Source organism: Anolis sagrei, chromosome Y, assembly GCF_037176765.1.
Source record: "Anolis sagrei isolate rAnoSag1 chromosome Y, rAnoSag1.mat, whole genome shotgun sequence".
NCBI classification, from domain to species: domain Eukaryota; kingdom Metazoa; phylum Chordata; class Lepidosauria; order Squamata; family Dactyloidae; genus Anolis; species Anolis sagrei.
In genome coordinates, this window is record NC_090035.1 from 82,733,344 (window position 1) to 82,803,706 (window position 70,363).

The 70,363-nt window shown below is 48.0% G+C and overlaps 3 protein-coding genes across 3 annotated transcripts; 1 reads left to right on the forward strand and 2 right to left on the reverse strand.

Annotated features, from left to right (window-relative positions):
• The first annotated feature begins 12,738 nt into the window (after positions 1–12,738).
• LOC137095409 (carcinoembryonic antigen-related cell adhesion molecule 6-like) lies at positions 12,739–17,889 on the forward strand. Its single transcript, XM_067462041.1, has 2 exons — positions 12,739–12,837; positions 17,340–17,889. Exons 1-2 carry the CDS (start codon positions 12,786–12,788, stop codon positions 17,717–17,719), a joined length of 432 nt encoding a protein of 143 aa, XP_067318142.1. The 5' UTR covers positions 12,739–12,785; the 3' UTR covers positions 17,720–17,889.
• Positions 17,890–28,192: 10,303 nt separating this feature from the next.
• LOC137095698 (carcinoembryonic antigen-related cell adhesion molecule 6-like) lies at positions 28,193–31,854 on the reverse strand. The gene is made up of 2 exons (XM_067462498.1): positions 31,803–31,854; positions 28,193–28,707 (listed from the first exon to the last, which is right to left on the reverse strand). The coding sequence occupies exons 1-2, from the start codon at positions 31,852–31,854 to the stop codon at positions 28,328–28,330; spliced, it is 432 nt and encodes a 143-aa protein (XP_067318599.1). The 3' UTR covers positions 28,193–28,327.
• A 26,147-nt stretch (positions 31,855–58,001) lies between these two features.
• On the reverse strand, positions 58,002–62,562 carry LOC137095682 (carcinoembryonic antigen-related cell adhesion molecule 6-like). The gene is made up of 2 exons (XM_067462458.1): positions 62,502–62,562; positions 58,002–58,381 (listed from the first exon to the last, which is right to left on the reverse strand). The coding sequence occupies exons 1-2, from the start codon at positions 62,551–62,553 to the stop codon at positions 58,002–58,004; spliced, it is 432 nt and encodes a 143-aa protein (XP_067318559.1). The 5' UTR covers positions 62,554–62,562.
• Positions 62,563–70,363: the final 7,801 nt, after the last annotated feature.

The following is a 70,363-nucleotide window of genomic DNA, read 5'->3' on the forward strand; positions in this document are numbered from 1 at the left end:
GAAGAATAACACTTCTGCTTCCGCCTTCAAACTTGGCCCTGTTTTCCTCGCTTTCGGTGTAGCATGGTGTGCTGGGCAATGAATCTACACTGCCCCCTTGTGGCAGAGAGCAGATGTTGGTGTCACTTGAGAAGAAAATGGGCCGGTTTGACCACCTTGTCTTCTCCTTCCTCTAGGCTCTTCTCGCCCAGAAATTCGGACAATTGCTCCAGCTGTTACCACCACAGAAGACACAGAAGAGGTAAGTCTCGGGGTCCAAGTGGCAAGCCTTTCCCTGAATGGAAAAGGTGATGGAGATTAGAGAGATGATTGGCCAAAACTAACAAAATGAAGTTCAACAGTGACAAATGCAAGATACTCCACTTTGGCAGGAAAAACGAAATGCAAAGATACAGAATGGGGGACGATGAGGCCTGGCTGGAGAGCAGTACGTGTGAAAAAGAGTCCTTGTGGACAACAAGTTAAACATGAGCCCACAATGTGATGTGGCGGCAAAAAAGCCAACCCCATTCTGCCAAGAAGCAGGAATATTGCATTCAAATCACCCCTGAGAGATGGCCACCCAGCCTCTGCTTAAAAGCTTCCAAAGAAGGAGCCTCCACCACACTCCGGGGCAGAGAGTTCCACTGCTGAATGGCTCTCACAGTCAGGAAGTTCTTCCTCGTGTTCAGATGGAATCTCCTCTCTTGTAGTTTGAAGCCATTGTTCCATTGCGTCCTAGTCTTCAAGGAAGCAGAAAGGAAGCTTGCTCCCTCCTCCTCCCTATGGCTTCCTCTCACATATTTATGCTTGAACCTGTGAATCTCCTCTCTTGTAGTTTGAAGCCATTGTTCCATTGCGTCCTAGTCTCCAGGGAAGCAGAAAGGAAGCTTAGAATCATAGAATCAAAGAGTTGGAAGAGACCTCGTGGGCCATCCAGTCCGACCCCTTTCTGCCAAGAAGCAGGAATATTGCATTCAAATCACCCCTGACAGATGGCCATCCAGCCTCTGCTTAAAAGCTTCCAAAGAAGGAGCCTCCACCACACTCCGGGGCAGAGAGTTCCACTGCTGAACAGCTCTCACAGTCAGGAAGTTCTTCCTCATGTTCAGATGGAATCTCCTTTCTTGTAGTTTGAAGCCATTGTTCCATTGCGTCCTAGTCTCCAAGGAAGCAGAAAACAAGCTTGCTCCCTCCTCCTCCCTGTGGCTTCCTCTCACATATTTATGCTTGAACCTGTGAATCTTCTCTCTTGTAGTTTGAAGCCATTGTTCCCTTGCGTCCTAGTCTCCAAGGAAGCAGAAAGGAAGCTTGCTCCCTCCTCCTCCCTGTGCCTTCCTCTCACATATTGATACATGGCTCTCATCATGTCTCCTCTCATCCTTCTCTTCTTCAGGCTAAGCATGCCCAGCTCCTTAAGCCGCTCCTCATAGGGCTTGTTCTCCAGACCCTTGATCATTTTAGTCGCCCTCCTCTGGACACATTCCAGTCAATATCTCTCTTGAATTGTGGTGCCCAGAATTGGACACAATATTCCAGGTGTGGTCTAACCAAAGCGGAATTGAGCATGGGGAGCAGGACTTCCCTGGATTCTAGACACTATAGAGGCCAAAATCCCATTGGCTTTTTTTGCTGCCACATCACATTGTTGGCTCATGTTTAACTTCCTGTCCACAAGGACTCCAAGATCTTTTCCACACGCACTGCTCTCGAGCCAGGCCTCATTGCTCCCTTGGGTGCTTGAACATATTGATGAATCAGGCCTGAAGAACGGAACACAGAAAAACAAAAACGACCACCGTCAAGTCATGAAAATGGATGGAAAGGACAGATTATTGAAATCATATCGTTCTCATCCAGGTTTCAGATGTCACCATTTGAGAAAAAAACATCTCCAAAGTGTCATCCGTTGCACTGACGGACCATGCAATGACAAGGTCTTACTCACAAATAAAATGGAAGAGACACCTCAAGGTTGCCATGTGGATTCTGTTTCCTTTCGCTCAGGGGTCCTCAAGCTGCCCCCCCCCCCCCCCACGGGGCATTTATCCACCCGCTGGATGCACTGGGCCACCGTGCCAATGATGTCGAGCACCCCCCCCCCCCCAAATAAGGGATAGTGACTTATAGTTCTCTAAGGACAAGGGCAGCATCGGGTCAGCAGGAGCGCAGGGCTCCTGGGATCCTTCCTGAAAGTCTCTTATGAACCGAGGGACAATACTTTTGTGGATTTATCATTTGATTCTTACGGATTTGCCATTTACTATGAACTCCTTTCTGTCCCCTGCATGGATTACCTTTATAAAAATTCTATCCTTTTGGGTTTTTTATATGTATAAAAATTATATTTCTGGTCCTTTCATGGCCAGAACCCCTTTCCCTCCTCCTGGCCTTTGTTTCCCCTCAAACCCATGAAGAAATCCCACCAGAAAAGAGCGATTGAGCTGCCAATCATTCAGAATGTTTATCAATCATTTCCCTTTGCAGGGATAATAGCTTCGGCCAGCTGTTTTGCCCCTCGGAGGAGGACAGCCCAGGCATTTCAGCTTGCCCTTTAGCAGGAATATCATTTCCCTACCAGGAGGACAAAGAGTCCCCTTTTGCCCTCCCCTTGATTTACTCAATTGCACCTTCACGACAACACAATTGTATCAGTCTCATCTCCACAAACACCCTGTTTGCCAGCCTGGAAAACAACCGGACTTCCTCATACATGGTGATTTGCACCACTCAAAGGACAATAAGCTGCATCGGCTGGAGACATTTTTCCTTTGTTTCGCTGAGCACATGGCCAGTTTCCATTGACCCGTTCATGAACTCTCTTTGTGTTCTGTCGTCCCGCCTCCCCTCTTCTGATTCGCTGGCCGGCGGGCGACGGGAGCCCTCCCCCTTGGATCCAGCACGCCCCTGAAGCTCCCTGATTGGTCCAGGAGCCCAGGGGATCGGAGGCTCCTCCCCAGCTGCTCGCCCTGTTGCCCAATCACAGCGGGGAACGTCAGAGGAGCCGGGGTGGGAAGTTTGAACTCTGGGTTTTCAAAAATTGTATAAATATGCCTGCATCACTGTGCTCCTGCATGCTTGTGGTGGAATGATTCCTACAATGCATCCGATTGCAGCTGAATCGCTAATAAAACACCTTGGTCGGTGAAACTTCTTCCACTTTGGTGAGGATTTATTATTTTTAATATTTTTATCGCTGAAATTGGCTTTGCTGGCCTCGCCAAGGTTCCAGGACTCTCTTTGGTGCGGTCCTCAGGGATCTCCTCGGCTGGGGAGACCCTCCTAAAAGCAGCTCGATATCACCCTGAAGGTGTTGTAGTTCAGCGTGATGCTAACGTTGCTACTACTGGTAGGAGGGAGAAGAGGGCAGCAGAGGTGCTGGAAGAGGAGCAGCAGCGCAAACGGATTAGGGAGATAATCATGGCCCCGAGTGATTCTGAAACCTTTGAGGGCTTCTCTGTCTGTGAAATGGGGGATGGGGAGGAAAGCAGGGGAGTTAAGCGGGCTACTCGCGATCAAGAGTCCGACGAAGAGATTCAAAGGAAGCGTATCCGGGAGATACTTAACGCTCCTACAGAAAATGAGGACTTCATGGGGTTTGAAAGGAGTGATGGGTCTGGGAATGACACAGGGGAGGAGGATGAACTGGATTGGACCCGTGTCCAAGAAATTAGGGATATCTGTAACCAACCCACCTCTAGTGATGATTTTGAGGGATTCACAGAAGAGTGGCAACCGGGGAGCACTTGGCAAGATCTAAGTCTTGACAGACGCTGGCAGAGGTGGAGGGATGGGCGCTCGGGTTCAGCTGCTGGGAATGGGGCAGCTTGTGACGGCGCGAGTTGCGCCTCCTATGTATAGAACTGTTAGTTGCAAGGTTTTAACTGTTGTATCATGCTTAATCCTGCCCCTTTTTACATTGCTTGTGTACAGTTGTATGGATTGGTTACTTATAGGTGTCAATCAGTACTGTTTGGCTCCACCTCTTCCTGCAAGAGGGGAGAACTTCCTTTTCTTTTCATTCTGCCTTCAGAGATCACACCACATGGATGTGAGTAAAAGACTTCATTCTCTAAAGGACCCTGTTTTAAGTTACCTCTTAGCAGCAGTTCTGAGGTTTTTTTACCCCTGGGACTCATGCTTTATGTCCAGATCGTCCTGGGCAATTATTGAGGAGACCCAGGCGCCTTCAAGCCGGTTCCTTTGGCACCAGAGGAAGATTCTGAATCTTCAAGACATAGGCCATCTGAACTGGGGTTGTGGTTTGCTCCGGCATTCACAGCCATTGAGGAAAGAGGAAACTTGGTGAGGCTTCTCAGCTTCAAACCCCTTGGACCCAGGACTAATAGAGACTGTAGAGTATGTTTTCCTTCACCCCTCTAAAGTTTTCCAGCTTATTGCTTTGAAGAAATGACTTTGTGATCAATAAAATATATTTTGAGCTATTTACAGCGTTTTGGGTTTTTGAGAGTTCCAGTTTCCTATAGGAGGGCAAGAAGCAATCCCCTGGGGGAAAGATGCCATGTCCATCCCTCCTTTATTGAGGATAATAGCCCCCAGGTGCGATGGCACACAGCGGAGAGCGATGAGGAAAGGGTGGGGAGCTCCTCAGCTTCTGATGAGGAACTTTAGGATAAAAATGGGTTTTGGTTGTATGGATCTTTGCAGAAGGCAAAGTGTCTCTTTTGGGGTGTGAATCTTTGCTCCTGCCAATTCTTGAGCTTGGGTCCTTGGACTACAGATTCCTGTGTTCCTGTGTTTACTTCTCGCTCAATGACTTCAACCCTGCTGCTTGACTCCGGACTGGTTTGGACATCGCTTTTGTGCTTTTGGACTTTAACAGCTTGCCTACTTGTGTTCTTGAACTTTGGGACGTTTTGGAGTTTGTTATTTGCCTCTGGTGACTGTGTTTGTGAACTGTGTGCATTTTCAAGGAGATTGCTAAACTTTGAGTTTAACCCGGATTTAACGCCAGGATAATCCAGGTTATATTTTGGTTGCTGGTATCGCTTTATTTCTGATGCCAAATTACTGTTGGAGCTTATTGCACTGAAGTTAAGTGCCTTAAAAGACTCTTTTTGTACAACAAACTTGTGTTTGGACCTTCTACCTTGTGTTTGGCTATACTTAAGGCTTCTGGGTCTTGACAGAAGGGCTGCCCCTCGGGCAGGGGTGGCTGAACCAATAGACCAGGGGTCCCCAAACTAAGGCCCGCGGGCCACTTCTGGCCCGCCAAGGGCACTTATCCGGCCTGTGGAGGAGGAGCGCCCCCCCATACAGTGCTCCTCCCCTGGCTGGCTCACGCTACCCGTCAGGCCCGATGAGCAGCGTGAGCCAGCCAAGAGCAGCTGCTCCGTGCGGTCTACTCTTGCATAAAGCACCTCGCGAAGTGCTTTATGCGAGAGTAGACTGCACGGAGCACCTGCCCTTGGCTGGCTCACGCTGCCCATTGGGCCCAATGAGGAGGATGAGCCAGCCAAGGGCAGCTGCCCCGCTCGGCCTACTCTCGTGTAAAGCACCTCGCAAGGTGCTTTACACGAGAGTAGGCCACGCAGTACTGCTCCTCCCTTGGCTGGCTCACGCTATCTGTCAGGCCCGATGGGCAGCGGTGATATCGAGCTGCTTTTAGGAGGGTCTCCCCAGCCGAGGAGATCCCTGAGGACCGCACCAAAGAGAGTCCTGGAACCTTGGTGAGGCCAGCGAGGCCAATTTCAGCGATAAAAATATTAAAAATAATAAATCCTCACCAAAGTGGAAGAAGTTTCCGCGACCGAGGTGTTTTATTAGTGATTCAGCTGCAATTGGATGCATTGTAGGGATAGTTCCCCTACAAGCATACTGCTAGGCATTTTACAAGCATTTTTATACAGAAAGTACAGCAAAACCTTTTGAAATTCCCGCCCGCCCCTCTCCGCCTGGCTTCGCGCTGATTGGTTGTCAGCCCGAACAGCTGGGAGGAGGCTTGGCAGCCCGCCTCGCCCTGGGCCAATCAGCAAGCTTCTCCGCCTCTGGAGGGCCAATCAGCAGACTTTTCTCGCTTCTGAGGATGGACGAATCAGAAGCAGGCAGGGCGGGACGACCGCGGACAATGGGGGAAATGATGGGATTAGGGATAGCCGGCCAACTGGAATGTGAGGCTTTGTCTTGGCTGGCAAGGTGCGATCTCCTTTTGAAAGGTTTTCCTGTCCTTGATGAGTTTTGGAGAGGAGAACAAACAGGATCAGGCGGCGGACCACAGAGGGGTCAACGCTGCCCTTTGTAATTTCAATCTTTCTTCCCAAAGTCTCATAGATTTCCCCCTCCCGCCAGACATGCTCAGAAAACGAGATAAAGAAATCATAATGGCTATTGTTTCATGCAGATGAGTCAATCAAAAGGAAGTTTCGAGGGAGGCAGGGATTCTCCCTCGAGCATTGCAACAGTCCTTGGCCACTTCTTTGTGGGGCAAAAGTCAAGGGGAAAGGCAATATTTCATAGCAAGATACATACATTCATAATCATAAGCATTTCATAGCAACAAAACCCTATCTTTGTCCCACATTCCAAGTATATTTAATAAGAGGATTAATTTTCATGAAGAAGCCTGAAGTCCAATGTTTTAAAAGGTCTTTGAGGAAGGTTCATGAGGGAGATAGTATGTACTGAAGTCCAAGGCATGCAGGCAGAGAGTCCATGATCATTGGGAAGGCTGGCAGATGAAACCCCAGCTGTGCTGCAACTGATTCATGCTTTTGTTCCTTGGGAAACTACAACTCTCACGAAGGGCAGAAGTCCCAAGGTCCAGCCATTTCCCAAAAGCCTCATGGGGTCCTTGTTGTCAGTGCCTTGGCAATGTGACCAAGACTTAACCTTTGTTGTGTAGTCTGGTGCCCTTGCCCTTTGCAGAACTATAAGTCACTATCCCTTATTTTGGGGGAGGGGGGGTGCTCGACATCAGCGGGAGCCAGCCAAGTGAAGCTGCCCCGGCGCTCCATGCAGTCATGCCGGCCACATGACCTTGGAGGTGTCTACGGTCAACACCGGCTCTTCGACTTAGAAATGCAGGTGAGCACCACACCCCAGAGTCAGACACGACTGGACTTCATGTCAGAGGAAAACCTTTAACTAGGAAAATTGTGGAAGATCCAGGGTGGGAGAAAGAACTCTTGTCTGTTGGAGGTAGGTATGAATGTTTCAATTGGCCACCTTGATTGCCATTTCATAGCCTGACAGTTTTTAGGGAGAGTCCTTTGTTGAGAGGTGATTAGCTGGCCCTGATTGTTTCTTGTCTGGAGTTCCCCTGTGTTTGAGTGTTGTTCTTTATTTACACTTATAATTTTAGAGTTTTTTTTTTAATACTGGTAGCCAAATTTTGTTCAGACTAGAAATAGGAAGATTTCCCATTCTCTGCTCCTGGAATTACTGCCTAAAGAGGGCTTGAAAGAACCCCCTCCCTCTCAGGGCCCTTCCACACCGCAACATAAGATATGTGCAATGCGCATAGGAATATTTTTTATTGATTTTTTTAAAAAAATGATAGTCTGGCCCTTCAACTGTCTGAGGGACAGTGAACTGACCCCCAGTTTAAAAAGTTTGAGTAATTTCGAGCACCCCCCCCCTCCCCCAAAATAAGGGATAGTGACTTCTAGTTCTGCAAAGGGCAAGGGCACCAGACTACACAACAAAGGTTAAGTCTTGGTCACATTGCCAAGGCACCGACAACAACAAGGACCCCACGAGGCTTTTTGGGAAATGGCTGGATCTTGGGACTTCTGCCCTTTGGTGAGAATTGTAGTTTCCCCAGGACCAAAGCCAGGGACACCCAGCAGCCCTACCAATGATCCATCTACGGGCTTCCTCGCCACCAAAGGCTCTCCTTTTACCCATTTCTCAGACTTGGAAAACAGTTTCTCTCATGAACTTCCTCAGAACATGGAATGCTCAGACTCTTTTGAATAAAGATCAAATCTTTGATTAAATCTTCTCGGAGGGAGGGATCGCGGTGGGACTTTTATTAATGCATGCTGCTTATGATTTTAATGTATATGTACCCCTTATGAAATATCCTCTGTACCCCTTCAACTTTGCCCCATAAAACTTTGAAGCAAAGGACTGGAGCGTGCACAGCTGCCCCGAGGGGTCATTTGCCCCATAATGGACCCCACATTAGCTCACCCCTTGCATGGACAATAGCTCAGGAAGTTTCCTCATTTGTCTTCGGAGCATGGCCAACATTCTTCCTCCGGCCAGGAACTAATTTACTAAAGACAATAAGGGCAAGACTTCACATCAGGGGGTCTTGTGCCCAACCCTGATCATATCACCCGAAACTCTTTAACAAACTCAGCTGATCCGGCGCTGACAGGAAAGGTCAGATTGATTCAATCACCCACGCATTGACTTGAACAATAGCTGTCTTCACAGCTGGCCCGACTTTGCCCCGGATGCAGGAAGACTCTTTGTCAAGATTGTCATAATCCTTCCCCTCCATTGTCACTTTTTCGTCCCGCCTCCTTGCTCCTGATTCGCTAGCCCCTCAAAGCAGCCGGGCGCTCCTGATTGGTCCGCCCGAAGCGAGGGAGCTCGGTGATTGGCTGAGCGCGGGGGAGGTTCGGCAAGCCTCCTCCCAGCTGTTCGGCCCTCCACCAATCACCGACAAGCCGGGCGGGGAAGGTGGGCGGGAATTTCAAAATTGCGAAACTGTATTTTTTCTATAAAAATGCTTCCCGGTCTCTGTATGTTCATGCTTGTGGTGGAATGATTCCTGAAATGCATCCGATATCAGCTGAATCGCTCATAAAACACCTCGGTCGCTTGAAAAAAACTTCTTCCACTTTGGTGAGGATTTATTATTTTAAATATTTTTATGGCTGAAATTGGCTTTCTCTGGCCTCACCAAGGTTTATTAAGGACTCTCTTTGGTGCAGTCCTCAGGGATCGCTCTCTCAGGGAGATCCTGCTAAAAGCAGCTCGATATCATGAGGACCCCTGCAATAGACATTTGCTGAACCAATAAGCATTGGTGTAGGGCACTGACCCCCAAGGGGCGCTCTTGAGGCAATAGGAACAACTATATATTCCCTTCCAACATCAGCAGAAAGTTCCTTCTGCAGCCCTCGGCCTTGCTGGGCCCCGTGCGGGGTGGGTGGGAGGCACCTTTCAAGGTGGACCTCGCTCGTCCTGCGTGGCAAGCAGTAGTTCTCCTCCAGAAACTTTGTGTGGCTGCCACAAACTATGATGACAAGAGGTCATGGGAATTCAGCTGATAGGCTGATCAGTAAACATATTCATGGGTTCCCTGGTGTTATAGAAATTCTGTTACCCATGTTACGACCAGAGGCGGCCCTCGGTAATTTTCCATGGTAAGCCAACAGTATTTTGGCGCCCCCCCCCCCCCCATCCAATCACTGATATATATATTTTCTGTTCGTCGTGGGAGTTCTGTGTGCCATATTTATTATTTATTTATTTTATTTATTTATTTGGGGTTCTTTTACCCTGCCCTTCTCACCCCGAAGGGGACTCAGGGCGGCTTACAAAGGCAAAGGCACAATTTGATGCCTGCATCATAAAACAATCATACACAAAATTACATCAATTCACAGTTGACAACAATTCATGCATTATAACCATCAAATCAATAAAATCAATAAAACCAAATACAAACCCAATTTCTCCTCTTACATGGTCAGCATTCGCTAACTCATAGATCTAGTTTTACGTTCCACTTCATCAATCCTGTTGGTCTTACTCGCCTGATTGTCTGATTTAATTGCCAGAGTGCCCAAAGGCCTGGTCCCACAACCACGTCTTCACCCTCCTCCTGAAGGCGAGGAGGGATGACGATGCCCTGATTTCCCCCCGGGAGTGAGTTCCACAGGTGAGGGGCCACCACTGAGAAAGCCCTGCTCCTCGTGCCGACCAGCCTCACTTGTGAGAGTGGTGGGGTCGAGAGCAGGGCCTCCCCAGATGATCTCAGACTCCGGGGTGGGACGTAGAGGGAGATACGTTCGGACAGATACACTGGACCGGAACCGTACAGGGTTTTGTAGCTCAAAACCAGCACCTTGAATTGTGCTCGGAACTGAATCAGCAGCCAGTGGAGCTGGCACAGCAGGGGGGTGGTGTGCTCCCTGTATGTCGCTCCGGTGAGCAGTCTGGCTGCCGCTCGCTGGACTAGTTGAAGTTTCTGAACAGTCTTCAAGGGCAACCCCACGTAGAGAGCGTTGCAGTAGTCTATTCAGGATGTAACAAGAGCGTGGACCACTGTGGCCAGATCAGACTGGTACACAAGTTGTAATTGCGCAAAAGCTCTCCCGGCCACCGCTGAGACCTGAGCTTCCAGGCTCAGCGATGAGTCCAGGATCACTCCCAAGCTGCGAACCTGCGTCTTCAGGGGGAGTTCAATTCCATTATTGGTGGAGTTCAGAATGCTCTTTGATTGTAGGTGAACTATATGTTCCATCTCCCAAGAAACCTGTTTTGTTTCAGAGCTGTGGCAGTTTTGCAAAGCCTACAGAGTTAGCAGCCAGAGGCAGGAAGTCCAGTTTGCAGGCTCTCTGCAATGATTGGCCCAGAGAGTAACTTTTGTGCCCGCCTCTTTTCCCAGGCCAGACTTCCATTTTGGAGCCCTCCCTGCCCTATTCAGTTCTGAAGAAGATAGATATCTGATGTGCTGGAGGCTGAATAGGTCGCTCCGACAAACCACTGCAAAAACAATTGAGTTATAGTTGGGTACGCTTAATTGAGAATTGAGAACAATTAAGAATAGAATTAAGAATTGAGATATTATAGTTAGGTAAGCAGATGCAGACTGTGGCCAGGAAATCAGAAGATGCTTCCTTCTTGGGAGGAGAGCAAGGTCCAGTCTCGATCAAATAGTCAAGAGTAGAGACATCAGACTGGCAACCAAGATCCATTGCCTAGTCAAAGCCATGGTATTCCCTGGAGTCACATCTACGGATGGGAGAGCTGGACCTTCGGGAAGGCTGTCTTGGCCTCCACATTTTCTCCCTCTATTTTCCAGTTGAAAAAGATCTTGGAGTCCTCGTGGACAACAAGTTAACCATGAGCCAGGAATGTGATGTGGCGGCAAAAAAGGCCAATGGGATTTTGGCCTGCATCAAGAGGAGCCTAGTGTCTAGATCCAGGGAAGTCATGCTCCCCATGCTCTATTCCGCTTTGGTTAGACGACACCTGGAATATTGTGTCCAATTCTGGGCACCACAATTCAAGAGAGATATTGACAAGCTGGAATGTGTCCAGAGGAGGGCGACTAAAATGATCAAGGGTCTGGAGAACAAGCCTTATGAGGAGCGGCTTAGGGAACTGGGCATGTTTAGCCTGAAGAAGAGAAGGCTGAGAGGAGATATGAGAGCCATGTATAAATATGTGAGAGGAAGCCACAGGGAGGAGGAGGGAGCAAGCTTCCTTTCTGCTTCCCTGGAGACTAGGACGCAATGGAACAATGGCTTCAAACTACAAGAGAGGAGATTCCACCTGAACATTAGGAAGAACTTCCTGACTGTGAGAGCCGTTCAGCAGTGGAACTCTCTGCCCCAGAGTGTGGTGGAGGCTCCTTCTTTGGAAGCTTTGAAGCAGAGGCTGGATGGCCATCTGTCAGGGGTGATTTGAATGCAATATTCCTGCTTCTTGGCACAATGGGGTTGGACTGGATGATGGCCCAGGAGGTCTCTTCCAACTCTTTGATTCTAGGATTCTATGAGTTGTCAATCATTCTTGTTGCCATAATCTTGCTTTTTTTGATGTTTAGCTGCAACCCGGCTTTTGCGCTTTCTTGTTTCACCTTGATTAGAAGGCTCCTCAGCTCCTCCTCGCTTTCGGCCATCAGAGTGGTGTCATCTGCATATCTGAGGTTGTGAACGTTTCTTCCAGCCATTTCCACCCCAGCTTTGCATTCCTCAAGCCCCGCACATCCTCGCATGATGTGTTCTGCATACACGTTAACAAGGTTGGGTGAGAGGATGCAGCCTTGCTGGACGCCTTTCCCAATCTGGAACCCGTCTCCTGTTCCGTGGTCAGTTCTGACTGTGGCTCCTTGGTCCTTGGACAGATTCCTCAGGAGAGAGAGAGGGAAGGGGGCTTGGGATGCCCATCCCACCAAGAACGTGCCACCATTTATGATGATCCACACAGTCAAAGGCTTTAGAAGAGTCAATGAAACAGAAATAGATGTTTTTCTGAAACTCCCTCTTGCCTTTCTCCATTCTCCAGCCTCCGGATGTTGGCAACCTGGTCTCTGGTTCCTCTGCCTTTCCTAAACCCAGCTTGAACACCTGGCCACTCTCCCTCCATGTCTGGCTGGAGTCTTCTTCCTTGCAGGATCTGAGCCTAGGCTACCATATAATCCGATTCAAATCAGATTTTACATGAGAGTGTCCTGGGGGGGGGGGGGGGGGGGGGCTCAAAGCCTCTGAATTTGGAAAGAAAACAAAGATTGAACACACCAACATGGAAACAGAGGGAAGGAGAGACGTTGTCGCAAAGATGGAACCAATAGAAAACACCAAAGGAAGTCATTAATTCAAGGGGGGGGTGTCCGTCCGGAGAGGTCAAGAGTGGTGGTGGTGGGGGGGGGGGGCTGGGGTCTCCATCCCTCCACCCCTCCCTCCCTCCATCCCTTGGCTCCCGCTGAGCTCACAATGCCCGCCCGGCGACGGCCGCAACGGGACCCGCGCCTCTTTCCCGAGGAAGCAAAGGGAGGGGAGGGGAGGGGAGGGAGGGAGGGAGGGAGGGAGGGAGGGAGGGGCAGGGAGAGACCCCCAAAGCCCATCCAGGAGACCCCCGGGCAGCCCAGTTGGAGCGGGATGGCGGCCCTCCTCGGGAACAAGGGGCCCTCGCCATCCACGCTCCTGGCAGGTGAAGAAGGGAGGGAGGGAAGGAGGGAAGGAAAGAGAGAAGGGAGGGAGGGAGGGAGGAAGAAAGGGGGAGGGAGGAAGGAAGAAAGGAAGGAAGAAAGAAAGAAAGAAAGAAAGAAAGGGGGAGGGAGGGAGGGAGGGAGGGAGGGAGGGAGGGAGGGAGGGAGGGAGGGAGGAAGGAAGGAAGGAAGGAGGAAGGAACGAAGGAAGGAAAGAAGGAAGAAAGGGAGGGAGGGAGGAAGAATGGAAATAAGGAAGGAAGGAAGGGGGAAGGAAGGAAGGAAGGAAAGAAAGAGGAAAGGAGAGAAGAAAGAAAAATAGGAAAGAAAGAAAAAAGAAGAAAGGGGGAGAGAGAAATGGAAGAAAGAAGGAAGAAAGGGAGGTAGAGAGGAAAAAAGGAAGGAAGGAGAGGAGGAAGGAATGGGAAGGAAGGAAGGAAGGAAGGAAGGAAGGAAAGAGGAACGGAGGGAAAGAAAGGAAGAAAGGGGGAGGGGAGGAAGGAAGGAAGGAATGAAGGGAGGGAGGGAGGAAAAAGGAAGGATAGAAGGAGGGAAGGAAAGAGGAAAGGAGGGAAGGAAAGAAAGAAAGAAACAAGAAAGGGAGGGAGGAAGAAAGGAAGGGGAGGAAGAAAGGAAAGCAAGAAGGAAGGAAAGAAAGAGGAAAGGAGGAAAAAAAGAAATTAAGAAAGGGAAGAAAGAAAGAAAGAAAGGGAGAGAGAAAGGGAAGAAGGAAGGAAGGGAGGGAGGAAAAAAGGAAGGAAGGAGAGAAGGAAGGAATGGGGAGGAAGGAAGGAAAGAAGGAAGGAGGGAAGGAAAGAGGAAATGAGGGAAAGAAAGAAAGAAAGAAAGAAAGAAAGAAAGAAAGAAAGAAAGAAGGGAAGGAAGGAAAGAAGGAAGGAAGGAATGAGGAAGGGAGGGAGGAAAAAAGGAAGGAAAGAGGAAAGGAGGGAAGGAAGGAAGGAAGGAAAGAAAGAAAGAAAGAAAGAAAGAAAGAAAGAAGAAAGGGAGGGAGGAAGAAAGGAAGGGGGAGGAAGGAAGGAAAGAAAGAGGAAAGGAGGAAAGAAAGAAAGAAAGAAAGAAAGAAAGGGAGAGAGAAAGGGAGGAAGGAAGGAAGGGAGGGAGGGAGGGAGGGAGGAAAAAAAGGAAGGAAGGAGAGAAGGAAGGAATGGAGAGGAAGGAAGGAAAGAAGGAAGGAAACGAGGGAAAGAAAGAAAGAAAGAAGAAGGGAAGAGAGGAAGGAAGGAATGAGGGAAGGGAGGGAGGAAAAAAGGAAGGAAAGAAGGAGGGAAGGAAAGAGGAAAGAAGGGAAGGAAGGAAGGAAAGAAAGAAAGAAAAAAAGAAGGAAGGAAGGAGCTCTCACAGGGAAGGGAGAGAAGGTCCAGGCAGAGAGCCAGGACTCAAAGGCAGGGAAAGGGGTCCCACCTCAACATTAGGTCTTTACAGAGCCAAATCTACTATTCTATCTATCTGTCTATCTATCTCTCTCTCTCTCTCTCTCTCTCTCTATCTATCTCTATCTATCTATCTCTATCTATCTATCTATCTATCTATCTATCTATCTATCTATCTGCTTGTCTCTCAGTCATATTTATGGTTAGATGACCATGCGTTGGGAGGGATGGGATGATGTATATCTTCCTTTATGGCCGCAGGCTTTGGACTGGATGTTCTTTAGACATCCCTTTAGAGATGTATCTATGACTGGATGGCTATCTGTCGGGAAGGCTTGGATGGTGTCTTCCTCTATGGCTGGAGGGTTGGACTACATCTATCTGTTCCTCAGTCATGGATGGCCATTTTTTGGGAGGACTTGGGTAGTGTCTTTATGGCAGAAGAGGTTGGACTGGATGGTCTTTAGAGATCCCTTCCCGATCTTGGATTCTGTCTATCTATCTCTCGATCAATCATCTCTATGGCTGGATGGCTGTCTTTTAGGAGGGCTTGGATGGTGTCTTCCTCTATGGAAGAAGGGGTTGGACTGGATGGTCTTTAGAGATCCCTTCCCAAGCTACAATTCTATCATCTATCTATCTATCTATCTATCTATCTATCATTTCTCAGTCATATCTATGGCTGGATGGCCACCATTGGGAGTAGTAGTAGTAGTAGTAGTAGTAGCAGAAGCAAGGCATCCATGGAGCACACTTTGAGAACCGCCATCCAGCCTTTGTAATAGTAGTAGTAGTAGGAGGAGGAGGAGGAGCAAGGGCTCCATGGAGCACATTTTGAGAACCGCCACCCAGCCTTTGTGATAGTAGTAGTAGTAGTAGGAGGAGGAGGAGCAAGGGCTCCATGGAGCACACTTTGAGAACCACCACCCAGCCTTTGTAATAACAGTGGTAGTGATAATAGTAAGAGCAAGGGCTCCATGGAGCACACTTTGAGAACCGCCACCCAGCTTTTGTAGTAATAGTAGTAGCGATAATAGTAAGAGCAACGGCTCCATGGAGCACACTTTGAGAACCGCCACCCAGCCTTTGTAATAGTAGTAATAGTAGTAGGAGGAGGAGCAAGGGCTCCATGGAGCACACTTTGAGAACCACCACCCAGTTTTGTAAGAATAGTAGTAGTGATAATAGTAGAAACAAGGGCTCCATGGAGCACACTTTGAGAACCGCCACCCACCTTTGTAATAAAAGTAGTAGTAATAGTAGTAGTAGGAGGAGCAAGGGCTCAATGGAGCACACTTTGAAAATAATAATAGTAGTAGGAGGGCTCAATGGAGTACACTTTGAGAACCACCAGCCTTTGCAATAATAGTAGTAGTAGTAGTAGGAGCAAGGGTTCCATGGAGCACACTTTGAGAACCGCCACCCAGCCTTTGCAATAATAGTAGTAGTAGAACTAGGAGCAAGGACTCCATGGAGTACACTTTGAGAACTGATACCCAGCCTTTGTAATAATGTAGTAGTAGGAGGAGGAGCTAGGGCTCAATAGAGCACACTTTGAGAACTGCCACCCCGCTTTTGTAATAATAATAGTAGTAGTAATAATAGTAGGAGAAAGGGCTCCATGGAGCACACTTTGAGAACAGCCACCCAGCCTTTGTAATAGTAGTAGCAGTAGGAGGAGGAGGAGGAGCAAGGGCTCCATGGAGCACACTTTGAGAACCACCACCCAGCCTTTGTGATAGTAGTAGTAATAGTAGTAGGAACAAGGGCTCCATGGAGCATACTTTGAGAACCACCACCCACCTTTGTAATAAAAGTAGTAGTAATAGTAGTAGTAGGAGGAGCAAGGGCTCAATGGAGCATACTTTGAAAATAATAATAGTAGGAGGAGGGCTCTATGGAGTACACTTTGAGAACCACCAGCCTTTGCAATAATAGTAGCAGTAGTACTAGGAGCAAGGGCTCCATGGAACACACTTTGAGAACCGCCACCCAGCCTTTGCAGTAATAGTAGTAGTAGTAGTAGTAGGAGCAAGGGATCCATGGAGCACACTTTGAGAACCGCCACCCAGTCTTTGCAATAATAATAGTAGTAGTACTAGGAGCAAGGACTCCATGGAGTACACTTTGAGAACCGATACCCAGCCTTTGTAATAATGTAGTAGTATTAGTAGGAGCTAGGGCTCAATAGAGCACAGTTTGAGAACCGCCACCCCGCTTTTGTAATAATAATAGTAGTAGTAATAATAGTAGGAGAAAGGGCTCCATGGAGCACACTTTGAGAACCACCACCCAGCCTTTGTAATAGTAGTAGCAGTAGGAGGAGGAGCAAGGGCTCCATGGAGCACACTTTGAGAACCACCACCCAGCCTTTGTGATAGTAGTAGTAGTAGTAGTAGGAACAAGGGCTCCATGGAGCATACTTTGAGAACCACCACCCACCTTTGTAATAAAAGTAGTAGTAATAGTAGTAGTAGTAGGAGCAAGGGCTCAATGGAGCATACTTTGAAAATAATAATAGTAGGAGGAGGGCTCTATGGAGTACACTTTGAGAACCACCAGCCTTTGCAATAATAGTAGTAGTAGTACTAGGAGCAAGGGCTCCATGGAACACACTTTGAGAACCGCCACCCAGCCTTTGCAGTAGTAGTAGGAGCAAGGCCTCCATGGAGCATACTTTGAGAATCGCCACCCAACCTTTGTAATAATAATAGTAGTAGTAGTGTAGTAGGAGCAAGGGCTCCATGGAACACACTTTGAGAACCGCCACCCAGCCTTTGCAATAATAGTAGTAGTAGTAGTAGTAGGAGCAAGGGTTCCATGGAGCACACTTTGAGAACCGACACCCAGCCTTTGTAATAGTAGTAGTAGGAGGAGGAGCAAGGGCTCCATGGAGCACACTTTGAGAACCGCCACCCAGCCTTTGCAGTAATAGTAGTAGTAGTAGTAGTAGTACTAGGAGCAAGGGCTCCATGGAGCACATTTTGAGAACCGCTGCATTGGAGGTCCAGGGGCTGCTTTGAGATATGAGCCAGGTGTGGATGTAACAGGTGTCTTTGCCTCCAAGGGATGCTTTGCGGGGAGTGACGCCCCTTCCCTTCTTCTCTCGACAGCCTTCATCCTGAGTGTTTGCTTCTTCTCGACCGAAGCCACCTGGAAGCCGACAGATATCACGGTGGAGCCACTGAAGCCGATGGAAGGAGGAAGCGTCCGCCTCATCCCACTCACTAGTCCTCGAGACATCGTGACTTGTCGCTGGTTCCGAGGGGGAACGGACGGGGATAGCACCATCGTTGTCTTTTACTTCTATCCGCGCCCGGTGTCTAGGAATAGGACAAGCTACACCGGGCGAGAGACCCTGGATGCCAACTGCACCCTTGAGATCACAGACTTAACCGTCAGCGACACTGCCAACTACACCGCCCTGCTAGAGAGCCCCTTTGAAAGTAGGCTTGGGACCGTAGAGCTTGTGATCAGCGGTAGGCTTCCATAACCCTTGGTGCCATAGGCCTAGAATGTCGAGTCAGTGAAACATGGCACCCTGTAACATTTTGGGCTATTTATGTATTTATTTATTTATCGTGTCATCAGCAACCATACCATTGTATTACATTTCTAACAGAGCAAAACAAACACACAGATTAAGAAAAACCCACAGATAGTTTTCTAAGATCTACAGAGACACACGCTGGAACACCCCAGCAAGCGAGAGTCCAAAAGTGGCAGGCCCAAACCCAGCACCTCAATCCGTGGCTGATACCAGATGAGAGACTCCCCCCTGGGCACACAGACTTGGAAGGCGCTGAACGGACTGCGCTCTGGCACCACGAGATGCAGAGCCAACCTCAAGAAATGGGGCCGCAAAGTGGAGTCTATGACATGCGAGTGTGGAGAAGAGCAAACCACTGACCACCTGCTGCAATGCACCCTGAGCCCTGCCACATGCACAATGGGGGACCTTCTTGCAGCAACTTGGTAGTTGGTTAAATGTCCTTTGACCAGTCTCTGGCCCCTTGGAGTGCCTCTGGGAAATCTCTTGCTGAGAGGTGTTAAGATGTGCCTGGTTGTTTCCTCTACAACAGCAAAACAGCAGAGAGAAAATCTCAACAAAAGATTTTCCCAGGCTCAGCCAGGCCTTCAGTTGAAACATTCACACCTAGCTCACGCAGAGAAGAGCTCTTTGCCCCACCCCAGCCATTCCACAGATATATAAACCCATTGTCCTAACAGACCTCACTCCCTCTGAGGATGCTTGCCACAGATGCAGGCGAAACGTCAGGAGAAATGCCTCTAGAACATGGCCCTATAGCCCGAAAAAACCCACAAGAACCTACTGCCTCTAGAAATGTTTGGTGAAACATGACTCTCTATAACGTTTTTGGGCAATCTATGACTGTGCCAGGGCGTCTCGAAAGAGAGGCCCTCAAGGATTTTCCTGTACAATAGTCTCAGAGCAGTGTTTCTCAACCTTCTTAATGCTGTGACCCCTTGATAGAGTTCCTCATGTTGTGGTGACCCCCAACCATAACATTATTTTTGTTGCTACTTCACAACTGTGATTTTGCTACTGTTACGAATCGTCATGTAAATATCTGATATGCAGGATGTATTTTCATTCACTGGACAAAATTTGGCACAAATACCCAATGCGACCAAATTTGAATACTGGTGGGGTTCAGACGAATTGATTTTGGGAGTTGTAGTTGCTGGGATTGATAGTCCACCCACAATCAAAGAGCATTCTGAACTCCATCAATGATGAAATGGAACCAAACTTGGCATACACAACTCTCATGACCAATAGAAAATATTGGAGGGGCAGAGGCGGCCCTAGGTAATTTTCAACGGTAAGCAAAGAGTATTTTGGCGCCCCCCCCCCCCAACCAATCATTGATATATATTTTCTGTTCGTCGTGGGTGTTCTGTGTGCCATATTTGGTTCAATTCCATCATTGGTGGAGTTCAGAATGCTCTTTGATTGTAGGTGAACTATACATCCCAGTAACTACACTTGCCGCACTTGCTCCCTTGCCTGGCCCGCTTTGGGTCTGGAGGCATGCCTGAAGACCCTGGTGTGTGCACCAAAAGTCACCTCTTCTCCTGACTTTCTCCTCAGCCATTGGGACCGAGTTTGGTCGAGATCTATCATGCTGGACCACTCTCACAACCACCATGTCAGACGACACAGAGAAGCCATTGAAATCCACAAGGAGCATGTGGACAATTTCAGCAGAAAGGAGGGAACCATGAAAATGAACACAATCTGGCTACCAGTATTTTAAAAAAACTATAAAATCACAACAGCACAACAACAGAGAGGAAACAAACAAGGACATCTAATCACCTCTCAACAAAAGATTGCTCCAGGCACTGTCAGGCCATTATATGCTAATCAAGGTGGTCAGTTGAAACATTCCCACCTAGCTCCACAGATATATAAACCCTTTTTCCTAGTTCCAACAGACCTCACTACCTCTGAGAATGCTTGCCATAGATGCAGGTAAAACGTCAGGAGAGAATGCCTCCAGGAAAAAGGGTTTATATATCTGTGGAAGGACTAGGGTGGGACAAAGGACTCTTGCCTGCTGGAGCTAAGTGTGAATGTTTCAACTGACCATCTCGATTAGCATATAATGGCCTGACAGTGCCTAGAGCAAACTTTTTGTTGAGAGGCGATTAGATGTCCTTGTTTTTTTAATACTGGGAGCCAGATTTTGTTCATTTTCATGGTTTCCTCCTTTCTTCCATGGTGGAGGGAAGAAATCCATCCACTCTGGTTAAAAGTGCTTCTCTCACTTAAGTCTGAAGTGGGAGGGAAAGGAAAGGAAGGGAATCCATCCAGACTGGTTTAAACTGCTTCTCTCGCTTAAGACTGACGTTGGAGGGAAAGGAAGGGAATCCATCCACACTGGTTTAAACTGACTCGGGAGGGAAAGAAAAGGAAGGGAATCCATACTCACTGGTTAAAACTGATGCAGGAGGGAAAGGAAAGGAAGGGAATTCATCCACACTGCTTAAACTGACGCGGGAGAGAAAGGAAGGGAATCCATCCACACTGGTTTAAACTGATGCAGGAGGGAAAGGAAAGGAAGGGAATTCATCCACACTGGTTAAACTGACGCGGGAGAGAAAGGAAGGGAATCCATCCACACTGGTTTAAACTGATACAGGAGGGAAAGGAAAGGAAGGGGATTCATCCACACTGGTTAAAACTGATGCAGGAGGGAAAGGAAAGGAAGGGAATCCATACTCACTGGTTAAACTGACGCGGGAGAGAAAGGAAGGGAATCCATCCACACTGGTTTAAACTGATGCGGGAGGGAAAGGAAAGGAAGGGAATCAATCCACACTGGTTTAAACTGATGCAGGGGGGAAAGGAAGGGAAGGGAATTCATCCACACTGGTTTAAACTGACACGGGAGGGAAAGGAAAAGAAGGGAATCAATCCACACTGGTTTAAACTGACACGGGAGGGAAAGGAAAAGAAGGGAATCCATCCACACTGCTTCTCTCTCTTAAGACTGACATTGGAGGGAAAGGAAGGGAATCCATCCACACTGGTTTAAACTGACACGGGAGGGAAAGGAAAGGAAGGAAATCCATCCACACTGGTTTAAACTGCTTCTCTCACTTAAGACTGACGTTGGAGGGAAAGGAAGGGAATCCATCCACACTGGTTTAAACTGGCACGGGAGGGAAAGGAAGGAAATCCATCCTCACTGGTTTAAACTGACTCGCGAAGGAAAGAAAAGGAAGGGAATCCATCCACACTGGTTTAAACTGACACGGGAGGGAAAGGAAAGGAAGGGAATCCATCCACACTGGTTTAAACTGCTTCTCTCGCTTAAGACTGACGTTGGAGGGAAAGGAAGGGAATCCATCCACACATGTTTAAACTGACTCGGGAGGGAAAGAAAAGGAAGGGAATCCATACTCACTGGTTAAAACTGATGCAGGAGGGAAAGGAAAGGAAGGGAATTCATCCACACTGGTTAAAACTGACGCAGGAGAGAAAGGAAGGGAATCCATCCACACTGGTTTAAACTGATACAGGAGGGAAAGGAAAGGAAGGGAATCCATCCACACTGGTTAAAACTGATGCAGGAGGGAAAGGAAAGGAAGGGAATTCATCCACACTGGTTAAAACTGATGCGGGAGGGAAAGGAAGGAAATCCATCCTCACTGGTTTAAACTGATGCGGGAGTGAAAGGAAAGGAAGGGAATTAATCCATTCTGGTTTAAACTGACGCGGGAGGGAAAGGAAAGGAAGGGAATCCATTCACACTGGTTAAAACTGATGTGGGAGGGAAAGGAAGGGAATTCATCCTCACTGGTTTAAACTGACGTGGGAGGGAAAGGAAAGGAAGGGAATCCATCCACACTGGTTAAAACTGATGCAGGAGGGAAAGGAAAGGAAGGGAATCCATCCACACTGGTTAAAACTGATGCAGGAGGGAAAGGAAGGGAATCCATCCACACTGGTTAAAACTGATGCAGGAGGGAAAGGAAAGGAAGGGAATCCATCCACACTGGTTAAAACTGATGCAGGAGGGAAAGGAAAGGAAGGGAATCCATCCACACTGGTTAAAACTGATGCAGGAGGGAAAGGAAAGGAAGGGAATCCATCCACACTGGTTAAAACTGATGCAGGAGGGAAAGGAAAGGAAGGGAATCCATCCACACTGGTTAAAACTGATGCAGGAGGGAAAGGAAAGGAAGGGAATCCATCCACACTGGTTAAAACTGATGCAGGAGGGAAAGGAAAGGAAGGGAATCCATCCACACTGGTTAAAACTGACACGGGAGGGAAAGGAAAGGAAGGGAATCCTTTCACACTGGTTAAAACTGATGTGGGAGGGAAAGGAAGGGAATCCATCCACACTGGTTAAAACTGACACGGGAGGGAAAGGAAAGGAAGGGAATCCATCCACACTGGTTAAAACTGATGCAGGAGGGAAAGGAAAGGAAGGGAATCCATCCACACTGGTTAAAACTGACACGGGAGGGAAAGGAAAGGAAGGGAATCCTTTCACACTGGTTAAAACTGATGTGGGAGGGAAAGGAAGGGAATCCATCCACACTGGTTAAAACTGACACGGGAGGGAAAGGAAAGGAAGGGAATCCATCCACACTGGTTAAAACTGATGCAGGAGGGAAAGAAAAGGAAGGGAATCCATACACACTGGTTAAAACTAATGTGGGAGGGAAAGGAAGGGAATCCATCCACACTGGTTAAAACTGACGCGGGAGGGAAAGGAAAGGAAGGGAATCCTTTCACACTGGTTTAAAACGCTTCTCTGGCTTGAACCGAGGCCAGGGAACAGAAGCGGGGGGAAAGCTGAATCCATCCACACTGGTTTAAACTGATACAGGAGGGAAAGGAAAGGAAGGGAATTCATCCACACTGGTTAAAACTGATGCAGGAGGGAAAGGAAAGGAAGGGAATTCATCCACACTGGTTAAAACTGATGCGGGAGGGAAAGGAAGGAAATCCATCCTCACTGGTTTAAACTGATGCGGGAGGGAAAGGAAAGGAAGGGAATTAATCCATTCTGGTTTAAACTGACGCGGGAGGGAAAGGAAAGGAAGGGAATCCATTCACACTGGTTAAAACTGATGTGGGAGGGAAAGGAAGGGAATTCATCCTCACTGGTTTAAACTGACATGGGAGGGAAAGGAAAGGAAGGGAATCCATCCACACTGGTTAAAACTGATGCAGGAGGGAAAGGAAAGGAAGGGAATCCATCCACACTGGTTAAAACTGATGCAGGAGGGAAAGGAAAGGAAGGGAATCCATCCACACTGGTTAAAACTGATGCAGGAGGGAAAGGAAAGGAAGGGAATCCTTTCACACTGGTTAAAACTGATGCAGGAGGGAAAGGAAAGGAAGGGAATCCATCCACACTGGTTAAAACTGATGCAGGAGGGAAAGGAAAGGAAGGGAATCCATCCACACTGGTTAAAACTGACGCGGGAGGGAAAGGAAAGGAAGGGAATCCTTTCACACTGGTTTAAAACGCTTCTCTGGCTTGAACCGAGGCCAGGGAACAGAAGCGGGGGGAAAGCTGAATCCATCCACACTGGTTTAAACTGATACAGGAGGGAAAGGAAAGGAAGGGAATTCATCCACACTGGTTAAAACTGATGCAGGAAGGAAAGGAAAGGAAGGGAATTCATCCACACTGGTTAAAACTGATGTGGGAGGGAAAGGAAGGGAATTCATCCTCACTGGTTTAAACTGACACGGGAGGGAAAGAAAAGGAAGGGAATCCATACTCACTGGTTAAAACTGATGCAGGAGGGAAAGAAAAGGAAGGGAATTCATCCACACTGGTTAAAACTGATGCAGGAGGGAAAGGAAAGGAAGGGAATCCTTTCACACTGGTTAAAACTGATGTGGGAGGGAAAGGAAGGGAATCCATCCACACTGGTTAAAACTGATGCAGGAGGGAAAGGAAAGGAAGGGAATCCATCCACACTGGTTAAAACTGATGCAGGAGGGAAAGGAAAGGAAGGGAATCCTTTCACACTGGTTAAAACTGATGTGGGAGGGAAAGGAAGGGAATCCATCCACACTGGTTAAAACTGATGTGGGAGGGAAAGGAAGGGAATCCATCCACACTGGTTAAAACTGATGTGGGAGGGAAAGGAAGGGAATCCATCCACACTGGTTAAAACTGATGTGGGAGGGAAAGGAAGGGAATCCATCCACACTGGTTAAAACTGATGTGGGAGGGAAAGGAAGGGAATCCATACACACTGGTTAAAACTGATGTGGGAGGGAAAGGAAGGGAATCCATCCACACTGGTTAAAACTGACGCGGGAGGGAAAGGAAAGGAAGGGAATCCTTTCACACTGGTTTAAAACGCTTCTCTGGCTTGAACCGAGGCCAGGGAACAGAAGCGGGGGAAAAGCTGAATTATTTCTTGAGCTTGTTCTAGCAGGGGAGGTTCTAGCAGGGGAGCGCAGCTATCGTATACCTGGGACCGAAGACTGGAGACCTCTGTACACTCTTTCTATACCTGGGACATCGTCCTCTTCTACCCAGCGCGCAGCTTCGGGAGGGACGCACATGGAGCGGTGAGGGAGGAAGGGGACACCCGCCTAGCCAGCCAGATCAGCTGAATCAACCCTGGCGATCAATGTGTTGCAGCCAGATTGCCCTCACATCCAAGCACTTATCCGGCCTGTGGAGGAGGAGCGCCCCCCCCCCATACAGTGCTCCAGGGCTGTAGCCAGAAAAATATTTCGGGAGGGGTTGAAATTATTGGGGGGGGGGGGTCGAAACTTGCCTTCTAGCTCACGCTGAAGCAAAGAGCACAGCGGGGGGGGGGGGGGTCTGCAGCTCCGCCCTTGTCAACCACCTCCACCAAGTCTGGCCTCCTTAATGAGAGCATTCAACATCCCCCCCCCCCCAACTTGGTTGCTTCACTACTGTTCTGTCACGCGCTGGGCCTGTAAATAATTTCCTTTAGAACAGGACGTGTAACCTTTGCCCAGCGGGAAGCCAGGGGGCCTAAAGAGAAGTTCTCAGAGGTTTCCACCACAAACAGTCTTTAGACTGACAATTCGACTTCTCGCTGTGAAGCTTTTGCTCAGTTCTTTGCAGACAAAGTCGCTTTGATCTGTTCTGGTCTGGATACCATGTTAATGGCAGTCTCTGAGGATGTAACACGAGCACCTGCTTGTCCAGTTTTGATGGATTCATTTCAATTGGTGAAACTCGAGGATGTGGACAAGATACTTGGAGGAATGAGGCCAACCACATGCATCCTGGACCCCTGCCCATCCTGGCTTCTAAAGGAGGCCAGAGGGGGATTGGCCGAGTGGGTGAAGGTGGTGGTTAATGCTTCCCTTCGGGAAGGCAAGATTCCAGCGAGCTTAAAACAAGCTATAATAAAACCGCTGTTGAAGAAACCATCACTGGACCCCACCAAATTCGACAACTATCGGCCAGTTTCCAATCTCCCCTTCTTGGGCAAAGTCTTGGAACGTGTGGTGGCCTCACAACTCCAGGTATTCTTGGTAGACACGGATTATCTAGACCCGGCACAGTCTGGCTTTAGGCCGGGACATGGTACCGAGACAGCCTTGGTCGCCTTTATTGCACTGAAGTTAAGTGCCTTGAAAGACTCTTTTTGTACAACAAACTTGTGTCTGGACCTTCTACCTTGTGTTTGGCTATACTTAAGGCTTCTGGGTCTTGACAGAAGGGCTGCCCCTCGGGCAGGGGTGGCTGAACCAATAGACCAGGGGTCCCCAAACTAAGGCCCGCGGGCCACTTCTGGCCCGCCAAGGGCATTTATCCGGCCTGTGGAGGAGGAGCACCACCCCCCCCCCCCATACAGTGCTCCAGGGCCCTAGCCAGAAAAATATTTCGGGAGGGGTTGAAATTATCGGGGGGGGGTTGAAAATTTCACGGGGGGGGGTTGAAACTTACCTCCTAGCTCACGCTGAAGCAAAGAGCACAGCGGGGGGGGGGGAGGGGTCTGCAGCTCCGCCCTTGTCAACCACCTCCACCAAGTCTGGCCTCCTTAATGAGAGCATTCAACATCCCCCCCCCCAACTTGGTTGCTTCACTACTGTTCTGTCGCGCGCTGGGCCTGTAAATAATTTCCTTTAGAACAGGACGTGTAACCTTTGCCCAGTGGGAAGCCAGGGGGCCTAAAGAGAAGTTCTCAGAGGTTTCCACCACAAACAGTTTTTAGACTGACGATTTGACTTCTCGCTGTGAAGCTTTTGCTCAGTTCTTTGCAGACAAAGTCGCTTTGATCCGTTCTGGTCTGGATACCATGGTAATGGCAGTCTCTGAGGATGTAACACGAGCACCTGCTTGTCCAGTTTTGATGGATTCATTTCAATTGGTGAAACTCGAGGATGTGGACAAGATACTTGGAGGAATGAGGCCAGCCACATGCATCCTGGACCCCTGCCCATCCTGGCTTCTAAAGGAGGCCAGAGGGGGATTGTCTGAGTGGGTGAAGGTGGTGGTTAATGCTTCCCTTCGGGAAGGCAAGATTCCAGCAAGCTTAAAACAAGCTATAATAAAACCGCTGTTGAAGAAACCATCACTGGACCCCACTCAATTCGACAACTATCGGCCAGTTTCCAATCTCCCCTTCTTGGGCAAAGTCTTGGAACGTGTGGTGGCCTCACAACTCCAGGCATTCTTGGTAGACACGGATTATCTAGACCCGGCACAGTCTGGCTTTAGGCCGGGACATGGTACCGAGACAGCCTTGGTCGCCTTAGTGGATGATCTAAGCCAGGAGCTGGAAAAGGGAAGTGTGTCCCTGTTGGTGCTGCTGGACCTCTCAGCGGCCTTCGATACCGTCGACCACGGTATCCTTCTGGGACGCCTCGCAGGGATGGGTCTTGGAGGGACTGCTTTGCAGTGGCTCCAGTCATTCCTGGAGGGTCGATCTCAGAAGGTGTTGTTGGGGGACACCTGTTCAACCCCACAACCATTGTCTTGTGGGGTTCCTCAGGGCTCAGTATTGTCTCCCATGTTGTTTAACATCTACATGAAGCCGCTGGGGGAGATCATCCGGAGTTTCGGGGTACGGTGTCATCTGTACGCAGATGATGTTCAGCTCTGTCACTCCTTCCCACCTGCTACTAAGGAGGCTGTCCAGGTCCTGAACCGGTGCTTGGCCGCTGTGACAGTCTGGATGAGGGACAACAGATTGAAACTAAATCCAGACAAGACAGAGGTCCTCCTGGTCAGTCGCAAGGCCGAACAGGGCATAGGGTGACAGCCTGTGTTGGATGGGGCCGCACTCCCCCTGAAGACGCAAGTTCGCAGCTTGGGTGTGACCCTGGACTCATCGCTGAGCCTGGAACCCCAGGTTTCGGCGGTGACCAGGGGAGCATTCGCACAGCTAAAGCTTGTGCGCCAGCTGCGCCCGTACCTTGGGAAGTCTGACTTGGCCACGGTAGTCCACGCTCTGGTTACATCCCGTTTAGACTACTGCAACGCTCTCTACGTGGGGTTGCCTTTGAAGACAGCTCGGAAGCTCCAACTAGTCCAACGCTCGGCAGCCATGATTCTAACAGGAGCGGAGCGCAGGGAGCATACAGCCCCCCTGTTGTGCCAACTCCACTGGCTACCGATCTGCTACCGGGCTGAATTCAAAGTGCTGGCGTTGGCCTTTAAAGCCCTAAACGGTTCCGGCCCAAGCTACCTATCCGACCGCATCTCTGCCTATGAACCCACCAGGACTTTGAGATCTTCCGGGGAGACCCTGCTCTCGAACCCGCCTGCTTCTCAAGCTCGGCTGGCGGGGACGAAAGATAGGGCCTTCTCGGTGGTGGCTCCTCGGCTGTGGAACGCCCTTCCTACGGACATTAGACTAGCACCATCTCTAATGGTATTCCGCAAAAAGGTGAAGACCTGGATGTTTGTGCAGGCGTTTGAGTAATTTAGCGCAATCTGGTAATGGAACATAGGAATGGAACAATGGACGACGAACCTGGACTACGCTTGGATGATGAGAAGATTGGGTACGGTTGTTTTTTGTAATAATTGTGCATTGTAATTGCTTATTGGTAATTTATGGATAATGTGTTAAGTCAATTGTTATATGTTGTATGGAACCACTGCTGTTTCTACTGTTTTTACTGTTTGTGAACCGCTGTGAGTCGCCTTCGGGCTTGAGATACAGCCGTATAGAAGCAAAGTAAATACATAAATAAATAAATAAATAATAGACTCCACTTTCTGGCCCCATTTCTTGAGGTTGGCTCTGCATCTCGTGGTGCCAGAGCGCAGTCTGTTCAGCGCCTTCCAAGTCGCCCACTCTTCTGTGTGCCCAGGGGGGAGTCTCTCATTTGGTATCAGCCATGGATTGAGGTTCTGGGTTTGAGCCTGCCACTTTTGGACTCTCGCTTGCTGGGGTGTTCCAGCGTGTGTCTCTGTAGATCTTAGAAAACTATCTGTGGGTTTTTCTTAATCTGTGTGTTTGTTTTGCTCTGTTAGAAATGTAATGCAATGGTATGGTTGCTGATGACACGATAAATAAATAAATACATAAATAGCCCAAAATGTTACAGGGTGCCATGTTTCACTGACTCAACATTCTAGGCCTATGGCACCAAGGGTTATGGAAGCCTGCCGCTGATCACAAGCTCCACGGTCCCAAGCCTACTTCCAAAGGGGCTCTCTAGCAGGGCGGTGTACTTGGCAGTGTCGCTGACGGTTAAGTCTGTGATCTCAAGGGTGCAGTTGGCATCCAGGGTCTCTCGCCCGGTGTAGCTTGTCCTAATCCTAGACACCGGGCTCGGATAGAAGTAAAAGACAACGATGGTACTATCCCCGTCCGTTCCCCCTCGGAACCAGCGACAAGTCACTATGTCTCGAGGACTAGTGATCGGGATGAGGCGGACGCTTCCTCCTTCCATCGGGTTCAGTGGCTCCACCGTGATATCTGTCGGCTTCCAGGTGGCTTCGGTCGAGAAGAAGCAAACACTCAGGACGAAGGCTGTCGAGAGAAGAAGGGAAGGGGCGTCACTCCCCGCAAAGCATCCCTTGGAGGCAAAGACACCTGTTACATCCACACCTGGCTCATATCTCAAAGCAGCCCCTGGACCTCCAATGCAGTGGTTCTCAAAATGTGCTCCATGGAGCCCTTGCTCCTAGTACTACTACTACTACTATTATTGCAAAGGCTGGGTGGCGGTTCTCAAAGTGTGCTCCATGGAACCCTTGCTCCTACTACTACTACTACTACTATTACTGCAAAGGCTGGGTGGCAGTTCTCAAAGTGTGTTCCATGGAGCCCTTGCTCATAGTACTACTACTACTATTATTACTACTACTTTTATTACAAAGGTGGGTGGCGGTTCTCAAAGTGTGCTCCATGGAGCCCTTGTTTCTACTATTATCACTACTACTATTCTTACAAAACTGGGTGGTGGTTCTCAAAGTGTGCTCCATGGAGCCCTTGCTCCTCCTCCTCCTACTACTACTACTACTACTATTACAAAGGCTGGGTGGTGGTTCTCAAAGTGTGCTCCATGGAGCCGTTGCTCTTACTATTATCACTACTACTATTACTACAAAAGCTGGGTGGTGGTTCTCAAAGTGTGCTCCATGGAGCCCTTGCTCTTACTATTATCACTACCACTGTTATTACAAAGGCTGGGTGGTGGTTCTCAAAGTGTGCTCCATGGAGCCCTTGCTCCTCCTACTCCTACTACTACTACTACTACTATCACAAAGGCTGGGTGGCGGTTCTCAAAATGTGCTCCATGGAGCCCTTGCTCCTCCTCCTCCTACTACTACTACTACTATTACAAAGGCTGGATGGCGGTTCTCAAAGTGTGCTCCATGGATGCCTTGCTTCTGCTGCTACTACTACTACTACTACTCCCAATGGGTGGCCATCCAGCCATAGATATGACTGAGAAATGATAGATAGATAGATAGATAGATAGATAGATAGATAGATAGCTAGACAGACAGACAGACAGATAGATGATAGAATTGTAGCTTGGGAAGGGATCTCTAAAGACCATCCAGTCCAACCCCTTCTTCCATAGAGGAAGACACCATCCAAGCCCTCCTAAAAGACAGCCATCCAGCCATAGAGATGATTGATTGAGAGATAGATAGACAGAATCCAAGATCGGGAAGGGATCTCTAAAGACCATCCAGTCCAACCTCTTCTGCCATAAAGACACTACCCAAGTCCTCCCAAAAAATGGCCATCCATGACTGAGGAACAGATAGATGTAGTCCAACCCTTCAGCCATAGAGGAAGACACCATCCAAGCCTTCCCGACAGATAGCCATCCAGTCATAGATCTCTAAAGGGATCTCTAAAGAACATCCAGTCCAAAGCCTGCGGCCATAAAGGAAGATATACATCATCCCATCTCTCCCAACGCGACCGTATGACTGAGAGACAAGCAGATAGATAGATAGATAGATAGATAGATAGATAGATAGATAGATAGAGAATAGTAGATTTGGCTCTGTAAAGACCTAATGTTGAGGTGGGACCCCTTTCCACTGCCTTTGAGTCCTGCCTCTCTGCCTGGACCTTCTCTCCCTTCCCTGTGAGAGCTCCTTCCTTCCTTCCTTCTTTTTGTCTTTCTTTCTTTCCTTCCTTCCTTCCCTTCTTTCCTTCCTCCTTCTTTCCTCCTTTTTTCCTCCTCTCCAGGCCCTAGATCCTTCCTCGGCATTCCCTTCTTCTTTCTTTCTTTCCCTTCGTTTCCTTCCTTCCTTCCTTCTTTCCTTCCTTCCTCTCCATTCCTTCCTTCTCCTTCCTTCCCCTTTTTTCCTCCCTCCCTCCCTCCCTTCCTTCTTCCCTTTCTCTCTCCCTTTCTTTCTTTCTTTCTTTCTTTCTCTTTCTTTCTTTCCTCCTTTCCTCTTTCTTTCCTTCCTTCTTGCTTTCCTTCCTCCCTCCCTTTCTTTCCTTCCCTCCTTTCCTCTTCCTTCCTTTTTCCTCCCTCCCTTCCCTCATTCCTTCCTTCCTTCTTTCCTTTCTTCCTTTCTTTCTTTCTTTCCCTCATTTCCTCTTTCCTTCTTTCCTTCCTTCTTCCTTCCTTCCTCCCCATTCCTTCCTCCTCTCCTTCCTTCCTTTTTTCCTCCCTCCCTCCCTCCCTTCCTCTTCCCTTTCTCTCTCCCTTTCTTTCTTTCTCTTTCCCTTTCTTCTTTCTTTCTTTCTTCCCTTTCTTAATTTCTTTCTTTCCTCCTTTCCTCTTTCTTTCCTTCCTTCTTGCTTTCCTTCCTTCCTCCCCCTTCCTTTCTTCCTCCCTCCCTTTCTTGTTTCTTCTTTCTTTCCTTCCCCCCTTTCCTCTTCCTTCCCTCCTTCTATCCTTCCTTTTTTCTCCTCCTCCCTTCATTCCTTCCTTCTTTCCCTCCCCCTTTCTTTCTTTCTTTCTTTCTTTCTTCTTTCTTTCCCTCAGTTCCTCTTTCCTTCCTTCCTTCCTTCCTTCCCTTCTTTCCTTCCTTCCTTCCTTCCTTCCTCCCCATTCCTTCCTCCTCTCCTTCCTTCCTTTTTTCCTCCCTCCCTCCCTTTCTTCCTTCTTTCTTCCATTTCTCTCTCCCCCCTTTCTTTCTTCTTTTTTCTTTCTTTCCTTTTTTGTTTCTTCTCTCCTTCCTCTTTCTTTCCTTCCTTCCTTCCTTCCTTCCTTCCTTCCTTCCCCCTTCCTTCCTTCCTTATTTCCGTCTTCCTCCCTCCCTCCCTTTCTTCCTTCTTTCCTTCCTTCGTTCCTTCCTCCCTTTCTCTCTCCACCTTTCCTTCCTTCCTTCCTTCCTTCCTTCCTTCCTTCCTTCCTTCCTTCCTCCCTCCCTCCCCCTTCTTTCTTTTCTTTCTTTCTTTCTTCCTTCCTTCCTTCCTTCCTCCCTCCCCCTTCCTTCCTTCCTTCCCTCCTCCCTCCCTCTCTTCCTTCTCTCTTTCCTGACCCCTTCCCTCCCTCCCTCCCTCCCTCCCTCCCTCCCCGTCCTTCCTTCCTTCCTTCCTTCCTTCCTTCCTTCCTTCCTTCCTTCCTTCCTTCCTTCCTTCCTTCCTCCCTCCCTCCCTCCCTTCTCTCTTTCCTGACTCCTTCTCTCCCTCCCTCCCTTCTTCACCTGCCAGGAGCGTGGATGGCGACGGCCCCTTGTTCCCGAGGAGGGCCCCCATCCCTGCTCGAACTGGGCTGCCCGGGGGTCTTCTGGCTGGCTTTGGGGGTCTCTCCCTGCCCCTCCCCTCCCTCCCTCCCCTCCTCTCCCTTTGCTTCCTGGGGAAAGAGGCGCGGGTCCCGTTGCGGCTGTCACAGGGCGGCCATTGTGAGCTCAGCGGGAGCCAAGGGATGGAGGGAGGGAGGGAGGGAGGGATGGATGGAGACCCCAGCCCCCCCCTCCTCACCACTCTTGACCTCTCCGGACACACACACACACACACACACACCCTTGAATTAATGACTTCCTTTGGTGTTTTTTAATGGGTCCCAGCTTTGCGACAACGTCTCTCCTTCCCTCTGTTTCCATGTTGGTGTGTTAAATCTTTGTTTTCTTTCCAAATTCAGAGGCTTTGAGCCCCCCCCCCCCAGTACACTCTCATGTAAAATCTGATTTGAATCGGATTATATGGTAGCCTAGGCTCAGATCCTGCAAGGAAGACTCCAGCAAGACATGGAGCGAGAGTGGCCAGATGTTCAAGCTGGGTTTAGGAAAGGCAGAGGAAGGAGAGACCCAGATTGCCAATCTCCAGATGCTGGAGAATGGAGAAAGGCAAGAGGGAGTGTCAGAAAAACATCTCCTTCTGCTTCATTGACTCTTCTAAAGCCCTTGACTGTGTGGATCATCATAAACGGTGGCAAGTTCTGGGTGGGATGGGCATCCCAAGCCCCCTCCCCTCTCTCTCTCCTGAGGAATCTGTCCAAGGACCAAGGAGCCACAGTCAGAACTGACCACGGAACAAGGAGACGGGTTCCAGATTGGGAAAGGCGTCCGGCAAGGCTGCATCCTCTCACCCAACCTCTTTAAACTTGTATGCAGAACACATCATGCGAGGATGTGCGGGGCTTGATGAATGCAAGGCTGGGGTGGAAATGGCTGGAAGAAACCTTCACAACCTCAGATATGCAGATGACACCACTCTGATGGCCGAAAGCGAGGAGGAGCTGAGGAGCCTTCTCATCAAGGTGGAAGAAGAAAGCGCAAAAGCCGGGTTGCAGCTAAACATCAAAAAAAGCAAGATGATGGCAACAAGAATGATTGACAGCTCATAGAATCATAGAATCAAAGAGTTGGAAGAGACCTGGGCCATCATCCAGTCCAACCCCATTCTGCCAAGAAGCAGGAATATTGCATTCAAATCACCCCTGACAGATGGCCATCCAGCCTCTGCTTAAAAGCTTCCAAAGAAGGAGCCTCCACCACACTCCCTCCGGGGCAGAGAGTTCCACTGCTGAACGGCTCTCACAGTCAGAAGTTCTTCCTCATGTTCAGATGGAATCTCCTCTCTTGTAGTTTGAAGCCATTGTTCCATTGCGTCCTAGTCTCCAAGGAAGCAGAAAACAAGCTTGCTCCCTCCTCCCTCCCTGTGGCTTCCTCTCACATATTTATACATGGTTCTCATCATATCTCCTCTCAGCCTTCTCTTCTTCAGGCTAAACATGCCCAGCCTCCTTAAGCCGCTCCTCATAGGGCTTGTTCTCCAGACCCTTGATCATTTTAGTCGCCCCCTCCTCTGGACACATTCCAGCTTGTCAATCTCTCTCTTCAATTGTGGTGCCCAGAATTGGACACAATATCCCAGGTGTTGTCTAACCAAACCAGAATAGACGGGTAGCATGACTTCCCTAGATCTAGACACTAGGCTCCTCTTGATGCAGGCCAAAATCCCATTGGCTTTTTTTGCCGCCACATCACATTCCTGGCTCATGGTTAACTTGTTGTCCACGAGGACTCCAAGATCTTTTTCAACTGGAAAATAGAGGGAGAAAATGTAGAGGCCAAGACAGCCTTCCCGAAGGTCCATCTCTCACATCCGTAGGTGACTACTATGGGGAAGACCATGGCTTGGACTAGGCAATGGATCTTGGTTGCCAGTCTGATGTCTCTACTCTTGACTATTTTATGGAGATTGGACATGGCTCTCCTCCCAAGAAGTAAGGAAGCGTCTTCTGATTTCCTGGCCACAGTCTGCATCTGCTTACCTAACTATAATATCTCAATTCTTAATTCTATTCTTAATTGTTCTCAATTCTCAATTAAGCGTACCCAACTATAACTCAATTGTTTTTGCAGTGGTTTGTCGGAGCGACCTATTCAGCCTCCAGCACATCAGATATCTATCTTCTTCAGAACTGAATAGGGCAGGGAGGGCTCCACAATGGAAGTCTGGCCTGGGAAAAGAGGCGGGCCCAAAAGTTACTCTCTGGGCCAATCATTGCAGAGAGCCTGCAAACTGGCCTTCCTGCCTCTGGCTGCTAACGCTGTAGGCTTTGCAAAACTGCAACAGCTCTGAAACAAAACAGGTTTCTTGGGAGATGGAACATATAGTTCACCTACAATCAAAGAGCATTCTGAACTCCACCAATAATGGAATTGAACCAACCAATAATGGAATTGAACTCCCCCTGAAGACGCAGGTTCGCAGCTTGGGAGTGATCCTGGACTCATTGCTGAGCCTGGAAGCCCAGGTCTCAGCGGTGGCCGGGAGAGCTTTTGCGCAATTACAACTTGTGCACCAGTTGCGCCCGTACCTCCGGAAGTCTGATCTGGCCACGGTGGTCCACGCTCTTGTTACATCCCGAATAGACTACTGCAACGCTCTCTACGTGGGGTTGCCCTTGAAGACTGTTCAGAAACTTCAACTAGTCCAGCGAGCGGCAGCCAGACTGCTCACCGGAGCGACATACAGGGAGCACACCACCCCCCTGCTGTGCCAGCTCCACTGGCTGCTGATTCAGTTCCAAGCACAATTCAAGGTGCTGGTTCAAGGCTGAGAGGAGGTATGATAGCCATGTATAAATATGTGAGAGGAAGCCACAGGGAGGAGGGAGCAAGCCTGTTTTCTGCTTCCTTGGAGACTAGGACGCGGAGCAATGGCTTCCAACTACAAGGGAGGAGATTCCATCTGAACATTAGGAAGAACTTCCTGACTGTGAGAGCTGTTCAGCAGTGGAACTCTCTGCTCCGGAGCGTGGTAGAGGCTCCTTCTTTGGAAGCTTTTAAGCAGAGGCTGGATGGCCATCTGTCAGGGGTGATTTGAATGCAATATTCCTGCTTCTTGGCAGAATGGGGTTGGACTGGATGATGGCCCATGAGGTCTCTTCCAACTCTTTGATTCTATGATTCTATGACCTGTTTGGACATCGCTTTTGTGCTTTTGGACTCTAACAGCTTGCCTATTTATTTATTTATTTACTTACTTACTTTATTTGTATACGGCTGTTCTCATCCCTTAGGCGACTCACAGCGGTTAACAACAAGAACAGCAAAATTCAATGCTACAATAACACAGTATAAAAACATCATAACACATCATACAATAGTATACAATAAACATCAATATACAATTAACAACAATAGCCATTCACTAGCGTCTCATCACTAAAAACATGATCCAGATCCGTCATCCATTGTTCCATTCCTATGTTCATTACACTCATTGCACTGACTATTCGAACGCTTGCTCAACCAACCAGGTCTTCACTTTTTTGCGGAATACCATTAATGATGGAGCTAGTCTAATGTCCGTGGGAAGGGCGTTCCACAGCCGAGGAGCCACCACCGAGAAGGCCCTATCTCTCGTTCCCGCCAGCCGTGCCTGTGAGGCAGGCGGGATCGAGAGCAGGGTCTCCCCGGAAGATCTCAAAGTCCTGGTGGGTTCATAGGCAGAGATGCGGTCGGATAGGTAGCTTGGGACAGAACCGTTTAGGGCAGTGTTTCTCAACCTGGGGGTCGGGATCCCTGAGGGGGTCGCAAAGGGGTGTCAGAGGGGTCGCTAAAGACCATCTTTGGCGACCCTAGTATTTTTTGTTGGTCATGGGGGTTCTGTGTGGGAAGTTTGTCAAACAGGGATGTGTTATTGCCCCAACTCTGTTCTCCATCTTCATCGCTATGATACTCCATCTTGTTGCTGGGAAGCTTCCCACCGGAGTGGAAATAATCTCTCGGACAGATGGCAAGCTATTCAACCTCAGCAGACTGGAAGCCAAAACCAAGATTACAACAACATCTGTTATAGAAGTCCAGTATGCTGATGACAATGTCGTCTGTGCGCATTCAGAAGAAGATCTACAAGCCACTCTAAACACCTTTGCAGAAGCATATGAGAAGCTTGACCTGTCATTGAACATTGAGAAAACCAAGGTGCTTTTCCAGCAGTCACCAGCCAATCCCTCTCCAATGCCAGAGATACAGCTTAATGGTGTCACATTAGAAAATGTTGACCATTTCTGCTCCCTTGGGAGCCACCTCTCCACCAAAGTCAACATTGACGCCGAAATACAACACCGCCTGAACTCTGCAAGTGCAGTATTTTCAAGAATGAAGCAGAGAGTGTTTGAGGACCGGGACATCCGTAGGGATACCAAGGGGCTTGTTTATAAAGCTATTGTCCTCCCAACCCTGCTCTATGCCTGTGAGACGTGGACTGTCTACAGACGTCACATGCAACTCCTGGAACGTTTCCATCAGCGCTGCCTCCGGAAAATCCTGCAAATCCCCTGGGAAGACAAACGGACAAACGTCAGTGTGCTGGAAGAAGCAAAGACCACCAGCATTGAAGCGATGGTCCTCCAACATCAACTCCGCTGGGCCGGCCACGTTGTCCGGATGCCTGACCACCGTCTCCCAAAGCAGTTGCTCTACTCCGAACTTAAGAACGGAAAACGGAACGTTGGTGGACAGGAAAAGAGATTTAAAGATGGGCTCAAAGCCAACCTTAAAAACTCTGGCATAGACACTGAGAACTGGGAGGCCCTGGCCCTTGAGCGCGTCCAGCTGGAGGACAGCTGTGACCAGCAGTGCTGCAGAATTTGAGAAGGCACAAGTGGAGGGTGAAAGAGAGAAACGTGCCAGGAGGAAGGCGCGTCAAGCCAACCCCGACCGAGACCGCCTTCCACCTGGAAACCAATGCCCTCACTGCGGAGAAGAAGATGCAGAGCAAGAATAGGGCTCCACAGCCACATACGGACCCCATAAGGAAATCCATAAGGGAAGACCATCTTACTCGTCCAACGAGGGATCGCCTAAGTAAGTAAGTGGGAAGTTTGGCCCAATTCAATCATTAGGTTCAGAACGCTCCTTGATTGTAGGTGAACTATAAATCCCAGTATCTACAACTCCCAAATGTCAAAGTATATTTTCCCCAAACCCCATCAGTGTTCACATTTGGGCATAATGAGTATCCACGCAAAGTTTGGTCCAGATCCATCATTGTTTGAGACCACAGTGCTCTCTGGATGTAGGTGAACTACAACTCCCACCAAACCCTTCCAGTATTTTCTGTCGATCATGGGAGTTCTCTGTACCAACTTTGGTTCAATTCCATTGTTGGTGGGGTTCAGAATGCTCTTTGTTACATGTTAACTATAAATCCCAGCAACTACAACTCCCAAATGACAGAAGCAATTTCCCCGCCAAACCCACCAGTATTCAAATTTGGGCCTACCGAGTATTTGTACCAAATTTGCTCCAGTGAATGAAAATACATCCTGCAGATCATTATTTACATGGCGATTCATAATGTTAGGGTTATGGTTGGGGATCACCACAACATGAGGAACTGTATTAAGGGGTCGCGGCATTCGGAAGGCGGAGAACCACTGGTTTAGGGCTTTCAAGGCCTACTTGTGTTCTTGAACTTTGGAACATTTTGGAGTTTGTTATTTGCCTCTGGTGACTGTGTTTGTGAACTGTGTGCATTTTCAAGCAGATTGCTAAACTTTGAGTTTAACCCGGATTTAACGCCAGGATAATCCGGGTTATATTTTGGTTGCTAGAATCATAGAATCCTAGAGTTGGAAGAGACCTCCTGGGCCATCCAGTCCAACCCCATTCTGCCAAGAAGCAGGAATATTGCATTCAAATCACCCCTGACAGATGGCCATCCAGCCTCTGCTTAAAAGCCTCCAAAGAAGGAGCCTCCACCACACTCCCTCCGGGGCAGAGAGTTCCACTGCTGAACGGCTCTCACAGTCAGGAAGTTCTTCCTCATGTTCAGATGGAATCTCCTCTCCTGTAGTTTGAAGCCATTGTTCCCTTGCGTCCTAGTCTCCAAGGAAGCAGAAAACAAGCTTCCTCCTCCTCCTCCCTGTGGCTTCCTCTCACATATTTATACATGGCCCTCATCATATCTCCTCTCAGCCTTCTCTTCTTCAGGCTAAACATGCCCAGTTCCCTAAGCCGCTCCTCATAGGGCTTGTTCTCCAGACCCTTGATCATTTTAGTCGCCCTCCTCTGGACACATTCCAGCTTGTCAATATCTCTCTTGAATTGTGGTGCCCAGAATTGGACACAATATTCCAGGTGTGGTCTAACCAGAGCAGAATAGAGCATGGGGAGCATTACTTCCCTAGATCTAGATACTAGGCTCCTCTTGATGCAGACCACAATCCCATTGGCTTTTTTTGTCGCCACATCACATTCCTGGCTCATGTTTACCTTCCTCCCCACGAGGACTCCAAGATCTTTTTCACACGTCCTGCTCTCGAGCCAGGCCTCATCATCCCCCATTCTGTATCTTTGCATTTCATTTTTTCTGCCAAAGTGGAGTATCTTGCATTTGTCACATGTATTGCTTTATTTTTGATGCCAAATTACTGTTGGAGCTTATTGCACTGAAGTTAAGTGCCTTAAAAGACTCTTTTTGTACAACAAACTTGTGTTTGGACTTTCTACCTTGTGTTTGGCTATACTTAAGGCTTCTGGGTCTTGACAGAAGGGCTGCCCCTCGGGCAGGGGTGGCTGAACCAATAGACCAGGGGTCCCCAAACTAAGGCCCGCGGGCCACTTCTGGCCCGCCAAGGGCACTTATCCAGCCTGTGGAGGAGGAGCGCCCCCCCCCCATACAGTGCTCCAGGGCCGTAACCAGAAAAATATTTCGGGAGGGATTGAAATTATCGGGGGGGGGGGGGTTGAAAATTTCACAGGGGGGGGGTCTAAACTTGCCTCCTAGCTCACGCTGAAGCAAAGAGCACAGCGGGGGGTGGGGGGGTCTGCAGCTCCGCCCTTGTCAACCACCTCCACCAAGTCTGGCCTCCTTAATGAGAGCATTCAACATCCCCCCCCTCCTTAACTTATACATCCCCCCCTCCTTAACTTATACTTAACCAAGTATATACTTATACATCCCCCCCCTCCTTAACTTATACTTAACCAAGTATAGCCAAGTATATATGGGGGGGGGGGGTCTGCAGCTCTGCCCTTGTCAACCACCTCCACCAAGTCTGGCCTCCTTAATGAGAGCATTCAACATCCCCCCCCCCCTCCTTAACATATACATCCTCCCCTCCTTAACTTATACTTAACCAAGTATATACTTATACATCCCCCCCCCTCCTTAACTTATACTTAACCAAGTATAGCCAAGTATATGTGGGGGGGGGGGGGGGGGGGGTCTGCAGCTCTGCCCTTGTCAACCACCTCCACCAAGTCTGGCCTCCTTAATGAGAGCATTCAACATCCCCCCCCCCTCCTTAACATATACATCCTCCCCTCCTTAACTTATACTTAACCAAGTATATACTTATACATCCCCCCCCCTCCTTAACTTATACTTAACCAAGTATAGCCAAGTATATGTGGGGGGGGGGGGGGGTCTGCAGCTCTGCCCTTGTCAACCACCTCCACCAAGTCTGGCCTCCTTAATGAGAGCATTCAACATCCCCCCCCTCCTTAACATATACATCCTCCCCTCCTTAACTTATACTTAACCAAGTATATACTTATACATCCCCCCCCCCTCCTTAACTTATACTTAACCAAGTATAGCCAAGTATATGTGGGGGGGGGGGGGTCTGCAGCTCTGCCCTTGTCAACCACCTCCACCAAGTCTGGCCTCCTTAATGAGAGCATTCAACATCCCCCCCCCCTCCTTAACATATACATCCTCCCCTCCTTAACTTATACTTAACCAAGTATATACTTATACATCCCCCCCCCTCCTTAACTTATACTTAACCAAGTATAGCCAAGTATATGTGGGGGGGGGGGTCTGCAGCTCTGCCCTTGTCAACCACCTCCACCAAGTCTGGCCTCCTTAATGAGAGCATTCAACATCCCCCCCCCCTCCTTAACATATACATCCTCCCCTCCTTAACTTATACTTAACCAAGTATATACTTATACATCCCCCCCCCCTCCTTAACTTATACTTAACCAAGTATAGCCAAGTATATGTGGGGGGGGGGGGTCTGCAGCTCTGCCCTTGTCAACCACCTCCACCAAGTCTGGCCTCCTTAATGAGAGCATTCAACCCCTCCCCCCCCCCCCCCAACTTGGTTGCTTCACTACTGTTCTGTCGCGCCACGCTGGGCCTGTAAATAATTTCCTTTAGAACAGGACGTGTAACCTTTGCCCAGCGGGAAGCCAGGGGGCCTAAAGAGAAGTTCTCAGAGGTTTCCACCACAAACAGTCTTTAGACTGACGATTCGACTTCTCGCTGTGAAGCTTTTGCTCAGTTCTTTGCAGACAAAGTCGCTTTGATCCGTTCTGGTCTGGATACCATGTTAATGGCAGTCTCTGAGGATGTAACACGAGCACCTGCTTGTCCAGTTTTGATGGATTCATTTCAATTGGTGAAACCCGAGGATGTGGACAAGATACTTAGAGGAATGAGGCCAACCACATGCATCCTGGACCCCTGCCCATCCTGGCTTCTAAAGGAGGCCAGAGGGGGATTGGCCGAGTGGGTGAAGGTGGTGGTTAATGCCTCCCTTCGGGAAGGCAAGATTCCAGCGAGCTTAAAACAATCTGTGATAAAACTGCTGTTGAAGAAACCATCACTGGACCCCACTCAATTCGACAACTATCAGCCAGTTTCCAATCTCCCCTTCTTGGGCAAAGTCTTGGAACGTGTGGTGACCTCACAACTCCAGGTATTCTTGGTAGACACGGATTATCTAGACCCGGCACAGTCTGGCTTTAGGCCGGGACATGGTACCGAGACAGCCTTGGTCGTCTTTATTGCACTGAAGTTAAGTGCCTTAAAAGACTCTTTTTGTACAATAAACTTGTGTCTGGACCTTCTACCTTGTGTTTGGCTATACTTAAGGCTTCTGGGTCGTGACAGAAGGGCTGCCCCTCGGGCAGGGGTGGCTGAACCAATAGAACAGGGGTCACCAAACTAAGGCCCGCGTGCCACTTCTGGCCCGCCAAGGGCACTTATCCGGCCTGTGGAGGAGGAGCGCCCCCCCCCCCCCATACAGTGCTCCAGGGCCGTAGCCAGAAAAATATTTCGGGAGGGGTTGAAATTATAGACATGGATTATCTAGACCCAGCACATTCTGGCTTTAGGCCGGGGCATGGTACCGAGACAGCCTTGGTCTCCTTAGTGGATGATCTGCGCCGGGAGCTCGACAGGGGGAGTGTGTCCCTGTTGGTGCTGCTGGACCTCTCAGCGGCCTTCGATACCGTCGACCATGGTATCCTTCTGGGACGCCTCGCAGGGATGGGTCTTGGAGGGACTGCTTTGCAGTGGCTCCGCTCATTCCTAGAGGGTCGATCTCAGAAGGTGTTGTTGGGGGACACCTGTTCAACCCCACAACCATTGTCTTGTGGGGTTCCTCAGGGCTCAGTATTGTCTCCCATGTTGTTCAACATCTACATGAAGCCGCTGGGGAGATCATCCGGAGTTTCGGGGTGCGGTGTCACCTGTACGCAGATGATGTCCCACTCTGTCACTCCTTCCCACCTGCTACTAAGGAGGCTGTCCAGGTCCTGAACCGGTGCCTGGCCGCTGTGACGGACTGGATGAGGGACAACAGATTGAAACTAAATCCAGACAAGACAGAGGTACTCCTGGTCAGTCGCAAGGCCGAACAGGGCATAGGGTTACAGCCTGTGTTGGATGGGGTCGCACTCCCCCTGAAGACACAGGTTCGCAGCTTGGGAGTGACCCTGGATTCATCGCTGAGCCTGGAGCCTCAGGTTTCGGCGGTGACCAGGGGAGCATTTGCACAGCTAAATTGTGCGCCAGCTGCGCCCGTACCTTGGGAAGTCTGACTTGGCCACGGTAGTCCACGCTCTGGTTACATCCCGTTTAGACTACTGCAACACTCTCTACGTGGGGTTGCCTTTGAAGACAGCTCGGAAGCTCCAACTAGTCCAACGCTCGGCAGCCATGATTCTAACAGGAGCGGAGCGCAGGGAGCATACAACCCCCCCCCCCCCTGTTACGCCAACTCCACTGACTACCGATCTGCTACCGGGCTGAATTCAAAGTGCTGGCGTTGGCCTTTAAAGCCCTAAACGGTTCCGGCCCAAGCTACCTATCCGACCGCATCTCTGCCTATGAACCCACCAGGACTTTGAGATCTTCCGGGGAGACCCTGCTCTCAATCCCGCCTGCTTCTCAAGCTCGGCTGGCGGGGACGAGAGATAGGGCCTTCTCGGTGGTGGCTCCTCGGCTGTGGAACGCCCTTCCTACGGACATTAGACTAGCACCATCTCTAATGGTATTCCGCAAAAAGGTGAAGACCTGGATGTTTGTGCAGGCGTTTGAGTAATTTAGTGCAATCTGGTAATGGAACATAGGAATGGAACAATGGACGACGAACCTGGACTACGCTTGGATGATGAGAAGATTGGGTACGGTTGTTTTTGGTCATAATTGTGCATTGTAATTGCTTATTGGTAATTTATGGATAATGTGTTAAGTCAATTGTTATAAGTTGTATGGAACCACTGCTTTTTCTACTGTTTTTACTGTTTGTGAAATGCTGTGAGTCGCCTTCGGGCTTGAGATACAGCCGTATAGAAGCAAAGTAAATAAATAAATAAATAAATAATAGACTCCACTTTCTGGCCCCATTTCTTGAGGTTGGCTCTGCATCTCGTGGTGCCAGAGCGCAGTCTGTTCAGCTCCTTCCAAGTCGCCCCGTCTTCTGTGTGCCCAGGGGGGAGTCTCTCATTTGGTATCAGCCATGGATTGAGGTTCTGGGTTTGGGCCTGCCACTTTTGGACTCTCGCTTGCTGGGGGTGTTCCAGCGTGTGTCTCTGTAGATCTTAGAAAACTATCTGTGGGTTTTTCTTAATCTGTGTGTTTGTTTTGCTCTGTTAGAAATGTAATGCAATGGTATGGTTGCTGATGACACGATAAATAAATAAATACATAAATAGCCCAAAATGTTACAGGGTGCCATGTTTCACTGACTCGACATTCTAGGCCTATGGGCACCAAGGGTTATGGAAGCCTGCCGCTGATCACAAGCTCCACGGTCCCAAGCCTACTTCCAAAGGGGCTCTCTAGCAGGGCGGTGTACTTGGCAGTGTCGCTGACGGTTAAGTCTGTGATCTCAAGGGTGCAGTTGGCATCCAGGGTCTCTCGCCCGGTGTAGCTTGTCCTAATCCTAGACACCGGGCCTCGGATAGAAGTAAAAGACAACGATGGTGCTATCCCGTCCGTTCCCCCTCGGAACCAGCGACAAGTCACTATGTCTCGAGGACTAGTGAGTGGGGATGAGGCGGACGCGTCCTCCTTCCATCGGCTTCAGTGGCTCCACCGTGATATCTGTCGGCTTCCAGGTGGCTTCGGTCGAGAAGAAGCAAACACTCAGGATGAAGGCTGTCGAGAGAAGAAGGGAAGGGGCGTCACTCCCCGCAAAGCATCCCTTGGAGGCAAAGACACCTGTTACATCCACACCTGGCTCATATCTCAAAGCAGCCCCTGGACCTCCAATGCAGTGGTTCTCAAAATGTGCTCCATGGAGCCCTTGCTCCTAGTACTACTACTACTACTATTATTGCAAAGGCTGGGTGGCGGTTCTCAAAGTGTGCTCCATGGAACCCTTGCTCCTACTACTACTACTACTACTATTACTGCAAAGGCTGGGTGGCGGTTCTCAACGTGTGTTCCATGGAGCCCTTGCTCCTAGTACTACTACTACTATTATTACTACTACTTTTATTACAAAGGTGGGTGGCGGTTCTCAAAGTGTGCTCCATGGAGCCCTTGTTTCTACTATTATCACTACTACTATTCTTACAAAACTGGGTGGTGGTTCTCAAAGTGTGCTCCATGGAGCCCTTGCTCCTCCTCCTACTACTACTACTACTACTACTATTACAAAGGCTGGGTGGTGGTTCTCAAAGTGTGCTCCATGGAGCCGTTGCTCTTACTATTATCACTACTACTATTACTACAAAAGCTGGGTGGTGGTTCTCAAAGTGTGCTCCATGGAGCCCTTGCTCTTACTATTATCACTACACTGTTATTACAAAGGCTGGGTGGTGGTTCTCAAAGTGTGCTCCATGGAGCCCTTGCTCCTCCTACTCCTACTCCTACTACTACTACTATCACAAAGGCTGGGTGGCGTTCTCAAAATGTGGCTCCATGGAGCCCTTGCTCCTCCTCCTACTACTACTACTACTATTACAAAGGCTGGATGGCGGTTCTCAAAGTGTGCTCCATGGATGCCTTGCTTCTGCTGCTACTACTACTACTACTAACTCCCAATGGGTGGCCATCCAGCCATAGATATGACTGAGAAATGATAGATAGATAGATAGATAGATAGATAGATAGATAGATAGATAGCTAGACAGACAGACAGACAGATAGATGATAGAATTGTAGCTTGGAAGGATCTCTAAAGACCATCCAGTCCAACCCCTTCTTCCATAGAGGAAGACACCATCCAAGCCCTCCTAAAAGACGCCATCCAGCCATAGAGATGATTGATTGAGAGATAGATAGACAGAATCCAAGATCGGGAAGGGATCTCTAAAGACCATCCAGTCCAACCTCTTCTGCCATAAAGACACTACCCAAGTCCTCCCAAAAAATGGCCATCCATGACTGAGGAACAGATAGATGTAGTCCAACCCTTCAGCCATAGAGGAAGACACCATCCAAGCCTTCCCGACAGATAGCCATCCAGTCATAGATCTCTAAAGGGATCTCTAAAGAACATCCAGTCCAAAGCCTGCGGCCATAAAGGAAGATATACAACATCCCATCTCTCCCAACGCGACGTATGACTGAGAGACAAGCAGATAGATAGATAGATAGATAGATAGATAGATAGATAGATAGATAGAGAATAGTAGATTTGGCTCTGTAAAGACCTAATGTTGAGGTGGGACCCCTTTCCCTGCCTTTGAGTCCTGCCTCTCTGCCTGGACCTTCTCTCCCTTCCCTGTGAGAGCTCCTTCCTTCCTTCCTTCTTTTGTCTTTCTTTCTTTCCTTCCTTCCTTCCCTTCTTTCCTTCCCTCCTTCTTTCCTTCCTTTTTCCTCCCTCCCTTCCCTCATTCCTTCTTCCTTTCTCTCTCCTTTCTTTCTTTCTTTCTTTCTTTCTCTCTCTTCTTTCTTTCCTCCTTTCCTCTTTCTTTCCTTCCTTCTTGCTTTCCTTCCTCCCTCCCTTTCTTCTTTCTTTCTTTCTTTCCTTCCCTCCTTTCCTCTTTCCTTCCTTTTTTCCTCCCTCCCTTCCCTCATTCCTTCCTTCCTTCTTTCCTTTCTTCCTTTCTTTCTTTCTTTCCCTCATTTCCTCTTTCCTTCTTTCCTTCCTTCTTTCCTTCCTTCCTCCCCATTCCTTCCTCCTCTCCTTCCTTCCTTTTTTCCTCCCTCCCTCCTCCCTTTCCTTCTTCCCTTTCTCTCTCCCTTTTTTTCTTTCTCTTTCCCTTTCTTTCTTTCTTTCTTTCTTCCCTTTCTTAATTTCTTTCTTTCCTCCTTTCCTCTTTCTTTCCTTCCTTCTTGCTTTCCTTCCTTCCTCCCCTTCCTTTCTTCCCTCCCTCCCTTTCTTGTTTCTTTCTTTCTTTCCTCCCCCTTTCCTCTTTCCTTCCCTCCTTCTATCCTTCCTTTTTTCCTCCCTCCCTCCCTTCATTCCTTCCTTCTTTCCCTCCCCCTTTCTTTCTTTCTTTCTTTCTTCCTTTCTTTCCCTCAGTTCCTCTTTCCTTCCTTCCTTCCTTCCTTCCTTCTTTCCTTCCTTCCTTCCTTCCTCCTTCCTCCCCATTCCTTCCTCCTCTCCTTCCTTCCTTTTTTTCCTCCCTCCCTCCCTTTCTTCCTTCTTTCTTCCATTTCTCTCTCCCCTTTCTTTCTTCTTTTTTCTTTCTTTCCTTTTTTTGTTTCTTCTCTCCTTTCCTCTTTCTTTCCTTCCTTCCTTCCTTCCTTCCTTCCCTTCCTTCCCCCTTCCTTCCTTCCTTATTTCCGTTCTTCCTCCCTCCCTCCCTTTCTTCCTTCTTTCCTTCCTTCGTTCCTTCCTCCCTTTCTCTCTCCACCTTTCCTTCCTTCCTTCCTTCCTTCCTCCCTCCCTCCCCCTTTCTTTCTTCCTTCCTTCCTTCCTTCCTTTCCTCCTCCCTCCCTCCCTCCTCTCTTTCCTTTCCTCCTTCCCTCCTTCCCTCCCTCCCTCCCTTCTTCACCTGCCAGGAGCGTGGATGGCGACGGCCCCTTGTTCCCGAGGAGGGCCCCCATCCTGCTCGAACTGGGCTGCCCGGGGGTCTTCTGGCTGGGCTTTGGGGGTCTCTCCCTGCCCCTCCCCTCCCTCCCTCCCCTCCCCTCCCTTTGCTTCCTGGGGAAAGAGGCGCGGGTCCCGTTGCGGCTGTCACAGGGCGGCCATTGTGAGCTCAGCGGGAGCCAAGGGATGGAGGGAGGGAGGGATGGAGACCCCAGGCCGCCCCTCACCACTCTTGACCTCTCCGGACACACACACTTCCTTTGGTGTTTTCTATTGGTCCCAGCTTTGCGACACCGTCTCTCCTTCCTCTGTTTCCATGTTGGTGTGTTAAATCTTTGTTTTCTTTCCAAATTCAGAGGCTTTGAGCCCCCCCCCCCCCCCCGTACACTCTCATGTAAAATCTGATTTGAATCGGATTATATGGTAGCCTAGGCATCTGTCCAAGGACCAAGGAGCAACAGTCAGAACTGACCAGGGAAACAGGAGACGGGTTCCAGATTGGGAAAGGCAAGGAGTGTCAGAAAAACCTCTATTTCTGCTTCATTGACTCTTCTAAATTAGCCTTTGACTGTGTGGATCATCATAAATGGTGGCAAGTCCTTGGTCTGATGGGCATCCCAAGCCCCCTTCCCTCTCTCCTGAGGAATCTGTCCAAGGACCAAGGAGCCACGGTCAGAACTGACCACGGAACAGGAGACGGGTTCCAGATTGGGAAAGGCGTCCGGCAAGGCTGCATCCTCTCACCCAACCTTTTTAACGTGTATGCAGAACACATCATGCGAGGATGTGCGGGGCTTGAGGAATGCAAGGCTGGGGTGGAAATGGCTGGAAGAAACCTTCACAACCTCAGATATGCAGATGACACCACTCTGATGGCCAAAAGCGAGGATGAGCTGAGGAGCCTTCTCACCAAGGTGAAAGAAGAAAGCGCAAAAGCCGGGGTTGCAGCTAAACATCAAAAAAACCAAGATTATGGCAACAAGAATGATTGACAGCTCATAGAATCATAGAATCAAAGAGTTGGAAGAGACCTGGGCCATCATCCAGTCCAACCCCATTCTGCCAAGAAGCAGGAATATTGCATTCAAATCACCCCTGACAAATGGCCATCCAGCCTCTGCTTAAAAGCTTCCAAAGAAGGAGCCTCCACCACACTCTGGGGCAGAGAGTTCCACTGCTGAACGGCTCTCACAGTCAGGAAGTTCTTCCTCATGTTCAGGTGGAATCTCCTCTCTTGTAGTTTGAAGCCATTGTTCCATTGCGTCCTAGTCTCCAAGGAAGCAGAAACAAGCTTCCTCCCTCCTCCTCCCTGTGGCTCCTCTCACATATTTATACATGGCTCTCATATCTCCTCTCAGCCTTCTCTTCTTCAGGCTAAACATGCCCAGTTCCCTAAGCCGCTCCTCATAGGGCTTGTTCTCCAGACCCTTGATCCTTTGAGTCGCCCTCCTCTGGACACATTCCAGCTTGTCAATCTCTCTCTTCAATTGTGGTGCCCAGAATTGGACACAATATCCCAGGTGTCGTCTAACCCCAATAAGCAGAATAGAGCATGGGGAGCATGACTTCCCTGAATCTAGACACTATGCTCCTCTTGATGCAGGCCAAAATCCCATTGGCTTTTTTTGCCGCCACATCACATTCCTGGCTCATGTTTAACTTGTTGTCCACGAGGACTCCAAGATCTTTTTCAACTGCAAAATAGAGGGAGGAAATGTAGAGGCCAAGACAGCCTTCCCGAAGGTCCATCTCTCACATCCGTAGATGTGACTACAGGGAAGACCATGGCTTGGACTAGGCAATAGGATCTGGTTGCCAGTCTGATGTCTCTACTCTTGACTATTTGATCGAGACTGGACCTTGCTCTCCTCCCAAGAAGGAAGCGTCTCCTGAGTTCCTGGCCACAGTCTGCGTCTGCACTCATCTTTGCGCCTAGAAATACAAAATTTTCAACCCCCCCCCCCCCCCCCCGGTGACTGTGTTGGTGAACTGTGTGCATTTTCAAGCAGATTGCTAAACTTTGAGTTTAACCCGGATTTAACGCCAGGATAATCCGGGTTATATTTTGGTTGCTGGTATCATAGAATCATAGAATCAAAGAGTTGGAAGAGACCTCCTGGGCCATCCAGTCCAACCCCATTTTGCCAAGAAGCAGGAATATTGCATTCAAATCACCCCTGACAGATGGCCATCCAGGCCTCTGCTTCAAAGCTTCCAAAGAAGGGAGCCTCCACCACACTCCGGGGCAGAGAGTTCCACTGCTGAACGGCTCTCACAGTCAGGAAGTTCTTCCTAATGTTCAGATGGAATCTCCTCTCTTGTAGTTTGAAGCCATTGCTCCGCATCCTAGTCTCCAGGGAAGCAGAAAGGAAGCTTGCTCCCTCCTCCTCCTCCCTGTGGCTTCCTCTCACATATTTATACATGGCTATCATATCTCCTCTCAGCCTTCTCTTCTTCAGGCTAAACATGCCTAGTTCCCTAAGCCGCTCCTCATAGGGCTTGTTCTCCAGACCTTGATCATTTGAGTCGCCCTCCTCTGGACACATTCCAGCTTGTCAATATCTCTCTTGAATTGTGGTGCCCAGAATTGGACACAATATTCCAGGTGTGGTCTAACCAAGCAGAATAGAGCATGGGGAGCATGGCTTCCCTAGATCTAGACACTAGGCTCCTATTGATGCAGGCCAAAATCCATTGGCTTTTTTTGCCACCACATCACATTGTTGGCTCATGTTTAACTTCCTCTCCACAAGGACTCCAAGATCTTTTTCACACGTCTGCTCTCGAGCCAGGCATTGTCCCCCATTCTGTATCTTTGCATTTCATTTTTCTGCCAAAGTGGAGTATCTTGCATTTGTCACGGTCCGGAGTCAAGCAGCAGGGTTGAAGTCATTGAGCGAGAAGTAAAGACAGGAACACGGGAATCTGTAGTCCAAGGAGCCAAGCTCAAGAATTGGTGGGGACAAAGATTCACACCCAAAAGAGACACTTTGATTCACACCCCAAAAGAGACACATCAGAAGCTGAGGAGCTCCCCACCCTTTCCTCATCGCTCTCAGCTGCCCATTCCCATCAGCTGAACCCGAGCGCCCATCCCTCCACTAGGCTTGGGCGGTCAAGAAAAAAAATGGTTCTAAACTCATTTCGTTTCTAGGGTGCGCTAGCGTTTCGAAATTCTGAGGACTTCCGAATTTAAGATTTCAAAATTTCGAAATTTCTGAAATTTAGTAAATTACGAATCGATTCGTTAATGGCGGACACGATTGCGCAACATGCTAAAAAAAACCTGCAAATGGGAGAGGGGAAACTTCTGAAGCTTCCCTCTCCCTCTGTTGTTGACTGTTGGTGTGATAAAACTAACAACTATATTATATTATATTATTATAACATTATTATATTATATTGTTGTATATTATATTGTTGTATATTATATTATTATATTATTATATTATTATATTATATTATTGTATATTATATTATTATATATTATATTATATAATTATATTATTATTATATTATATATTATTATTATTATAATATAATATAATATATATAATATAATATACAACAATATAATATAATACAATATAATAATATTATAATAATATAATAAATTATTATATTATATTATATTATTATTATATTATATATTATAATAATAATATAATATAATATAATATATATAATATAATATAATAATTTATTATATTATTATAATATTATATTATATTATTATAACATTATTATATTATATTGTTGTATATTATATTATTATATTATTATATTATATTATTGTATATTATATTATTATATATTATATTATATAATTATATTATTATTATATTATATATTATTATTATTATAATATAATATAATATATATAATATAATATAATAATTTATTATATTATTATAATATTATTATATTATATTGTTGTATATTATATTATATTATATTATAATATACAATTTAATATAATATAATAATAATATAGTAATATAATATATAATATAATAATATAATATAATATACAATACTATAATATAATAGTATTATAATAATAATAATATATAATATTATTATAATATTATTATTATATAATATATTATATTATAATTGTATATTATATTATATTATATTAGAATCCTAGAATCCTAGAGTTGGAAGAGACCTCCTGGGCTATCATCCAGTCCAACCCCATTCTGCCAAGAAGCAGGAATATTTCATTCAAATCACCCCTGACAGATGGCCATCCAGCCTCTGCTTAAAAGCTTCCAAAGAAGGAACCTCCACCACACTCCGGGGCAGAGAGTTCCACTGCTGAACAGCTCTCACAGGAAGTTCTTCCTAATGTTCAGATGGAATCTCCTCTCTTGTAGTTTGAAGCCATAATTTATATAATAATTTATTATTATAATATTATTATATTATATTGTATATTATATTATTATATATTATATTATATATTATATATTATAATAATATAATATACAATACTATAATATAATAGTATTATAATAATATATATTATTATATATTATATTATATTAAAATTGTATATTATATTATATTATTATATTATATTATATTATATACTAGCTGTACCTGGCAACGCATTGCTTTGGCACAGAGTGAGGGTATGAAAAATAAAGTAATGAGAAATTTTGGGTTAATTACGAAATATTTACGAAAATTGGAAAAAATTGTTTCAATTCTTAATTACTCCTCACATTATTCCTGCATGGCTCGATATTGGATCGTAAGCTAATTTAAATACGAATCAATAACGAATTACGAAATTAACGAACTGGATCGCCCAAGCCTACCTTTTTGAAGCGATTTCGAAGTTTTTAAGGAAACCGGAAGTCCCTTTGCCCTTTCCGAAGCTTTTTCCACCATTTCTCTTACGAATCAGTAAGTGAGTCAGAAATGATTCAGCTTGGATGTGAGGGCAATCTGGCTGCGGCACATTGATAGCCAGGGTTGATTCGGCTGATCTGGCTGGCTAGGCGGGTGTCCCCTTCCTCCCTCACCCCTCCATGTGCGTCCCTCCCGAAGCTGCGCGCTGGGTAGAAGAGGACGACGTCCCAGGTATAGAAAGAGTGTACAGAGGTCTCCAGTCTTCGGTCCCAGGTATACGATAGCTGCGCTCACCTGCTAGAACCTCCCCTGCTAGAACAAGCTCAAGGAAATAATTCAGCTTTCCCCCTGCTTCTGTTCCCTGGCCTCGGTTCAAGCCAGAGAAGCGTTTTAAACCAGTGTGAAAGGACTCCCTTCCTTTCCTTTCCCTCCCGCGTCAGTTTTAACCAGTGTGGATGGATTCCCTTCCTTTCCTTTCTCTCCCGCGTCAGTTTTAACCAGTGTGGATGGATTCCCTTCCTTTCCTTTCCCTCCCGCGTCAGTTTTAACCAGTGTGGATGGATTCCCTTCCTTTCCTTTCCCTCCCGCGTCAGTTTTAACCAGTGTGGACGGATTCCCTTCCTTTCTCTCCCGCGTCCGTTTTAACCAGTGTGGATGGATTCCCTTCCTTTCCTTTCCGTCCCGCGTCAGTTTTAACCAGTGTGAATGGATTCCCTTCCTTTCTTTTCCCTCCTGTATCAGTTTAAACCAGTGTGGACGGATTCCCTTCCTTTCTCTCCCGCGTCAGTTTTAACCAGTGTGGATGAATTCCCTTCCTTTCCTTTCCCTTCCGCGTCAGTTTTAACCAGTGTGGATGGACTCCCTTCCTTTCCTTTCCCTCCTGCATCAGTTTAAACCAGTGTGGATGGATTCCCTTCCTTTCCTTTCCCTCCCACGTCAGTTTAAACCAGTGTGGATGGATTCCCTTCCTTTCCTTTCCCTCCCGCGTCAGTTTTAACCAGTGTGGATGGATTCCCTTCCTTTCCTTTCCCTCCTGCATCAGTTTAAACCAGTGTGGATGGATTCCCTTCCTTTCCTTTCCCTCCCGCGTCAGTTTTAACCAGTGTGGATGGATTCCCTTCCTTTCCTTTCCCTCCTGCATCAGTTTAAACCAGTGTGGATGGATTCCCTTCCTTTCCTTTCCCTCCCGCATCAGTTTAAACCAGTGTGAATGGATTCCCTTCCTTTCCTTTCCCTCCTGTATCAGTTTAAACCAGTGTGGATGGATTCCCTTCCTTTCTCTCCCGCATCAGTTTTAACCAGTGTGGATGGATTCCCTTCCTTTCCTTTCCCTCCCGCGTCAGTTTTAACCAGTGTGGATGAATTCCCTTCCTTTCCTTTCCCTCCCGCGTCAGTTTAAACCAGTGTGGATGGATTCCCTTCCTTTCCTTTCCCTCCCGCGTCAGTTTTAACCAGTGTGGATGGATTCCCTTCCTTTCCTTTCTCTCCCGCGTCAGTTTTAACCAGTGTGGATGGATTCCCTTCCTTTCCTTTCTCTCCCGCATCAGTTTTAACCAGTGTGGATGGATTCCCTTCCTTTCCTTTCCCTCCTGCATCAGTTTAAACCAGTGTGGATGGATTCCCTTCCTTTCCTTTTCCTCCCGCGTCAGTTTAAACCAGTGTGGACGGATTCCCTTCCTTTCTCTCCCGCGTCAGTTTTAACCAGTGTGGATGAATTCCCTTCCTTTCCTTTCTCTCCCGCATCAGTTTTAACCAGTGTGGATGAATTCCCTTCCTTTCCTTGCCCTCCCGCATCAGTTTTAACCAGTGTGGATGGATTCCCTTCCTTTCCTTTCCCTCCCGCGTCAGTTTAAACCAGTGTGAATGGATTCCCTTCCTTTCCTTTCCCTCCTGTATCAGTTTAAACCAGTGTGGACGGATTCCCTTCCTTTCTCTCCCGCGTCAGTTTTAACCAGTGTGGATGAATTCCCTTCCTTTCCTTTCCCTCCCGCGTCAGTTTTAACCAGTGTGGATGGATTCCCTTCCTTTCCTTTCCCTCCTGCATCAGTTTAAACCAGTGTGGATGGATTCCCTTCCTTTCCTTTCCCTCCCGCGTCAGTTTTAACCAGTGTGGATGGATTCCCTTCCTTTCCTTTCCCTCCCGCGTCAGTTTTAACCAGTGTGAATGGATTCCCTTCCTTTCTTTTCCCTCCTGTATCAGTTTAAACCAGTGTGGATGGATTCCCTTCCTTTCCTTTCCCTCCTGCATCAGTTTAAACCAGTGTGGATGGATTCCCTTCCTTTCCTTTCCCTCCCGCGTCAGTTTTAACCAGTGTGGATAGATTCCCTTCCTTTCCTTTCCCTCCTGCATCAGTTTAAACCAGTGTGGATGGATTCCCTTCCTTTCCTTTCCCTCCCGCGTCAGTTTTAACCAGTGTGGATGGATTCCCTTCCTTTCCTTTCCCTCCTGCATCAGTTTAAACCAGTGTGGATGGATTCCCTTCCTTTCCTTTCCCTCCCGCGTCAGTTTAAACCAGTGTGAATGGATTCCCTTCCTTTCCTTTCCCTCCTGTATCAGTTTAAACCACTGTGGATGGATTCCCTTCCTTTCTCTCCCGCGTCAGTTTTAACCAGTGTGGATGAATTCCCTTCCTTTTCTTTCCCTCCTGCATCAGTTTTAACCAGTGAGGATGAATTCCCTTCCTTTCCCTCCCACATCAGTTTTAACCAGTGTGGATGAATTCCCTTCCTTTTCTTTCCCTCCCACATCAGTTTTAACCAGTGTGGATGAATTCCCTTCCTTTTCTTTCCCTCCCACATCAGTTTTAACCAGTGTGAATGGATTCCCTTCCTTTCCTTTCCCTCCCGCGTCAGTTTAAACCAGTGTGGATTAATTCCCTTCCTTTCCTTTCCCTCCCGCATCAGTTTAAACCAGTGTGGATGAATTCCCTTCCTTTCCTTTCCCTCCTGCATCAGTTTTAACCAGTGTGGATGAATTCCCTTCCTTTCCTTTCCCTCCCACATCAGTTTTAACCAGTGAGGATGGATTTCCTTCCTTTCCCTCCCACATCAGTTTTAACCAGTGTGAATGGATTCCCTTCCTTTCCTTTCCCTCCTGCATCAGTTTTAACCAGTGTGGATGGATTCCCTTCCTTTCCTTTCCCTCCCGCGTCAGTTTTAACCAGTGTGGATGGATTCCCTTCCTTTCCTTTCCCTCCTGTATCAGTTTTAACCAGTGTGGATGGATTCTCTTCCTTTCCTTTCCCTCCTGCATCAGTTTTAACCAGTGTGGATGGATTCCCTTCCTTTCCTTTCCCTCCTGCGACAGTTTTAGCCAGTGTGGATGGATTCCTTTCCTTTTCTTTCTTTCCCGCATCAGTTTAAACCAGTGAGGATGGATTTCCTTCCTTTCCCTCCCGCATCAGTTTTAACCAGTGTGGATGAATTCCCTTCCTTTCCTTTCCCTCCCGCATCTGTTTTAACCAGTGTGGATGGATTCCCTTCCTTTCCCTCCAATGTCAGTCTTAAGCGAGAGAAGCAGTTTAAATCAGTCTGGATGGATCCACATCAGTTTAAACCAGTGTGGATGGATCTGCGTCAGTTTAAACCAGTGAGGATGGATTTCCTTCCTTTCCCTCCCGCATCTGTTTTAACCAGTGTGGATGGCTTCCCTTCCTTTCCCTCCAACGTCAGTCTTAAGAGTGAGAAGCAGTTTTAACCAGTCTGGATGGATCCACATCAGTTTAAACCAGTGTGGATGGATTCCCTTCCTTTCCTTTCAGTCCTGCATCAATTTTAACCAGTGTGGATGGATTCCCTTCCTTTTCTTTCCCTCGCGAGTCAGTTTAAACCAGTGAGGATGGATTTCCTTCCTTTCCCTCCCGCAACAGTTTTAACCAGTGTGGATAGATTCCCTTCCTTTCCCTCCAACATCAGTCTTAAGTGAGAGAAGCAGTTTAAACCAGTGTGGATGGATTTCCTTCCTTTCCTTTCCCTCCCATGTCAGTTTAAACCAGTGTGGATGGATTCCCTTCCTTTCTCTCCAATGTCAGTCTTAAGAGAGAGAAGCAGTGTGGATGGATTCCCTTCTTTTCCTTTCCCTCCCGTGTCAGTTTAAACCAGTGTGGATTGATTCCCTTCCTTTCCTTTCCCTCCCGTGTCAGTTTAAACCAGTGTGGATGGATTTCCTTCCTTTCCTTTCCCTCCCATGTCAGTTTAAACAAGTGTGGATGGATTCCCTTCCTTTCTCTCCAATGTCAGTCTTAAGAGAGAGAAGCAGTGTGGATGGATTCCCTTCTTTTCCTTTCCCTCCCGTGTCAGTTTAAACCAGTGTGGATGGATTCCCTTCCTTTCCCTCCAACATCAGTCTTAAGCGAGAGAAGCAGTTTAAACCAGTGTGGATTGATTCCCTTCCTTTCCTTTCCCTCCCACTTCAGACTTAAGTGAGAGAAGCAGTTTTAACTAGAGTGGATGGATTTCTTCCCTCCACCATGGAAGAAAGGAGGAAACCATGAAAATGAACAAAATCTGGCTCCCAGTATTAAAAAACAAGGACATCTAATCACCTCTCAACAAAAGGTTTGCTCTAGGCACTGTCAGGCCATTATATGCTAATCGAGAAGGTCAGTTGAAACATTCACACTTAGCTCCAGCAGGCAAGAGTCCTTTGTCCCACCCTAGTCCTTCCACAGATATATAAACCCTTTTTCCTGGAGGCATTCTCTCCTGACGTTTCACCTGCATCTATGGCAAGCATTCTCAGAGGTAGTGAGGTCTGTTGGAACTAGGAAAAAGGGTTTATATATCTGTGGAGCTAGGTGGGAATGTTTCAACTGACCACCTTGATTAGCATATAATGGCCTGACAGTGCCTGGAGCAATCTTTTGTTGAGAGGTGATTAGATGTCCTTGTTTGTTTTCTCTCTGTTGTTGTGCTGTTGTAATTTTATAGTTTTTTTAAAATACTGGGAGCCAGATTTTGTTCATTTTCATGGTTCCCTCCTTTCTGCTGAAATTGTCCACATGCTCCTTGTGGATTTCAATGGCTTCTCTGTGTCGTCTGACATGGTGGTTGTGAGAGTGGTCCAGCATGATAGATCTCGACCAAACTCGGTCCCAATGGCTGAGGAGAAAGTCAGGAGAAGAGGTGACTTTTGGTGCACACACCAGGGTCTTCAGGCATGCCTCCGGACCCAAAGCGGGCCAGTTAAGGGAGCAAGTGCGGCAAGTGTAGTTACTGGGATGTATAGTTCACCTACAATCAAAGAGCATTCTGAACTCCACCAATGATGGAATTGAACCAAATATGGCACACAGAACTCCCACGACAAACAGAAAATATATATCAATGATTGGTTGGGGGGGGGGGGGGGCGCTAAAGTACTGTTTGCTTACCGTTGAAAATTACCTAGGGCCGCCTCTGCCCCTCCAATATTTTCTATTGGTCATGAGAGTTGTGTATGCCAAGTTTGGTTCCATTTCATCATTGATGGAGTTCAGAATGCTCTTTGATTGTGGGTGGACTATCAATCCCAGCAACTACAACTCCCAAAATCAATTCGTCTGAACCCCACCAGTATTCAAATTTGGTCGTATTGGGTATTTGTGCCAAATTTTGTCCAGTGAATGAAAATACATCCTGCATATCAGATATTTACATTACAGTTCATAACAGTAGCAAAATCACAGTTGTGAAGTAGCAACAAAAATAATGTTATGGTTGGGGGTCACCACAACATGAGGAACTCTATCAAGGGGTCACAGCATTCAGAAGGTTGAGAAACACTGCTCTGAGACTATTGTACAGGAAAATCTTTGAGGGCCTCTCTTTCGAGGCGCCCTGGCACGTCCTATTCAAGACAATCCTTACCGGCCCAGCACGCAACAGAACAGTCATAGATTGCCCATGTTTCACCAAACATTTCTAGAGGCAGTAGGTTCTTGTGGGTTTTTTCGGGCTACAGGGCCATGTTCTAGAGGCATTTCTCCTGACGTTTCGCCTGCATCTGTGGCAAGCATCCTCAGAGGGAGAGAGGTCTGTTAGGACAATGGGTTTATATATCTGTGGAATGGCTGGGGTGGGGCAAAGAGCTCTTCTCTGCTGGAGCTAGGTGTGAATGTTTCAACTGACCACCTTCATTAGCATTTGAAGGCCTGGCTGAGCCTGGGAAATCTCTTGCTGAGAGGTGTTAAGATGTGCCTGGTTGTTTCTTCTACAACAGCAAAACAGCAGAGAGGAAACAATCAGGCACATTTTTTGTTGAGATTTTCTCTCTGCTGTTTTGCTGTTGTAGAGGAAACAACCAGGCACATCTTAACACCTCTCAGCAAGAGATTTCCCAGAGGCACTCCAAGGGGCCAGAGACTGGTCAAAGGACATTTAACCAACTACCAAGTTGCCGCAAGAAGGTCCCCCATTGTGCATGTGGCAGGGCTCAGGGTGCATTGCAGCAGGTGGTCAGTGGTTTGCTCTTCTCCACACTCGCATGTCATAGACTCCACTTTGTGGCCCCATTCCTTGAGGTTGGCTCTGCATCTCGTGGTGCCAGAGTGCAGTCCGTTCAGCCCCTTCCAAGTCGCCCCGTCTTCTGTGTGCCCAGGGGGGAGTCTCTCATCTGGTATCACCCACGTATTGAGGTGCTGGGTTTGGGCCTGCCACTTTTGGACTCTCGCTTGCTGAGGTGTTCCAGCGAGTGTCTCTGTAGATCTTAGAAAACTATCTGTGGGTTTTTCTTAATCTGTGTGTTTGTTTTGCTCTGTTAGAAATGTAATGCAATGGTATGGTTGCTGATGACACGATAAATAAATAAATACATAAATAGCCCAAAATGTTACAGGGTGCCATGTTTCACTGACTCGACATTCTAGGCCTATGGCACCAAGGGTTATGGAAGTCTACCGCTGATCACAAGCTCCACGGTCCCAAGCCTACTTTCAAAGAGGCTCTCTAGCAGGGCGGTGTAGTTGGCAGTGTCGTTGACGGTTAAGTCTGTGATCTCAAGGGTGCAGTTGGCATTCAGGGTCTCTCGCCCGGTGTAGCTTGTCCTATTCCTAGACACCGGGCGCGGATAGAAGTAAAAGACAACGATGGTGCTATCCCCGTCCGTTCCCCCTCGGAACCAGCGACAAGTCACTATGTCTCGAGGACTAGTGAGTGGGATGAGGCGGACGCGTCCTCCTTCCATTGGCTTCAGTGGCTCCACCGTGATGTTTGTCGGCTTCCAGGTGGCTTCGGTCGAGAAGAAGCAAACACTCAGGATGAAGGCTGTCGAGAGAAGAAGGGAAGGGGCGTCACTCCCCGCAAAGCATCCCTTGGAGGCAAAGACACCTGTTACATCCACACCTGGCTCATATCTCAAAGCAGCCCCTGGACCTCCAATGCAGCGGTTCTCAAAATGTGCTCCATGGAGCCCTTGCTCCTAGTACTACTACTACTACTATTACTGCAAAGGCTGAGTGGCGGTTCTCAAAGTGTGTTCCATGGAGCCCTTGCTCCTACTACACTACTACTACTATTATTATTACAAAGGTTGGGTGGCGATTCTCAAAGTATGCTCCATGGAGGCCTTGCTCCTACTACACTACTACTACTACTATTACTGCAAAGGCTGGGTGGCGGTTCTCAAAGTGTGTTCCATGGAGCCCTTGCTCCTAGTACTACTACTACTATTATTGCAAAGGCTGGTGGTTCTCAAAGTGTACTCCATAGAACCCTCCTACTACTATTATTATTTTCAAAGTATGCTCCATTGAGCCCTTGCTCCTCCTACTACTACTATTACTACTATTTTTATTACAAAGGTGGGTGGTGGTTCTCAAAGTGTGTTCCATGGAGCCCTTGCTCCTAGTACTACTACTACTATTATTGCAAAGGCTGGTGGTTCTCAAAGTGTACTCCATAGAGCCCTCCTACTACTATTATTATTTTCAAAGTATGCTCCATTGAGCCCTTGCTCCTCCTACTACTACTATTACTACTACTTTTATTACAAAGGTGGGTGGTGGTTCTCAAAGTATGCTCCATGGAGCCCTTGTTCCTACTACTACTACTACTACTACTATCACAAAGGCTGGGTGGCGGTTCTCAAAGTGTGCTCCATGGAGCCCTTGCTCCTCCTCCTACTGCTACTACTATTACAAAGGCTGGGTGGCGGTTCTCAAAGTGTGCTCCATGGAGCCCTTTCTCCTACTATTATTACTACTACTATTATTATTACAAAAGCGGGGTGGCGGTTCTCAAAGTGTGCTCTATTGAGCCCTGGCTCCTACTACTACTACATTATTACAAAGGCTGGGTATCGGTTCTCAAAGTGTACTCCATGGAGTCCTTGTTCCTACTACTACTACTACTACTACTATCACAAAGGCTGGGTGGCGGTTCTCAAAGTGTGCTCCATGGAACCCTTGCTCCTCCTCCTACTACTACTACTATTACTGCAAAGGCTGGGTGGCGGTTCTCAAAGTGTGTTCCATGGAGCCCTTGCTCCTAGTACTACTACTACTATTATTACTACTACTTTTATTACAAAGGTGGGTGGCGGTTCTCAAAGTGTGCTCCATGGAGCCCTTGTTTCTACTATTATCACTACTACTATTCTTACAAAACTGGGTGGTGGTTCTCAAAGTGTGCTCCATGGAGCCCTTGCTCCTCCTCCTACTACTACTACTACTACTACTATTACAAAGGCTGGGTGGTGGTTCTCAAAGTGTGCTCCATGGAGCCGTTGCTCTTACTATTATCACTACTACTATTACTACAAAAGCTGGGTGGCGGTTCTCAAAGTGTGCTCCATGGAGCCCTTGCTCTTACTATTATCACTACCACTGTTATTACAAAGGCTGGGTGGTGGTTCTCAAAGTGTGCTCCATGGAGCCCTTGCTCCTCCTCCTACTACTACTACTACTACTATCACAAAGGCTGGGTGGCGGTTCTCAAAATGTGCTCCATGGAGCCCTTGCTCCTCCTCCTCCTACTACTACTACTATTACAAAGGCTGGATGGCGGTTCTCAAAGTGTGCTCCATGGATGCCTTGCTTCTGCTGCTACTACTACTACTACTCCCAATGGGTGGCCATCCAGCCATAGATATGACTGAGAAATGCTAGATAGATAGATAGATAGATTATAGATAAATAGATAGATAGATGATAGATAGATAGACAGACAGACAGACAGACAGATAGATAGATGATAGAATTGTAGCTTGGGAAGGGATCTCTAAAGACCATCCAGTCCAACCCCTTCTTCCATAGAGGAAGACACCATCCAAGCCCTCCTAAAAGACAGCCATCCAGCCATAGAGATGATTGATTGAGAGATAGATAGACAGAATCCAAGATCGGGAAGGGATCTCTAAAGACCATCCAGTCCAACCTCTTCTGCCATAAAGACACTACCCAAGTCCTCCCAAAAAATGGCCATCCATGACTGAGGAACAGATAGATGTAGTCCAACCCTTCAGCCATAGAGGAAGACACCATCCAAGCCTTCCCGACAGATAGCCATCCAGTCATAGATCTCTAAAGGGATCTCTAAAGAACATCCAGTCCAAAGCCTGCGGCCATAAAGGAAGATATACAACATCCCATCTCTCCCAACGCGACCGTATGACTGAGAGACAAGCAGATAGATAGATAGATAGATAGATAGATAGATAGATAGATAGATAGATAGAGAATAGTAGATTTGGCTCTGTAAAGACCTAATGTTGAGGTGGGACCCCTTTCCCTGCCTTTGAGTCCTGCCTCTCTGCCTGGACCTTCTCTCCCTTCCCTGTGAGAGCTCCTTCCTTCCTTCCTTCTTTTTGTCTTTCTTTCTTTCCTTCCTTCCTTCCCTTCTTTCCTTCCCTCCTTCTTTCCTTCCTTTTTTCCTCCCTCCCTTCCCTCATTCCTTCCTTCCTCCCTTCCCTTCTTCTTTCTTTCTTTCCCTCGTTTCCTTCCTTCCTTCCTTCTTTCCTTCCTTCCTCTCCATTCCTTCCTTCTCTCCTTCCTTCCTTTTTTCCTCCCTCCCTCCCTCCCTTCCTTCTTCCCTTTCTCTCTCCCTTTCTTTCTTTCTTTCTTTCTTTCTTTCTCTTTCTTTCTTTCCTCCTTTCCTCTTTCTTTCCTTCCTTCTTGCTTTCCTTCCTCCCTCCCTTTCTTCTTTCTTTCTTTCTTTCCTTCCCTCCTTTCCTCTTTCCTTCCTTTTTTCCTCCCTCCCTTCCCTCATTCCTTCCTTCCTTCTTTCCTTTCTTCCTTTCTTTCTTTCTTTCCCTCATTTCCTCTTTCCTTCTTTCCTTCCTTCTTTCCTTCCTTCCTCCCCATTCCTTCCTCCTCTCCTTCCTTCCTTTTTTCCTCCCTCCCTCCCTCCCTTCCTTCTTCCCTTTCTCTCTCCCTTTCTTTCTTTCTCTTTCCCTTTCTTTCTTTCTTTCTTCCCTTTCTTAATTTCTTTCTTTCCTCCTTTCCTCTTTCTTTCCTTCCTTCTTGCTTTCCTTCCTTCCTCCCCCTTCCTTTCTTCCTCCCTCCCTTTCTTGTTTCTTTCTTTCTTTCCTTCCCCCCTTTCCTCTTTCCTTCCCTCCTTCTATCCTTCCTTTTTTCCTCCCTCCCTCCCTTCATTCCTTCCTTCTTTCCCTCCCCCTTTCTTTCTTTCTTTCTTTCTTTCTTCCTTTCTTTCCCTCAGTTCCTCTTTCCTTCCTTCCTTCCTTCCTTCCTTCCTTCTTTCCTTCCTTCCTTCCTTCCTTCCTTCCTCCCCATTCCTTCCTCCTCTCCTTCCTTCCTTTTTTCCTCCCTCCCTCCCTTTCTTCCTTCTTTCTTCCATTTCTCTCTCCCCCTTTCTTTCTTCTTTTTTCTTTCTTTCCTTTTTTTGTTTCTTCTCTCCTTTCCTCTTTCTTTCCTTCCTTCCTTCCTTCCTTCCTTCCTTCCTTCCTTCCTTCCCCCTTCCTTCCTTCCTTATTTCCGTTCTTCCTCCCTCCCTCCCTTTCTTCCTTCTTTCCTTCCTTCGTTCCTTCCTCCCTTTCTCTCTCCACCTTTCCTTCCTTCCTTCCTTCCTTCCTTCCTTCCTTCCTTCCTTCCTTCCTTCCTCCCTCCCTCCCTCCCTCCCTCCCTCCCCCTTTCTTTCTTTCTTTCTTTCTTTCTTTCTTCCTTCCTTCCTTCCTCCCTCCCCCTTCCTTCCTTCCTTCCCTCCTCCCTCCCTCTCTTCCTTCTCTCTTTCCTGACCCCTTCCCTCCCTCCCTCCCTCCCTCCCTCCCCCGTCCTTCCTTCCTTCCTTCCTTCCTTCCTTCCTTCCTTCCTTCCTTCCTTCCTTCCTTCCTTCCTTCCTTCCTTCCTTCCTTCCTTCCTCCCTCCCTCCCTCCCTCCCTCCCTCCCTTCTCTCTTTCCTGACTCCTTCTCTCCCTCCCTCCCTTCTTCACCTGCCAGGAGCGTGGATGGCGACGGCCCCTTGTTCCCGAGGAGGGCCCCCATCCTGCTCGAACTGGGCTGCCCGGGGGTCTCCTGGCTGGGCTTTGGGGGTCTCTCCCTGCCCCTCCCCTCCCCCCTCCCCTCCCCTCCCTTTGCTTCCTGGGGAAAGAGGCGCGGGTCCCGTTGCGGCTGTCACAGGGCGGCCATTGTGAGCTCAGCGGGTGCCAAGGGAGGGAGGGAGGGAGGGAGACCCCAGCCCCCCCTCCTCACCACTCTTGACCTCTCCGGACACACCCCCCCTTTAATTAATGACTTCCATTGGTGTTTTTTATGGGTCCCAGCTTTGCGACAACGTCTCTCCTTCCCTCTGTTTCCATGTTGGTGTGTTAAATCTTTGTTTTCTTTCCAAATTCAGAGGCTTTGAGCCCACCCCACCCCCCCCAGTACACTCTCATGTAAAATCTGATTTGAATCGGATTATATGGTAGCCTAGGCATCTGTCCAAGGACCAAGGAGCAACAGTCAGAACTGACCAGGGAACAGGAGACGGGTTCCAGATTGGGAAAGGCAGGGAGTGTCAGAAAAACCTCTACTTCTGCTTCATTGACTCTTCTAAAGCCCTTGACTGTGTGGATCATCATAAATGGTGGCAAGTCCTTGGTCTGATGGGCATCCCAAGCCCCCTTCCCTCTCTCCTGAGGAATCTGTCCAAGGACCAAGGAGCCACAGTCAGAACTGACCAGGGAACAGGAGACGGGTTCCAGATTGGGAAAGGCCGGGAGTTTCAAAAAACCCTCTATTTCTGCTTCATTGACTCTTCTAAATTAGCCTTGGACTGTGTGGATCATCATAAATGGTGGCAAGTCCTTGGTGGGATGGGCATCCCAAGCCCCCTTCCCTCTCTCTCTCCTGAGGAATCTGTCCAAGGACAAAGGAGCCACGGTCAGAACTGACCACGGAACAGGAGACGGGTTCCAGATTGGGAAAGGCGTCCGGCAAGGCTGCATCCTCTCACCCAACCTTTTTAACGTGTATGCAGAACACATCATGCGAGGATGTGCGGGGCTTGAGGAATGCAAAGCTGGGGTGGAAATGGCTGGAAGAAACATTCACAACCTCAGATATGCAGATGACACCACTCTGATGGCCGAAAGCGAGGAGGAGCCGAGGAGCCTTCTAATCAAGGTGAAGGAAGAAAGCGCAAAAGCCGGGTTGCAGCTAAACGTCAAAAAAACCAAGATGATGGCAACAAGAATGATTGACAACTCATAGAATCATAGAATCCAAGAGTTGGAAGAGACCTCCTGGGCCATCCAGTCCAACCCCATTCTGCCAAGAAGCAGGAATATTGCATTCAAATCACCCCTGACAGATGGCCATCCCGCCTCTGCTTAAAAGCTTCCAAAGAAGGAGCCTCCACCACACTCTGGGGCAGAGAGTTCCACTGCTGAACGGTTCTTACAGTCAGGAAGTTCTTCCTCCTGTTCAGATGGAATCTCCTCTCTTGTAGTTTGAAGCCATTGTTCCATTGCGTCCTAGTCTCCAGGGAAGCAGAAAGGAAGCTTGCTCCCTCCTCCCTGTGGCTTCCTCTCACATATTCATACATGGCTATCATATCTCCTCTCAGCCTTCTCTTCTTCAGGCTAAACATGCCCAGTTCCCTAAGCCGCTCCTCATAGGGCTTGTTCTCCAGACCCTTGATCATTTTAGTCGCCCTCCTCTGGACACATTCCAGCTTGTCAATCTCTCTCTTCAATTGTGGTGCCCAGAATTGGACACAATATTCCAGATGTGGTCTAACCAAACCAGAATAGACGGGTAGCATGACTTCCCTAGATCTAGACACTAGGCTCCTCTTGATGCAGGACCAAATCCCATTGGCCTTTTTTGCCGCCACATCACATTCCTGGCTCATGTTTAACTTGTTGTCCACGAGGACTCCAAGATCCTTTTCAACTGCAAAATAGAGGGAGAAAATGTGGAGGCCAAGACAGCCTTCCCTGAGGTCCATCTCTCACATCCGTAGGTGACTCCAGGGAAGACCATGGCTTGGACTAGGCAATGGATCTTGGTTGCCAGTCTGATGTCTCTACTCTTGACTATTTTATCGAGACTGGACATTGCTCTCCTCCCAAGAAGGAAGCGTCTTCTGATTTCCTGGCCACAGTCTGCATCTGCTTACCTAACTATAATATCTCAATCCTTAATTCTATTCTTAATTGTTCTCAATTCTCAATTAAGCGTACCCAACTATAACTCAATTGTTTTTGCAGTGGTTTGTCGGAGCGACCTATTCAGCCTCCAGCACATCAGATATCTATCTTCTTCAGAACTGAATAGGGCAGGGAGGGCTCCAAAATGGAAGTCTGGCCTGGGAAAAGAGGCGGGCCCAAAAGTTACTCTCTGGGCCAATCATTGCAGAGAGCCTGCAAACTGGACTTCCTGCCTCTGGCGGCTAACTCTGTAGGCTTTGCAAAACTGCCACAGCTCTGAAACAAAACAGGTTTCTTGGGAGACGGAACATATAGTTCACCTACAATCAAAGAGCATTCTGAACTCCACCAATAATGGAATTGAACTCCCCCTGAAGACGCAGGTTCGCAGCTTGGGAGTGATCCTGGACTCATCGCTGAGCCTGGGGTACATATACATTGAAATCATAAGCAGCATGCATTAATAAAAGTCCCACCGCGATCCCTCCCTCCGAGAAGATTTAATAAAAGATCCAAGCTTTATTCAAAAGAGTCTGAGCATTCCATGTTCTGAGGAAGTTCATGAGAGAAACTGTTTTCCAAGTCTGAGAAATGGGTAAAAGGAGAGCCTTTGGTGGCGAGGAAGCCCGTAGATGGATCATTGGTAGGGCTGCTGGGTGTCCCTGGCTTTGGTCCTGGGGAAACTACAATCCTCACCAAAGGGCAGAAGTCCGAAGATCCAGCCATTTCCCAAAAAGCCTCGTGGGGTCCTTGTTGTCGTCAGTGCCTTGGCAATGTGACCAAGACTTAACCTTTGTTGTGTAGTCTGGTGCCCTTGCCCTTTGCAGAACTATAAGTCACTATCCCTTATTTTGGGGGGGGGGGGGGTGCTCGACATCACTCAAACTTTTTAAACCGGGGGCCAGTTCACTGTCCCTCAGACCGTTGGAGGGCCAGACTATAGTTTTTTTTTAAAAAAAATCAATAAAAAATATTCCTATGCGCATTGCACATATCTTATTTTGCGGTGTGGAAGGGCTCTTAGAGGGAGGGGGTTCTTTCTCGCCCTCTTTAGGCAGTAATTCCAGGAGCAGAGAATGGGGAATCTTCCTATTTCTAGTCTGAACAAAATTTGGCTACCAGTATTAAAAAAAACTCTAAAAATATAACTGTAGATAAAGAACAACACTCAAACACAGGGGAACTCCAGACAAGAAACAATCAGGGCCAGCTAATCACCTCTCAACAAAGGACTCTCCCTAAAAACTATCAGGCTATGAAATGGCAATCAAGGTGGCCAATTGAAACATTCATACCTACCTCCAACAGACAAGAGTTCTTTCTCCCACCCTGGATCTTCCACAATTTTCCTAGTGAAAGGTTTTCCTCTGACATGAAGTCCAGTCGTGTCTGACTCTGGGGTGTGGTGCTCACCTGCATTTCTAAGTCGAAGAGCCGGTGTTGACCATAGACACCTCCAAGGTCATGTGGCCGGCATGACTGCATGGAGCGCCGGGGCAGCTTCACTTGGCTGGCTCCCGCTGATGTCGAGCAACCCCCTCCCCCAAAATAAGGGATAGTGACTTATAGTTCTGCAAAGGGCAAGGGCACCAGACTACACAACAAAGGTTAAGTCTTGGTCACATTGCCAAGGCACTGACAACAACAAGGACCCCATGAGGCTTTTGGGAAATGGCTGGACCTTGGGACTTCTGCCCTTTGTGAGAGTTGTAGTTTCCCAAGGAACAAAAGCATGAATCAGTTGCAGCACAGCTGGGGTTTCATCTGCCAGCCTTCCCAATGATCATGGACTCTCTGCCTGCATGCCTTGGACTTCAGTACATACTCTCTCCCTCATGAACCTTCCTCAAAGACCTTTTAAAACATTGGACTTCAGGCTTCTTCATGAAAATTAATCCTCTTATTAAATATACTTGGAATGTGGGACAAAGATAGGGTTTTGTTGCTATGAAATGCTTATGATTATGAATGTATGTATCTTGCTATGAAATATTGCCTTTCCCCTTGACTTTTGCCCCACAAAGAAGTGGCCAAGGACTGTTGCAATGCTCGAGGGAGAATCCCTGCCTCCCTCGAAACTTCCTTTTGATTGACTCATCTGCATGAATTAATAGCCATTATGATTTCTTTATCTCGTTTTCTGAGCATGTCTGGCGGGAGGGGGAAATCTATGAGACTTTGGGAAGAAAGATTGAAATTACAAAGGGCAGCGTTGACCCCTCTGAGGTCCGCCGCCTGATCCTGTTTGTTCTCCTCTCCAAAACTCATCAAGGACAGGAAAACCTTTCAAAAGGAGATCGCACCTTGCCAGCCAAGACAAAGCCTCACATTCCAGCTGGCCGGCTATCCCTAATCCCATCATTTCCCCCATTGTCCGCGGTCATCCCGCCCTGCCTGCTTCTGATTTGTCCATCCTCAGAAGCGAGAAAAGTCTGCTGATTGGCCCTCCAGAGGCGGAGAAGCTTGCTGATTGGCCCAGGGTGAGGCGGGCCGCCAAGCCTCCTCCCAGCTGTTTGGGCTGACAACCAATCAGCGCGAAGCCAGGCGGAGAGGGGCGGGCGGGAATTTCAAAAGGTTTTGCTGTACTTTCTGTATAAAAATGCTTGTAAAATGCCTAGCAGTATGCTTGTAGCGGAACTATCCCTACAATGCATCCGATTGCAGCTGAATCGCTAATAAAACACCTCGGTCGCTGAAACTTCTTCCACTTTGGTGAGGATTTATTATTTTTAATATTTTTAATATTTAATATTTTATCCTCACTAGTATATTATATACTAGCTGTACCTGGCAACGCATTGCTTTGGCATAGAGTGAGGGTATGAAAAATAAAGTAATGAGAAATTTTGGGTTAATTACGAAATATTTACGAAAATTGGAAAAAAATGTTTCGATTCTTAATTACTCCTCACACTATTTCTGCATGGCTCAATATTGGATCGTAAGCTAATTTAAATACAAATCAATAATGAATTACAAAATTAACGAACTGGATCGCCCAAGCCTACCCTCCACCACTGCCAGCGTCTGTCAAGACTTAGATCTTGCCAAGTGCTCCCCGGTTGCCACTCTTCTGTGAACCCCTCAAAATCATCACTAGAGGTGGGTTGGTTACAGATATCCCTAATTTCTTGGACACGGGTCCCATCCAGTTCATCCTCCTCCCCTGTGTCATTCCCAGACCCATCACTCCTTTCAAACCCCATGAAGTCCTCATCTTCTGTAGGAGCGTTAAGTATCTCCCGGATACGCTTCCTTTGAATCTCTTCGTCGGACCCTTGCTCGTGAGTAGCCTGCTTGACTCCCCTGCTTTCCTCCCCATCCCCCATTTCACGGTCAGAGAAGCCCTCAAAGGTTTCAGAATCACTCAGGGCCATGATTATCTCCCTAATCCGTTTGCGCTGCTGCTCCTCTCCAGCACCTGTGCCGCCCTCTTCTCCCTCCTACCAGTAGTAGCAACGTTAGCATCACGCTGAACTACAACACCTTCAGGGTGATATCGAGCTGCTTTTAGGAGGGTCTCCCCAGCCGAGGAGATCCCTGAGGAACGCACCAAAGAGAGTCCTGGAACCTTGGTGAGGCCAGCGAAGCCAATTTCAGCGATAAAAATATTAAAAATAATAAATCCTCACCAAAGTGGAAGAAGTTTCAGCGACCGAGGTGTCTTTATTAGCGATTCAGCTGAGATCGGATGCATGGTAGGAATAGTTCCACCACAAGCATGCAGGAGCACAGTGATGCAGGCATATTTATACAATTTTTGAAAACAGAGTTCAAACTTCCCGCCCCAGCTCCTCTGACGTTCCCCGCTGTGATTGGGCAACAGGGCGAGCAGCTGGGGAGGAGCCTCCCGTCCCCTGGGCTCCTGAACCAATCAGGGAGCTTCAGGGGCGTGCTGGATGCAAGGGGGAGGGCTCCCGTCGCCCGATGGCCAGCGAATCAGAAGAGGGGAGGCGGGACGACAGAACACAAAGAGAGTTCATGAATGGGTCAATGGAAGCTGGCCATGTGCTCAGCAAAACAAAGGAAAAATGTCTCCAGTTGATGCAGCTTATTGTCCTTTGAGTGGTGCAAATCAACATATATGAGGAAGTCCGGTTGTTTTCCAGGCTGGCAAACAGGGCGTTTGTGGAGATGAGACTGATACCATTGTGTTGTTGTGAAGGTGCAATGGAGTAAATCAAGGGGAGGGCAAAAGGGAAGTCTTTGTCCTCCTGGTAGGAAAATGATATTCCTGCTGAAGGGCAAGCTGAAATGCCTGGGCTGTCCTCCTCCGAGGGGCAAAATAGCTGGCCGGATCTATTATCCATGCAAAAGGAAATGATTGATAAACATTCTGAAGGATTTGCAGCTCAATCGCTCTTTTCTGGTGGGATTTCTTCATGGGTTTGAGGGGAAACAAAGGCCAGGAGGAGGGAAAGGGGTTCTGGCCATGAAAGGGTCAGAAATATAATTTTTATACATATAAAAGCCCAAAAGGATAGAATTTTTATAAAGGTAATCCATGCAGGGGGCAGAAAGGAGTTCATAGTAAATGGCAAATCCACAAGAATCAAATGATAAATCCACAAAAGTATCGTCCCTCGGTTCATAAGAGACTTTCAGGAAGGATCCCAGGAGCCCTGCGCTCCTGCTGGCCCAATGCTGCCCTTGTCCTTAGAGAACTATAAGTCACTATCCCTTATTTGGGGGGGGGGGGGTGCTCGACATCATTGGCAAGGGGGCCCAGTGCATCCAGCGGGTGGATAAATGCCCCATGGGGGGGGGGGCAGCTTGAGGACCCCTGAGCGAAAGGAAACAGAATCCACATGGCAACCTTGAGGTGTCTCTTCCATTTTATTTGTGAGTAAGACCTTGTCATTGCACGGTCCGTCAGTGCAACGGATGACACTTTGGAGATGGTTTTTTCTCAAATGGTGATATCTGGAACCTGGATGAGAACAATATGATTTCAATAATCTGTGCTTTCCATCCATTTTCATGACTTGACGGTGGTCGTTTTTATTTTTCTGTGTTCCGTTCTTCAGGCCTGATTCATCAATATGTTCAAGAACCCAAGGGAGCAATGCCTGGCTCGAGAGCAGGACGTGTGGAAAAGATCTTGGAGTCCTCGTGGACAGGAAGGTGAACATGAGCCAGGAATGTGATGTGGTGGCAAAAAAAAGCCAATGGGATGTTGGCCTGCATCAAGAGGAGCCTAGTGTGTAGATCTAGGGAAGTCATGCTCCCCATGCTCTATTCCACCTTGGTCAGACCACACCTGGAGTATTGTGTCCAATTCTGGGCACCACAATTCAAGAGAGATATTGACAAGCTGGAATGTGTCCAGAGGAGGGCGACTAAAATGATCAAGGGTCTGGAGAACAAGCCCTATGAGGAGCGGCTTAAGGAACTGGGCATGTTTAGCCTGAAGAAGAGAAGGCTGAGAGGAGACATGATAGCCATGTCTAAATATGTGAGAGGAAGCCACAGGGAGGACGGAGCAAGCTTGTTTTCTGCTTCCATGGAGATTAGGACCCAATGGAACAATGGCTTCAAACTACAAGAGAGGAGATTCACAGGTTCAAGCATAAATATGTGAGAGGAAGCCACAGGGAGGAGGGAGGGAGCTTGTTTTCTGCTTCCTTGAAGACTAGGACGCAATGGAACAATGGCTTCAA

What these genes read in the sequence shown, in the direction of transcription:
- LOC137095409 (XM_067462041.1), top strand. Translation starts at nt 12,786, where the DNA reads ATGGCGGCCCTCCTCGGGAACAAGGGGCCCTCGCCATCCACGCTCCTG. An exon ending in GCCATCCACGCTCCTGGCAG is followed by an intron (nt 12,838 to 17,339) that starts GTGAAGAAGGGA and finishes TTCTCTCGACAG; the next exon opens with CCTTCATCCTGAGTGTTTGC.
- LOC137095698 (XM_067462498.1), bottom strand. Translation starts at nt 31,854, where the DNA reads ATGGGGGCCCTCCTCGGGAACAAGGGGCCGTCGCCATCCACGCTCCTG. An exon ending in GCCATCCACGCTCCTGGCAG is followed by an intron (nt 28,708 to 31,802) that starts GTGAAGAAGGGA and finishes TTCTCTCGACAG; the next exon opens with CCTTCGTCCTGAGTGTTTGC.
- LOC137095682 (XM_067462458.1), bottom strand. Translation starts at nt 62,553, where the DNA reads ATGGGGGCCCTCCTCGGGAACAAGGGGCCGTCGCCATCCACGCTCCTG. An exon ending in GCCATCCACGCTCCTGGCAG is followed by an intron (nt 58,382 to 62,501) that starts GTGAAGAAGGGA and finishes TTCTCTCGACAG; the next exon opens with CCTTCATCCTGAGTGTTTGC.